At 44.7% G+C, this 72,089-nt stretch overlaps 1 protein-coding gene across 1 annotated transcript; it reads right to left on the bottom strand.

Moving 5' to 3' along the window:
* Window positions 1–27,803: 27,803 nt before the first annotated feature.
* On the bottom strand, window positions 27,804–52,371 carry MMD (monocyte to macrophage differentiation associated). Its single transcript, XM_090291493.1, has 7 exons — window positions 52,086–52,371; window positions 44,949–45,030; window positions 41,005–41,165; window positions 37,487–37,561; window positions 35,765–35,866; window positions 33,826–33,895; window positions 27,804–28,341 (listed from the first exon to the last, which is right to left on the bottom strand). The coding sequence occupies exons 1-7, from the start codon at window positions 52,109–52,111 to the stop codon at window positions 28,141–28,143; spliced, it is 717 nt and encodes a 238-aa protein (XP_090147619.1). The 5' UTR covers window positions 52,112–52,371; the 3' UTR covers window positions 27,804–28,140.
* Window positions 52,372–72,089: the final 19,718 nt, after the last annotated feature.

Raw genomic sequence — 72,089 nt, 5'->3', positions numbered from 1 at the left:
TCCACCCATTAGATGCCAGTGGCAGCCCCAGCCCCCAGTTGTGACAACCCAAATTGTCTCCAAAAATGGCCCCAAGCAAGAACCATGATATTAGACTGAAATTCAGCAGCTTGTATTAAAATGGATCAGGAAGGAGCCCTCCTCTAAGCTGTTGAACAACTCTTCCTGTCGTTGCTGAGCCTCAGTTTTCTGCATCTGTAAAGTCGGAATAAGAACATCTGCTTTCATTTGAGGTGAAGTTCAAAGAAGGTAACCTGTGGGGAAAGGGCTTGTCTGCTCTAAGTCTGTTTACATATAGTAAGGCCATTGTAATCGAGAGCTCAAAAATTTTACACTGCAATTCAGTGGTGGGGATTTAAAAATTTGTAGCTCTTAAAAGTATCTATAATTAATTTCATCTTTATTTGAGTCCCCAGGAAACTCAGTTGACCAATTAAAAGTAATATTTCTTCTTTTCCAATTTAAAGCAGGCTCTTTTATTCAACTTGACCTCTTTGGGTTAAGAATTTAATCCATTCTAAATACAACTGTCAGGGGCAGGTTCTCTCTCCACCTTCTTTTTCTCCAGATTCTGTCTGGGCAGAGGAGAAATCCATACATCCTAGGAGAGTAGGGACTGGCTCAGGTCTGCGTGCTGACGTTTTGGCTGGTTCCTGGGTCTTTCCCTGGGAAGGGAATCCCACTTTGTCCCTCGGAGCTTTGTGTGTGGTCCCCAACTTGGCCTCCAGAGGTGAGTCCTCACTCCCTGCGGCCACCTTATCTACCACTCGAATCTTCTTCCTGCCTCTGCATCTCCCTGGGGCCACGTGAGCTCCTCTGTGTGTTCCCTGCACCAGCCTGGAGTCTGCCAGTCTCTGCCAGTCTCTGCCAGCCAGCCTTCCGGCCGCCTCACTGCCATCTTCCTCAGCCTTGGTACCTGCTGCCGTGGAGCTGTGCAGGGAGTGTGGTGGGCCCACCTAGGCCGGTCTAAATATTTGCATTTCCCTGGGGTCAGTTACCCTCTTTCCCTCTCTGGGTGCTCCTAAACGCCTGCCAATCACCGCCCCCCTCCCACCCACCCCCCTAGCAACCCTGGTCTTGACCTTCATTTTGGGAGCAGAAATAGCCACATCTCATTCCTCTTCCCCCGTCTCCTGTCTCCTGGGCCACCTTCTCAGACCTATGAATGCGTTTCCTGCCCTTTCCTGCTGGGTGTGGCCAAGTTCCCTCAGGACCGTCTTCCTTCTTCCCTGACCCCCGGCTTTCCTCGGCCCCTTCCCTGGGGCACTAGGCCGAGGGACTGTGGGGAAGAGAAATACAGTGAGATGTATTTCAGAACTGCCAGCTGTTACCTTGAAGGCTCAGGGCCAGGTGACCCTCGGAAAATGAACAGCCTGCCACACACTGCCATTATAGTTCAGCCAACTGTCCTCCCTCAAAGACCAACTCCTGCCCTGGAAAAGCAAGACCTGCCCTCGGAGAGAATGCCTCTTAAGCCTTTTAAACCAACATATGCTTCTTCGTTTTTCTTGCTTTCCTTGCTTTCCTACTGTCTTTTCCTCTCTCTCTCTCGACCTGGTTTCCTGCAGGGTTTGCTTAGGGTCACCATCCTGGGAAGAGGCACCTGGGTGAGCAGAGAGCACCCCGCTTACTGTTCCGTCTCCCCTGGGGAAGCTGGGCATACACAGCTGCTCTGGCAACCAGTTTCCAAGGAGCCGCCAAGCATGCGAGCCTCTGCGGACAGGGCTGGGCTCGTTCCTCCCCATGGAAAAGCCATTCCAGTGGGGTTCTTTGGGACCCCCTGCAAGGACCAAGGCACACTCCAGCCCAGGGTGCCTCAGGAGGAAATTTCCAGTGGTTCCAGCTACAGCTCCCTTTGAAAATTCATATCCTACAACCTGTCCGGGGCCAACGGTGCATTCCTGCTGGCATCCCCCAAACTCACACTACATGCAATGCACACATGCATGTAATCACACGCACACACACTTCCCCCTTGGACTCTGTTTAGAAGCCTGAATTAATATAATGGAACTTCCTCTGCCACATGGACTAAAATAACTCTGGCATCCCCTTCTGGATAGATTTTAATTAGGAAAGACACAGCATTTAAATTATGCTTATTACTTTCAGTTGCTTGTACAGGCTGTGGATTTAGGAAAAGGCAATGTGTGCTGGATTTATTAATAGGATGGCTCTGGAAGGAGAAAACAACACCAAGGGCATTTTAAATGCCTTTCTCCTCTTCTAGGCAGCCTGGCTGAGAAAGGAGGTGCAGGTCCTACCGTCATTGTCATCATCATCATCATCATCATCATCATCATCATCATCATCACTAACATTCTTCGAGTGCCTCCTCCATGCCAAAACTCCAGCTAATAAGCATTTTATATGCGTTATCATATTAATTTAAAGTGGTAGAATTTGACCAATAGAGCTTGTTAGGGACCATGTGCTTCTAAGGGAGACCAGGGATGAACAGACCCTTAGCAAAAATCCAAGGTTCCTCCCTAGAGCTTTCTTGTGCCTATCACAGTGCCTGACTGTTAGTCGTACACATGTGGTGCATTGATGTATAAATAAGTCAATGGCTGATTGTAGTGAATGTGCTCAGAGTGAATCAACATAGAAGAATTACGTGTGGGAATGTGGCCTATCACCCACTGGGCCAAGTTCAGGCCACAGATTTTGTTGTTGGCTGGACCAGATAGGTAGCAGCTTGTTCCTGTGAATGGGTAGCTTTTTGGTGGGATTTAAAATTTGCAAGAATGAAGAGAAGTTCTCTCTCCTGCTTCTCTCCCCCAAATCTTAATTGGTATCTCAAGGGGGATATACTTCCAGACCACCATTATGATTTTAGGCAAATTATTTAACTCATGTGACTTTTCATTTCCTCAACTGTCAAGTAATATCTGCCTCAGAGAGTTTTCTTAGGATCATCCAAGATCAGACATATAGCCGGGGACTTGGGGCTCAAATATATCACATGATGTTCCCATCATTGCTCATTCAGTCATTCAACAAATATTCGATTATCTATTATGAGCCATACCTTACTCTAGATGCTGAGAATACAACAGAGAATGGGACAGGGCTCATTAGTGGGGAAGAGGAGACAGACAATACACAGATGACCACAATGACTTCAGATTATAATAAACACCACACGAGAGTAAAAGAGAGTGAAAAAGCTGTGATGGGGGTGGGGCGGTATTGTAGATGAGATTCCCAAGGAAGGTCTCTCTCTCTCACACACACACACACACACACACACACACACACACACACACACAAATGTACCTTTTAAGTTGAAATCTGAATCATAAGAAGAAGCAGCCATGCCTAGATGGGTGAAGAGCATTTGGTCCACAAAAACAGCACATGCAAAGGCCCTGAGGCAGAGCCGAGACAGAGAGGTCAGTGAGCCTATTGAGCAAGGATGAGTGGGGTCCAGGAAAGGCAGATGCCAGGTCACAGAAGGTGTTCCAGGACGTGGCGAGGAGTCTGGATTTTATTCTAAGAGCAGTGAAAATACGTGGCAAGTTTTAGGAGGGAAGCAGCATGTTCTGAATTACATTTCTACAAGATCCCTCTGGCTGCCATATGGAGAATGAATCATAGGGGGCACACATGACAATGAGGTGGAACAGTTGAGGCCAGAAGGAGGGCAGCCTGGACTAGGGGTCCCAACGTGGTGGGCAGACTTGGATCCAGCTGGTAAGCAAGGGAACTGGGACCAGAACGCGGGACTCCCGCAGTGTCTGACCCCCTGGCTCGTCATGTGCAGATATAAATAGTCCTGTTCTTCTTTCTTTAAAAAATAGGTTTACCACTGAGCGGTGTTTCCGGCAGAGCCACGAGGTCACTGGGAGCTGCTCAGGTCTACACGTGAGCAAGAACACATGCCCATGTGTCTGTAAATTTCACTTTCCTGCGTGCTGGACATGACAGGGGCCTGGGTAGCCCAAGACGTTGCAGCAAGAGGGGCTGCTGGGATCCTGGGGGCTGCTGCAGAGTATGGGGCTTCCTGTCCAGAAGCAGGAGGCCGGAGGACTGACTACGCAATAGGGGTTACTGCCAGGAAGGAGGAGGACCATTTCCACTTAACATCAACAAGCTTGCTGGCAGCGTAAGGCAAGACGGCCTGTGCGGAGGGTGTCAGGAGGGACAGGGTTAGTGGGAGCCTGCGGCCTTCAGGATTATTGGGTGGGAACATGCAAACCAGAAGGGGAGTCCTGAGAAGTCCCCGCTCTCTTTCCAGCAGTTCACGTCCCCTCTTGAGGCAAAGAGGATACGCTGCGACATTTGCAGGGTTCCGTGTGCCTCCGACACTCTGTCTCCCTCATTACACTTCGGACATCTTGGCATGACCCTTTGTAGTGGGTCTGTCTCCCCCATGGGAGAGCGGACTCCTTGGAAACTGTCTTATTTCCCTTTGCATCCTTGGACCGTATCAAAGGACCGGATACACAGTAGGCAGCCAGCAAGAACTCGCTGGATAGTTCAGTGCGTGACCTTCCTGGAAACACACAGCCAAAGAATTGCTCAGAGGTGCGTAAGAATTTATAAACCAACCAGACCCTTTTGAGAAAGTAATGACAGCCGTGGACCCTTTCTCCAGAAAAAAAGTCCACATATAAAAAATTATTTTCAATATACAAATTCTTTTTTTTTCTTCTTCTTTTTTACAGATGGGAAAATCAAGGACCAGAAAACAGAAATGACTTATCCAAAGATGCCCAACTCGTCTGTGATAATCATACCTGGAACTCTGGTGTCCTGACCCTCTCATCCTGGGCCCCCTCCACCAGGCCTAGGCAGAGCTGGCTAAAACGTGGACTCTGTCACAGATGTACACAGAAGAGACAAAGATAACCATCAGGACGGACCATACCAGGAACCGGCCCTGGGGAGAATTCTTAGAAAGCAGATGGTGGCAGAGATAATAAGCCACCCCCTCCTGCCCCTCCCTGCAGTGATGGAACAGCCCAGAGGGTATTTAAATCTTGAGAATGCGTGAGGACTCAATTGTTGCTGAGAGCAAGGCAATGGTACCAAGTGTGTGTTCAGGAATCCAAACCTAATTGTAATCGCTAACTAGTTCATTTTCAACCTCCTGGGCACAAACACCTCAAAGCAGCAAAGCACCGTCTTTGGATATAAGTTTATTCAGGATAAAGTCCCAAGGAAATGCAAGGACTTGGATGCTCCTCAGAGACTGTCCCCTCTGGATGGCTAAAGCAAAAGGAAACACGGATTTTTGCCTGATTTATCCCACTGTGTGCTGCAGAGGAAGATGGGGCAGGGGAAGGAGGGGAGAGGAGGGGTCAAAAAGGGGGTAGAAGGGGACGGAAGGAGAGGAGAGGAAGAGAGAGAGAGGGAGGGAGGGAGGGTTAAGCAAGGGAGGAGGCGGGACAGGTAGGAGAGGGGGAGGGGGAGATGAGGGAGAGAGGGAGAAAGAAGGAGGAAAAAGGAGCAGAGAATGTGGTGTGGAAGAAAAGAAATAAGAACACGAGTCCCCAACAATGCTATGGTCTTTCCAGCCTAAACACACTTGCTCAATCAGTTTTGTCAAAGAACGCACCAGCACTGGTAGTCACATCTGTAAAGACCCAGAGGAAAAAAGGAATATTCCCTGTAACCATCCCATCCGTGGTCTTCCTTCAAGGGCCTTGAGGGTGCGTCCTCAGGAAAACAGAAGAAAGCAAAACACACACAAAAAGACAGCCCACTTTCCTCTGGGAGTTGTCACGAAACACCAGATGTCCAGGAGGAAGAGCCGGTAAACCAAAGCAGCTGTGTGGACCGAGTTCCCAAGTCACCTCTCCTTCCAGCTCCTCATGCCGTACAAACCCCTGTGACCTCCTGTCTGACGGGAGCTTTGTCTGCACCCCACGCAAACTATGGGCTCTGAAGTCACCGGGCAGTTGATGGACAGGGTTGGTCTAGACACTGTCTCTCTCGCCCATTAGTGGCAGACTCCCTTCCTTCTCCAGACCTCCAGGCACCTGGCAAATTTGTATGCAGTTTCAGCTCAAAAGTTACCTCTTCCATGTTGCTTCTCTATTCCCAGATGCTCTCCTTCCTCTGTGCTTGAAGATGAGGACACTTAATCCATCTATTGTGTATGCACCATGTGCTACACAGTGTCTTCAGCCTCGGAACCAGGAACAGCTGGGCTGCTTCTTCAGCCTTCTCTGCAGTTTCCCTGGCACTGAGAATCCTTTAACTGACCAGATTTCCTTTCTTCATTGCCTTGGATGCTGAGAAGTTCAGTCAAAATTGTGACCCATCACTAGCAAGTATGGACTCTTACAATGTGATCTAAGATCCTAACCTTATCTCTTGTTTTTCCTCATTTTCCCCCCACTCCACTTTTCCCTCACCCTGACTTTACCATCTGCTTTAAAAAGCAAGTCACTGGGGTAATTTTTGATCTGAGTGGGTAAACTCAAAGCTTACCTGCAACATAAATAAAAAGTAAAAGGTATTCCATAAACATCTCTGTGAGTTTCATAATAATCTTGGAACTTTCAGGGGAAGTGAAGCTCAGAGACTTTCCCTAACTTATTCAAGGTCATGTGAGGTTGAAGTTGAAGAGCTAGAAGTCAAATCTATATCCACCTGATTTCAAAGCTCATGCTTTTGACGGTCAGAATTGCTTATATTTAGTGAGGGTTTCCTGTTCCTAGTTGTATGCTGAGTGTCCTGCATGCATTATCTCATTTATTCTCACAACATTCCTATGGAACAGCTACTATTAATACAACCATTTTATAGACAAAAAAGGTGAGGTTCGGAAAGACCCAATAATTTGTCCAAGGTTACTAGTTTTACTGAGATTCAAACCCTCATGGCCTGGACTTTGAATTTCTGCACTCTTTCCAGTTTCTCTGACTTATAATAGAGATAAGCATACTTTAAAAAAAAAATCCTAATTAAATGTTTGACTTCTTTTGAAGGCCCAGCTGCCTGGTTATACATCACAAAGGCTTATCCACTGACAAATCCTGTTGGCGAAATGGGTGTCTGACTAGAAGTAGGTATTTCTGAGTTTCACAGTTCTTCATGGAGCAGATGGATTAAAACCACAAAATCTGTGTGCAGTACTGGATTTAAATGCCAGCCTGAGCATGACAGTGAGGAAGATAATTACCTAGCGTCCCAAAGGGTGGAACGAAAAGCCCTCGGAAAGGGCAGCGCTGCTCACTGGCGCCATCTGGCAGGAAAGGTGAGAAATTGCTTAGAGACGGAAGCCAACCAAGTGCGTGATTTCCCAAGTACAACCTCCTGGGCCCCTTGTGTGGTGAGTGCTTAATACACATCTTTCTTTCATACCAAACCGGCAAAGGGCCGGCGTTATTTTATAAATGAGACACTCAAAACTCAAAGAATTCAATAACTTGCCAAGAGATCTGACCACTGTCTGTTCAGCCTCCCGGGACCGTAATTTCCACTGTGCCGTGCAAACCCTCCAAGCTGGTATTCCTCGGCGGCTCCTGCCTCCTCCGGCGCCACACAGCTGGCGCAGTTCACGCAGGGGACTCGTGCCCTGGAGACTGCGTCTGAGGCCCCAGCTCCGAATCTCAGTTCGCGTAGCCGGGCCTTTGTATCCTGTGTTCCTCTATCCAGCACGGAGGCACACCCTTGGTGCTGCCCACATTTGATTCGGTTTTTAAAAACTAGCCAGTTCACCATCATGGAGGCTGTAAGAAGATGAGAAAGAGGCCTCGTAGCTGAGGACTCGGCTTCCATGCTCCTGTTCCAGCCGCAACAGTAGCCTCAGTCTTATTTCTCTTAACTAATCGGGTTTCTCTTAACGTTTAGTTTTATTAAGAGGTTTTGCTTTAACAAAGTTTGGCTTCGCGCTGGATGACTGCACCATTGCCAGGGGCACACCCCACCCCGGCATGCAATCTCCTGCCAGCACTCCAGCCAAAGACATCATGCAAGTGCCTTCTTTATTCGGCCTCTGAATAAAGGTCAACTGCTCCGCCGAGCTGCTGGGACCCTCTTCAATCAGTGCGAAAGGAGCGGGATGATGCCTTCTGCTCTTCAGTATCCTCGGTGCACGGCGAGCGCTCAGTGAGTCGTCGTCGTCGGCAGCCGTCCGTCTCGAGAGACGATGGTGTAGCTTAAGAGTCTATCTGCACCGCCGAGAATGGCTGTGCAGTCCGACTCGGGAGTGACATGGTATCTGTCTCCTCCCGTGTTGAATCGACATCTTGCGATGACGCTGGAGTGTCCTCTCCAGTGAAGCTGAAGCTACAGAGCCTGGGCAGGGTGATATGGAGAGTCTGCTGTTGCCCATGCAGCAGACCCCCCCTCTCTTCGCAGCTGAAGGGTCCAAGGGAAAGACGGAGTCGATACAGCTTGGGTTCAGGTGCGCCGGAGGAGTTGCCGGTGTTGACTACAACGTCGAACCGCCTTAGGGACTCCGGCTCCGGATTTTCTGTCGGGGTTTACTTCCTTAGCCTTTCCCCTGAAGAGGTATGCCGCAAGGCAGCGGAGGTTTTTTGGAGTCAGAGTTTTCCTTCTCTGATGTACCCTGACTGGAAGATCGAACCAGCGACACTTAGCTCGCAGGCCGACGCTCAATCCACTGAGCTAAACCAGCCAGGGCAAGCTCAGTGAGTAAACCCAAACTTACTGCACTTGTTCCTTCAGGGAACCTCTGCATCCTCCCAGCTCCCCAGAGCACTACCTTGTGCACAGGAATAGTATCCTGCAAACCCAACACGGCACGCCTCGTCACAGCCCACTTCCTGGTGCATAGCTGAGCCTCCAATTGGAAAAACGACCTGGCGATGTTTAGGAAGTGCCTTCAACTTCCACCTTGTGTTGTCTGGAACTGTATGTACTTCCGGCTGGCCTACAAATTAGGTTGGGATGAGCTAACAATCCCTTGAGGACTTCACCATTACACCCGGCTCTTGGTGCCCCCTTGTGGCTATCTGTCGCCATGCACAGGTTAACCAGATGAACGTCAGTAAATAGCAGTTAGGTGGACACCTACCTCGGAGCCAAATATCATGTTAAGAAGGCATTTTCCACGGAGTAGCTCATTTATCCTCACCACCATCCTCTGAGGTAGCTACTGGTCATTTAATAAGTTGTTCTGAGTATGATAGCTAATGCTGTTTTTCGTTTTTTTTAAAAAGCATATATAAATATAAACAGCATTAGCAGCAATGATCATTAAGTAACTTACTCTATCTTAATTTGTTAATGACATACATTTGCGTGTATATAAACATAATATCCTACCCCTAAATAAAATTCAGAGGATCCTGCTGGCCTCTGATTTTATTTTACTTTATTTTTCTAGCATTTTACATGGCTTCCTCTGTTCTTTCAGACCTCGTTGGTGGTTTGTGGCTTTGATTCTGCTCTGCCCAGCTGGAAAACAAATCATTAGCAAATGCACCTGGGCCTCCCTCTTTGCCCAGCAGAAACAGAAAACATGTATCTGTCATTAGCACACCAGGGCCTGGGGAGAGGTGAGAATTCTCCGGAAAGAAGCTTAGGAAGGACAGACTAGGAGAACTGACAGCCAAGCCCACACATTCAACTGTACTTCTTCCCAGAGCACATCAAAATCAAGGTGCTGGACTAGATAACACCCTCTGGTTAAGATGCTGAAACAGATATTCAGCCTAAAAGTAATGCGAGGTGGAGAAGGGTTTTGTTTGGGGGGAAAAGCAGGTGCATCAAAGGACGAGCTGGCGCTCTCAGTGCAAATGAGGACAGGAGAGGGAGAGAGAGAAAATGGTTTCAGTGTCCATGAGAGAAAGGCTGGGCTTGTCCACGCCAGCCTGGCTGTCCGTCAGTGGGGTCAGAACTGTGGCCAGCCGTCTGCTGCTCTGAATGCAGGACAACAAGACACCTGCAATGACCCGCTTTCGGTGACCTCAGCAATGGCGTTTGTTGGGACCGTAGGGACCCAGTGACTCTTCCTCTTGCTAAGAAACACTTAGAGCCACTCACCGGGGCCTTCTCTCAAGGCCTTACACTGACAAATGAAACTGAATACTATATCCAGTCTGCCCAGCACATAGGAAGACTACTTTCCATCCATTTTGTTACCAAAGAACATTGAAACAATAGACAACACATATTGCTGTAAAGAATTTTCTTTTTTTCTCCCCCTCTGAATTCTAAAATTGTAATAATTCTAATACTGGAATTATGACTACTCCTGTTGACTCTAAATCTCTCTCTTTGCATTGGATGAACTTCCATGGGAAGGGACGCTCCCCTGGGCTCCTGTCCTATAGGGGCAGCTCATAAAGCTGCCTTGCCAAGGTGGTCTCACAGCAAGAATGACACTTATTGAGATGTCTCGGCCAGGTAGCACATACATGATTCCCAATTCCCCTGAAACTCTGTGAGAGATGTAACACTATTCCAGTGTCATGCATGAAGAAACTGAAGTTTAGGAAGCTTCTGCCGCTTGGCCCAAGTGATTTTGTTAATGGTCCAACTCATAAGTTTTCTTTCACTTCTGTCATGTCAGTAGTGAAGCACAGCTACCCTTTGATTAGAATCTTAAGGAGGATTTTAAAGCCTTATGAAGCTGTTACCTAAGCCTGGGTCACTGTGATCAAACCTAAAAACCATATAGTTAAAAATGGCTGTGTAGCTCAGTTGGTTAGAGCATCATCCCAATACACCAAGGTTGTGGGTTCAATCCCTGGTCAGGGCATATATAAGAATCAACCAATAAATGTGTAAATAAGTGGAACAAATCAGTGATTCTCTCAAATAAATTTAAAAAATTACAAGTGGGAATACATACCTATATTATTTTTCTTGAACACTGATAATTTTAATTAACACGTAGCTTCAACTACAGGAATCTGCCCTTGGTCCTCCTCCCCTTCCCCACTGTCTCTCTGCGCACTCTCACTCACAGCGAGGGCTTCACCTGCCCATTCTATTCGGATGACTTCGAAATCTTTAATCACAATTCAATCTCTTTCCTGCGTTCTAGACTAATAACTGTCCAACTAACCATGTGTATCTCCTCCTGGAGGTTCCTAAGGGACCTCAAACTCAATACATCCTGAACTGACCCTGTCCCATTTTGTCCCAATGAAGCTTCTTCTCTTCTAGTCCCTGTCGCCCAGACAGCCATAGCAGGAACCTGCAAGTCGGCATAGACTTCGCTCTGGCTCTCTTCCTGTTTCTTATCGGTGGCCACGTCCTGCGGAGGGGAGGTTCTTAGGGTAAGGTGTCCAGATCACCAGCAGCAGTGGCATCTGGAAACGGGTTAGGAAAAAAACCAAAACAAACAAACAAATAAAAAAACTCAGACCCCTCCCTAGTTCTCCTGAATCAGCATCTTTGGGAGTGGGAGCCGGCAATCTGTGTTTGAAGCAGTCCTGGAGGTGACCCTCCTTCATATCTCTCGGATTACTCCCTTCCTGAGGCATCTATTGTAAAGTAAGCCCTCATCATCTCATACCTGAACTATTGCAATGATTTCCTAACCAGCGTACCTTTCTCCAGCCTCAGATCCCTCCAGTCCATCCTCCCCTTTTCTACCAGAATGTTCCCTCTAAATGCAAATGTGATCATGCCTCTATCGTACACCTTTGGGGGCACCCCTCACAGGGGATTTAGAAACAGGAGGCTGTCATTCTCTGGTTTGCCTGGGCAAGTCCCTTAACCTCATTTGTAAAATGGGGACGATAACACCTGCCCTCCGTGTGGAGCTGCAACAAGTCAATGTACTAAGGCCTGTAAGATGCTTGGTCAACTGTGGCGAGTCAGGCAGACCTCAAGTCCGATTATCATTTTACTCTCAGAAGGTCCCCAACACCGACTAGAAGAGAGGGATCACCTCTTTTATGCAGGAGTCCACACTGCATGAAGAGGCACATGAAGAGTGAATTAAGTGCATATTCAGGTCCTAATGATGAGGACAGGCTGCCCCTGTCCTGTTTACATCATCCCATTACGTTCCTAGAGGGAGAAGGTGCTGCTTTTTACTCTCATTGGTTCTGGTTTGTCAGCTGATTATAGCTCGTTTTTTTCCCTTTCAAATCTTATTCTTCTGAGACCTTTCTGCATGCAGGCTGCTAGATACAAGGTCTCTGGAGCCCAGGTGGGGCTACAGAGCAAGCGCATCACGGCCAAATGGCTGCACCTGAAGATCGCCATCACCGTCCAGGTGAGAGCTGTAACGGTTTAACAAAATGGTCGCTGAGCTAGGCTCCCCTCTGCCCACTTTCATCTCCCAAGAGGAAGAGTATTAGAGGGTTGGAGTGAAAGCAAGAAGCAGATGGTGAGTGGTCAGCTTCAAAAAGGGTAGGATGATAGTGTCCCCAGGTAAGCATGAATATCCTAGAGAGAAGAGCGCTGTCTTGATTCTTATCTGGGACAAGCATGCAGGTGTTCCTCATACCTCTGTGGCCTGGGAACAGAAGGTAGAGATTATTACACACGAGGCTGAGGGCAGAGAGGGTCTGAAGTGGCTGCACAGTTTCCTAGGCTCTGAAGCAGAGTGGGAGAATTCCAGATTTCTCTGTGTCTCCAAGAAGGGCTTCGAGACTCAGCCAGCAGGTGGGTCCTGATGGCATCTGCGTCACCATGAAGCCAAGGGACAGTAACTACACCACAGGTAACCACACCTGAGGCTCAGGCAGAGGCCAGCACAGGGGTGAGAGGGGCCTCCCCCACCTCTAACAGCCACTCAGGCTTAGAACTCAGACACCACTTAGGAATTCCTCAGAAGGAAAAGAAGAAAACACGGGACCGACTGAGAGAGCTCGGCAGTGGTTTGGCTGAGAATTCAGTGGGGGGGGGGGGGAGACTTGTAGAGGTTAAGTTGCAGAAAAGAACAAAATAGGGGTGCCTTTCTGAGACCCACATGCTGTTCCATATCCTCCGTGAATAGCTGTTTGTATGTCTGGATCCCTGCTGGACTGTAAATCCCTCAATGGCCTGTTGTGTGGCTTAGCCGTCCCTAATCCCCCAGACCCACCTGAGAAGTTTGTGAAGGCGCTCTGAAATGAGCTGAGTTGGAAACAGGTTCTCCTGGCATTCCTGGGCTGAGTCCTCTCTTCTCTATTGCATTCATTTGGGGATCCCCTAATCCCTCTGTCCCTCACTTGACCTTTCTCATTCTCTATTTCTTCATCCATAAAATGAAGGCAGTGATGGTCTCTGGGGTATTACAAGGTTAAATGATATAAGGGATCTGAAAGCTTGCTGTGACCTAGAAAGGGCCTCAGAGTGTTATTTTGGGGTGCCCTTGCCTTTGGGAGTCGCACAGTTTCTGCATCCTTTCTCCTTTTAAGCAGTGCTCAGGCTTATTCACTCAATCCCGTTCCACAGACATGTGTCAAGCGCTTCACAAATGTCAGGCATGTCACCAAGTGCCACATCCTGGAAACATAAAGTGGTGAAATTCAGGTTTGTCAGGATCCTCGTGGGAAGTGGTGTGCGCGGCGGGATGGATGAACTGCCGGGTGGGGATTATAGCCCCAGGAGGCACACCCGCTACGATGCCTGCGGTTGCTGGGTACTGGAAACCTAAGTCAGAGTGGCCTGAACAGGTTGTTGGCTCTCCTGACTAGAAGATCTAGACCTAGGTGGACTTCAGGTTCAGTGACAGCGGCTTAACCACAGCATCATGGACTCCGTTGGGTCCACCTCCCCCCTTTTTCTGTTCTGTCTACAGTGAATGCCTCACCCTATAAGGAGCTCTCCTTAGGGTACGGGACAGCCGCCAGCAAATGGGGCTCTTAGTGCCCTTGTTCTCAATGAAGTAGGGGCAGCGGGGAGGGGCACTGAGAAACCAAAGCCACAGCTCATGACCTTGACCACCCTATCTTTTTTTTTTTTTTTTAATCCTCACCCAAGGATATGTTTATTGATTTGAGAGAGAGAAACAGAAAAATATTAGTCGGTTGCCTCCTACACAAACCCCAACTGGGGATGGAACCCCCAACCTAGATATATGCCCTGACCAGTAATTGAACTTGCAGACTTTTGGTGCACAAGACAATGCTCCAACTTACTGGGACACCCGGCCGGGGCTCGACCACCCTGTCTTAACTAGCCATCCCTGCCTTCACTCTTGCCCCTAATTCTGCATTATTTCCTTCACAATTTGAAACATTATTTATTTTAATTATTATTTATTTATGTACCTATTTGTTCATAGCCAGCTCCTCCTCTGGATTAGAAGCTCCATGAGGTCACGGATTTCATCTTGTTCACACTGGTCCCAAAACCACCTTCTGAAAAGAACGGGTCCCTCCTCGATCCACAGGAGAGAGGCTGAACCTGTTACGAGGGGTCTTTTTTTCCCTATCCTTCTTCCTAAGCCCACTGTGTTTCCTGCCTGGGTCCTGACCAGCGGTGCAGCCAATCAGGACTGGGCTGGGATGAGCGGCTCTCAGTGCCACGTGGAGGCATGCCCTTCAGTACAAGGTCAACCTGGGCTGGGGGAGCCTGCATGCACACACAGGACTGTTGACCTGGGCCGGTTGGGTCAAGTTGGGAAGACAAGATGTGTAGATGAATTGGCCTTGAAGGAAGGTGGAAAGGGGGTGGTGAGCAGCGAGACTGGTAGTCAAGTGCGTGAAAGCAAAATGGCGGGCGGTGAATGGTTAGGGACCAGGTCTGAGCAGAGGGTAAGCAGAGCTTTCGTGGCGCAAACCTTGGGTCTGCATTTCTGATCACGTGACCACACTTGGCATGGTGACGCTCCAAGGACCCTGCAAAATACTAACAGCAGCTCATGGTCAGAGAGTTTTGTAAGTTACCAGGCACATCCCCAGACATTAGCTCCTTTCCTTGTCATAGCCATTCTGGGTGGGCGTGGGGGATTGGTCTGATTATCCCTAGACTGCAAGTGAAGAAACCAAACCTCAGAGTGCCGTTCCAGGGGCCGCACAGGGGAGGGGAGGAGGAGCGGGAGGCAGGGAATCTCCTTCAGCCTTGAGTTCTTCCCACCACAGTGCGGTGGAAGAACAGACTAACGGTTTCCTGAGACAGAAATGCATTTATACCCCTCAGACCTGGGGGGGGTTTGTTTTGCCTGATTTGTTTTCCTGCTTAGACTTAAGCTGCTGTCTACTCTTGTATACGTGTGGCATTTTACATGATAGAAATGTTTAAAAAATGAAAAGAAAACGGTGGAGTTGTGTGGTCAGGCTCTGGTAGAGTACATCGAGGTGAGGAGTTTGGGCTTCAGTACTTTAAGATTTGACTTGGAAAAAGAAAAAGCGTTTGGGAATAAGATATAAGAAAATTCATGTGTGAGCTCAAGCAGCTAAAAAAAAAAAAAGGCACAAAGCAATGAGTTGTTCCCTCTGGGTTTTATATTCTCTTGCCAGATCCTTTAATTATGCTTCTGTTCTTTTTTTCCCCAAATTTAATTTTCCCCCAGACTTAACTAAAGAACAGACGATGCTTCGTAGATGACTTGGTGGAGTGGCCTTTCAGGATTTATTTCTGCCTGGGTGCAGGTCCAGGCTTGATCTGCAGCTCACTGTCAGCATGGGTTATTGCTTACCTCCTAGGAGGTTCACTTTCTCCAACTGTAACCGAGGAATTAGACCATTTACTACCCAATGGCCTCCCAAGAAAACTAAAAAAGAAGGCAGAAGGCCCTTGGAGAATTCCAAAGCAGCCTGTCTTGGGCTGGGAGATGTTATTATCAGAGCACTTCTCAGGCATCTGGGTGTGTGGGTTTCTCCAGTCCAGGCTCCCCCCCCCTTCCCCTCGCTGCCCCAGAATTAAAACTGAAAGGAGCAAGGGACCTTAGACCTTCTGAAGTTGATGCTCTTTCCGGGGCTCCCAGATGCCTCCTGGTTGGTTTGATGAGGTTTCATCCCATAAGGTGTTATCCATTTGCTCCGATGCTTCAGGAGACAGGGTCCTGAGAAAGACATGGGAGCAGTCCTTGGTATCCCTCCTGAGGGACAGAGCATAACCTCAAAAAGCAGATCATCTCAAGAAGTGCAGGTCATTTTAATTTGCATTGCAATTATTTTTTTAAATTTTGTTTTGTTCAGACTGGGCTTTGCCAGACGGAAGGGAGAGGTGGCCCGGATAGATTCAGGATGGTGAGAGGAAGGTCATCTGGGGTCAAACCTGGATCAAGACTTCCTCTCTTTGCTGTCACTTCTGAAGACGTCAGTATGCATGCTGATGGCTCATCTGACAGCCTGGTCTTCCGGTTTCTTGTCCTCTCGGTACAACTGATGTTCTTTCAACAAATGTTCTCCTTTATGTCACTGACCATCAAGTTTCATTTCATCTTTCATTCATTCCTGTATTTAATAGGTGTGTTCCAGGGAGCTCCTATGTGCCAGGCACTTCTTATGGGTCAGGAGTACAAAGATTAGAAACTTCCTTTACCTTGAGGTCTGTTGTATGAAAGAGATGAGTACAATAGTGTGATTAACGACTATTCTAATGGAATGCCTTTGGAGAATGTGATGGAGGAGCCCTTTCTAAGCCCAGTGGGGTCTGAAAAGTGATACTTGAACTTGGACTTGAAGAATAAGTAGGAATTTTCAATATGGGTGGATAAAGTAAGGGTGGGGGAGGGAGAGCACTCTAGGAAGAGGGTACAGCATGTGCAAAGGCATGGGGACATGAAAAAGCAGTGGCAAGCGTGTTGATGGGCTGGAGGGTTCTTGTGGAGTGGCAGAGATGAGTCCAGACAGATGAGCAGGTATCAGATCACGCCCCGGACTCTTCCTGAAGGAGAAGGGAAACTGCTTTACAGAACCAGATCAGATTCTCATTTTAGAAAGAGCAGTCTGGTAGACATGTAGGGACTAGAGTATGTGGAGGTTCAGAATGAGTCACCCCAAGATGTGCCCCTGTGGTAGGTAGATTGTTCTGAGATAAAGGGAACTTTAGCCCAAGACTCAAGAGAAACCTCTCAAGGACTTGAATTAGAGGCCTTGCCCATAATAAGAGATTATCAAAGATAACTTCTTTTGACCTATCTGTAGGGCAGGGACAACTCCTATTTACTTAACATGTGCTCTTCTTGTCCTGCAGTGACCTTTTGAAGCCCCCAAAGTATCTTACCTCACCCCTGGGTCTGGGTGTCTTACATTTCCATGTTTCCTTTCTCTCTGACTCTCTCGTGTATGTGGGGTCCCCATACATAGGTATATATCAAATTTGGTTATTTTCTCTTGCTGATCTGTCTCGTGTTTACTTGATTACTAGATGGGCCAAAAGAACCTTGAGGGTAGAAGAAAGTTTCTTCCTGCCCTACAGTTGGAGATGTGTGAGACTGAAGGAGTAGGATGAGTGACAGAGAGACTCTTTGGGAGCTGTCACAGCAAACCAACTAACTGGGAGTGGATAAGGGCCTGAACTCAGGCAGTGGCTGTGGGGGGGAACACTTAGAGACACCTGCGCAGAGAGTATGAGGCTTAGGGGCTGATGGAGTGAGGGAGATAGATGTGAGGGAGGGAGAAGTCTGGAGCGACTCCCAGGTTCCTGGTTTAGGTGATGGTGTAGATGATCGCAGTGTTGACTTACACAGGAAATAGAGGAGGAGAATCAAGTTTGGGATTCTTTTTGTTTGTTTGTTTTAGAATTTTGGGGATTTTTATAAGAGTTTATTTGAGTCAAAGTGATGACATACCTGGAAGCAAGATCTCAAATGCTCCAAGGAGAATCAAGTTTGAGACAAAAAAAAAAAAAAAATATTTAGCCTTGAAAATATTGACTTGGAGGTGGGTATGGGACATGTGGAAATAGCTTACATACATTTATATAAAAAATGGACTTAGCCCTGGCTGGTGTGGCTCAGTGGATTGAATGTCAGCCTGTGAACCACAAGGTTGCCAGTTTGATTCCCAGTCAGGGCACATGCCTGGGTTGCGGGCCAGATCCCCAGTTGGGGGCGTGTGAGAGGCAACCAATTGATGTTTCTCTCCCACATTGATGTTTCTCTTCCTCTCCTTCTCCTTCCTTCCCCTCATTCTAAAAGATAAATAAAATCTTTAAAAAATGAAACTGAGTTAAATCAAACAATTCAGGAGAAATTAAACATATTTAAAAAATAAAAAATGAATTTAAAAATTTAGAGCACAGAAGAGACCCTGTGGCCTGGGACCCTCACCGTGGGCATCAGTGAGGTCTCCAGGGATGAGTAAGGAGGGGGAGTGTGAGAGGGCTGAGGAGCACCCCAGAAACCCATATTTAAGGATGAGCAGAGCAGGAGGTTGTTCATGTAAGAAACATCCGAAACTTTAGAGAATTTTGATAAGAGTTTATTTGACCCAAACTGAGGCCCTCTGCCAGGGAACGGGATCTCAAATGCTCCAGCGAATAACAGTTTTGCAGCTCCTTTTATACATTTGAAATTAAGGAAGGAACATACCTGGGGGTGGACTGAAAGCAGGGCGGGAATTGGATGACAGGATAATTGACACGATTATGAGCCCTCTTGAGGGCTGATCGCCTCTTCCAGGGCTGTCACTGCTGGTACTTCAAAGGCGAGCTAACCTAAGTCCGCAGGAGCAATGGACAGGGCTGGCTGAAAAGCTTTCACTGAAGAATTATAGTCCTGGCCCGTGACTACCCATGTGGCCTGCCCCGTTAGGAATGTATGGTCAGATCCCCTGTGAGGTCAGTTTCCATGGAACTTCTTCTTTCATCCACAAGGTGTCCAGTAAGAAGACAGAAAGAGGCCAGAAATGCATGAGGGAAACCAAGAGGCAGCTCCGTCAGGGAGGCCAGGCCGAGGGGAGCGTTCCGCAGGGAGAGTAGGGAATGCGGTCAGGTCCCTTAGGGAGGATGAGTGTGACGAAGGCCAGAGGGGAAGGAACCATGGCTGGTAGAGCAAGGCCCGTGTAGCTGATGGGCTTGGGGAAGAGCCTTTCACAGGAACACTGCCCTTGACCCGTCATTAGCGTGGTACAGAAGAGCTAGTGAAAATGCGATCTGCCTGTAACCCTGTGCCCCAATTTCTAGCCAGGGGCTGTGTCACATCCCGATGAAGAGAAATAGTTGGAAATGAAATTTCAGCGCCTGCTAATCGATTGTCAGGTTCTGTGCTGGACACTTAATGCAAATAATCTCACCACAGCCCTGGGAGGCTGATTGCATAACGCTCCCTTTCAAAAGGAGGACACCGAGGCTCAGCAAGTCTCTCTCCTCTCCCCCGGCTGCCAGATCACACCCCCCCCCCCAAAACAGATCTATGCAGACCCACACCAGCGGCTTCCTATCTGTGAAGAGCCAGCCTTTTTATGTTGCATTGGCTCAAGCTCCTTAAAGGTAATAAATTAAAAAGATAGACTTGGGTTCAATACAGGATACGATTGCTACCACTGAGCCTCCACGTAAACAAGTTAAATCAATGGGCAGAAGAGGGAGATGACAGTGCACAAAGAAGCTTTCTTTCAGAGGAGGAAGGACAGCCAGGGAGGGCTGGGGGAGGGGCGGCAGGGGAGGAAGGCCGCCGGGCAGACCTCAGGCCCTCCCCCTGCTCGGTCACACCATTCAGGCTGCCTGAGAATGCAGTGGCCTACTATTTGTCTTTCAGATTGGCGCCCATTTCCCAAGTAATATTTGTATAGTGTTGCACTGCCCTCTGAGGCTGATGGTCATATTCCTGCCATTTGCATGTCAAAGATAAACAAACCGAGGGTCAGGAACTTTGCCCGTGTCCTTGCGGCTATCTAAGTAGCCAGGACACAGACACCGGGATCTTTCTAAGACATCCAGGGTTGGATGATTCCACGAGGAAGTTCAGCACTAATAACAACACCCTCCTCAAGTGCCTGTGGACCTTCTAGTGGCTTCTAAGGCCCTGTGTATCCCTGTTAAAAAAAAAAAAAGATTCATGATACTTGTTAAAGCTGGTAAGGCAGACTTTATTTGGGGGGTGGGGCTACTACGTGGGGTTTTAGAGTCGTAGTGAGAGACAGGACTCACCTCAATGCAACAAGGTCAAGTGGGGATTCATCAACAAGTAGCAGGGAGGAGGCAGCGGATGGAAAGATACTAAGAGGAAGCCCCAGGGCTGGGGGGCAGGAGGCGGTTCTTCCTGAAGGCAGGCTGGAGGTATCAGTGGTGAGGATGAGGAATTTCCTTAGCTATCCCCGGTGGGGGACTTCCCACTACGCTGACTCAGCAGGATTCTTGCTGAAACTGGGCCAAACGGGCCCCGGGGAAGGGACGAGTCAGAAAGAAAACTCAGGCACCTGACGCAAGTTTGATCAGAGGAGAGTCTGTCTTCAGCACCAGGACTGTTCCGCTCTCCCCTTTCTCAGAACCCGCAAGTCGGGGGCCTCCTCCGGTACCAGGCACGCTCCCTGCCGGGCCTTGCGCTGCCCGTGCGCCTCTGCTGGAATGCCTCTCCCAGTGGGTGTCAGGGCCTCTCAGCCTGCCCTTCTCAACCAGGCCTTCCGCAGGTGGCCCATTTGTGCGTCCCTGTCCACTCTCTCCCCCGATCTTTCCTGATGAGTTTATCTCCGTAGTGCTCGCCACCATTTAACATACGATTTACTTATACATTTGGTTTCCCCTCAATGAAAATGTGAGTCCCAGGGGCAGGGACTTGTGTCTGTCTAGTTCCCTGCCGTACCCCCAACACCTGGAACAGCACCTGCCATGTAGGAGGGACTTGTGGTTGAATGAGTGGGATGCCTGAATGAAGGTCTCTATAAATAACCTTCAGATCTTGATTATCTATGTCAGTGATTTTTAACCTTTTTCAGCTCCTGGCACACATAAACTAATTACTAAAATTCTACGGCACACCACAAATATATTTCTTGCCAAACTGACAGAAAAAAATAAGTGTAATTTTGATTCATTCATACTGGTGGCTATTGTGTTGGCTGTTGTCAATTTTATATTTGACAATCTAAAGGAAAAGACGTCAGTGCCCTTGACTGAGTGTATTGCGTGTTTTAAAAATTCTTGCAATACACCGATTGAAAATCGCTGATTGATGTCAATAGCAAAGAATAATAATCTCCAAGGAGGACGATTCGTCCAACAAATTCATAATGTACTTTACCAACTATTACTTCAGTTTAATATAGCAACACAGGAATGAACTCAGATGACCCATGACATATTTGCCTTTCCATGAGTTCTACATGCTGAGTGCTTATGGGGTGGGAGGGGGAGAAGCCCAGGAATTTGGGGACAAAAATAGCCTTCTAGGATTCAGAGCTCGCTGCAGGAAATTTCACATGCATACAAGGTCATCTGCCTCACTCCCCAGAATAACAGATGAGTTGATGTACATATATTATATATAATAGGCCCTTGGCAGGCACCCAACCTGTATTAGCTGATAGTATTAGGTTATTATTATCTCCCCTTCCAGACGTCCCACGCAGCAAAATCCCACCAAGGCCTCAAGTCCAGATTGAGCGACTGGAGGCAGAGAATCATTTGGCCTGAGCAACAGGCAGAGCTTTTGTCTTTAAAAATTTTTTATTTTTATTTTTATGGCATTCTCAATGCCTAGCCCAGTCTCTGGCACATCCTTGATACCCAGTTAACATTTGCTGAATGAATGTGTGACTAGGGAACCCCAACAAACCAGCAGGGGTTGGTCAGGTTGGGGGAGTCTCTCAACAGGCACGCTCAGGTGTGGGTCTAGCTACAGCTTCCTCCTTTTCAATCCTTTCTTCATCTAGGGTTCAGCCTCTGTCTTAGGGAATATCAAATATTTAAGAAACACCTGTTACAAAAGATGCAAAATCATTGGAAATCCTGGGGTGACCACATGCTTCATTTTAGTCTTGGTCTTGGTTGGTCCAGAACCATTTTGAAGAGCTAAAAAAATGCACAAGATTTTAAAAAGAGTGTTCCTACCCTGTTCCTTCAGGTTGCCTCTGTATTAAAAAAAAAATCCCTGCAGGTGGGCTGAAACCATAATTTTAAAAGCTTGGCCATATGGGAAGGAAGCTAACATTTATCTAGTGCCAATCATATGCCAGAATGTATAAACCAGACGCTTCTGGTGTATTATTTAATCCTTATGTCTGCACTCGGAGGCAGGTGCCATGCCCCCTTTGCAGATGGGAACTGAAGCTCAAAGATGATAAGTAACTTGCCTAAGCTCACCCTGCCACCTGCCACAGGCTGGCAGGTGCCACACCCGCTCAACACGCAGCCCCCAGATGGGATTCAGAAAACACTCCCGATTTTAAGAGAACGAAGTCCTTTTTGCTCAATGCATTTTTCTAATTTTTGCAGGGACCGACACATTTGATTGTGTGTACTCATTCGGCCGGCTACAGGCGGCAAGCAGACCTGAGACCTCTCCCAGGAGATAAGGTAAGGCTGCAAAGCAGATTTTTCCCAGGGCCCCTGTAAGCCTGGCCGGTCTATTTGGACTTAACGACTCCTGGCTGCCGTGAAAGGCAGAGGGATAATGAGCTGTGTAGGAGAATGCGCGCGCTCTGTTGTGTTGAACAGGCTCCTCATGAAAACAGCTTAACTCCCCTTGCAAAGCAGCTAGCTGAGTGCAGTGACGCCACCGAGACCTGGCAGGGATGGAGGTGGGAATGAATGGCACGGAACATAAGAACATGTCGGCACCGTCTGTTTAAAATAGCAAAAGCATGCCCTGGCTGGTGCGGCTCAGTGCATTGAATGCTGACCTGAGAACCTAAAGGTCACTGGTTCGATTCCCAGTCAGGGCACGTGCCTGGGTTGTGGACCAGGTCCCTAGTTGGGGGCGTGTGAGAGGCAACGGATGGATGTTTCTCTGGATCACATCACTGTTTCTCCCTTTCTCCCTCCCTTCCCCTCTCTCTCTAAAAAAAATAAATCTAAAAAATAAAATAGCAAAAGTGGCAGCAAGACATGAATGCAGCAATTCTAACCTTGTTAAACTAAAAACATTCCTCAGGTCCTCTTGGGAACCTTTATTTTGCTTCACAAGGAAGGAGATGAACCATGGCCTTTCAGGTCAGTCTCCTTTGGAGGGTTTCCTGTTCCACTCTGCATCTAATTGGTACACAGAAACAGTGGATATAACCTAGACACCAAGTAAAAATGCAGATGTTTGAAATGAGCTGGGTTTTTTTTAAGGTCTTCCTTTGAGTAAATCCATTAGTAAACCTTTGACCCAGGAATTGCACTTCTGAGAATGAAAATAGGCTTCCTGAAAAAAGAAACAAAGAAACAATATAAAAAAAAAAAAAAAAGGAAAGAAAATAGGCTTCCTGTGTTCAGTCTGGCTCTCCACTTACCTTGTAGAAGGGAACACCTGCACCTGTGCGTGTTTCCTCATCAATAATGGTGCATAATAAAATGATCTACCCATAAGGTTTTTTATAAAGATTAAATGAGATACTCCATGTACACTAGCACAGTGCCCAGCAGAAGCATTGTTTATTACTGCCTTAAAGATGCACTGATGAATATGGGCAAAGCTATGCACCAGTGTTCACCACAGCACTGTTAATAATAATAAAAAATGGAGCCCTGGCTGGTGTGGCTCAGTGGATTGAGCATGGGCCTGCAAACCGAGAGGTCACCGGTTCAATTCCCAATCAGGGCACATGTCTGGGTTGTGGGCAAGGTCCCCGGCTGGGGTGTGTGTGCAAGGCAACCAGCTGATGTTTCCCTTCAGCATTGGTTTCTCTCCCTTACCCTCTCTCTGGAAATAAATAAATAAAATCTTTTTAAAAAAATCAAAAACAATGAAAAAATTCAAAATTAAGTGAATGATTAAGCAAAATAGGCACATATCCAGTCCAGAAAGATGATGGAGCCACTGAAAATTCTGGCTATGAAAGTTATATAATAACACTTTTAAATGTTGATGACAAAATGAGTGATAAAAAAGTAGAATATAAAATTTCATATATGGCATATTTTATAATTGGATCCTACAAGTAGGGGAAAAAAAGATTGACAGGAAATACATGAAAATGCATTGGGATGAGGGAACTCTGGGTCATTTTTCGTTTTCTGTTCTGTTTTCCAAGGTGTTTTATATATTTTTAGAGTAAAAATATGTGAACTATTTAAAATTATGTTAAAGTTGTTTTTTTGTATAATCTGCCTTAAGGCTCAAAGAATTGCAGAACTAAGTGCAGTTTATTTTATTATGTTCAGAAAAGGGGACCAGAGGAAAGTAGGGTGGGCAAAATAGCTTCCCAGGCGTTGGTTCTCAGTGGACAAGCTTTATGTAGGACCCGCTCTTTTCACGCCGCCTTCTCATCCAGTCTCCAGCGGTTGCTAGAAGTGTTCTAGGCGACCCTTAGTCCGGAAGCTGGAAAGGACCAGGCAGCTGTGATCAGGCTCCCAGCAGTCCCCGCCCAGCTGTCCTCGTTCCCGGTGTTCAGTGTGTCCCTAACACTTCCTTCTCGGTCTGTCCCCTCTGAGCTACGCCCCGCATTCACTGCCCTCCTACTGTGAGCCCGCCGCCACGCTAGACGCTGGGGACAGCTAGAGACTTGGGTCCCTCCATGGACGGGGTCAGCCCCCCGCCACAGAAGGGCCCGACGAGCAAACTCAGCCCCGTGAAGGAATAACAGCACAGTGGCATTCAGAGCAGGGCTCCGCTCTCGAGCACAGAGCCTGGCCACCAGCACAGCGGAGGTGCGGACGGGGGTTTGGAAATGAGCCAATGTTTGCCAGGGTCGAAGGGCTGGGGTAAGGGCCTTCCAGGCCAAGGACACAACGGGTACAAAAGCAATGACAAAAGCCCCGTGAGGGCATGGCGGTGTGGGGGATGTCAGAACATGGAGGCAGCTGGAATGCACACCTGGACTCTGTCAGACCTGCAACAGGGTACGCTAGCCAACCTGGCCCTGGCTGGGGCTCCCGCAGGATCTGGTAATGGCCCTAGCCCGTTCCCACAGGACATGTCAGTGACTTAGCCCAGACCAGCAGGATATGTTAACTAACCCGATGGGGGGAGGGGGGAAGCAATGAGATGCAAATGACCTACTGAATATGTTAATAAGCAAACTCCCCTTCACTGAAATGTGCGGTTGGCAAGTTTAAAAAGCGCGCCTGCAGAAGTGCGGGTGGGACTCCTACGGGCCCCTGAAGAGGCCTGGGAGTCCCCATTCCCTTGCTCCCCTTTCTCGGTACTCCTTTGGGCCCTCCAGTCAGTCTGGGAATGGCCTCTCCACTCCACCCCCTTGCCCCTTTGTTCCCTTCTCAGAGCAAGGCTGCTCTGACAGGGACAGGCTGTGAAATTCACTGTGGGGCTGGCGTCTGTGGGGTTCGGGAAAAGGGGCAAGATCGGGAGGACTCAGTATGGGAGCAGGCCGTGCTGAGAAGGTTGGTCTGAGTATAGACTCCAAGTCAATGACGTTTTTAAAGCAGAGGACAGACAAGCTCGGATTCTCTTATAGGAAGATCACATTGATAGCAAAGTGGAGGATGAGCCCATCTGATGGCTGTGACCAGTGGCAGGGGGTACAAATGAGGTGGCTGCAGTCGTCTGACTGGGGGTTGTCAGGACCTTGCAGTGAGAAGGGACGATCAGGGAGTTGTGACTGGGGTGGAGGTGATAGCTCTGGCTGCCTGGTTGGATCCGAAGGGGTGACAGAAATTAAGGACAGCTGGCTGGCTATGGCCATGCCATGCCATCAACTAAGAGAAGAAACTTCACAGAAACGGGCTTGGTGGGGGAAGGAAAGATAATGAACTTGGTTAGAGGCTGAGTAAAACATGCCTGGGGCATGTGGGCAGTGGATTAGAGATCCAGCCTTCAGAAGTTTGGGGCTGCTCAGGAGGCTGATAGGGCAGTGGTGGCCATTTGCGCTAGACGTAGGTGAGGTTACACTGATGGGCCGGACAGCAGAATTCTTGGAAATAATCACACTGCCCGACACCTAGGCTTCAAAATTACATTTGACGGCAGGTTGCCTGAGGGCTTATTGAGGCTCTAAGCGGTGTTTTCCATGTGCAATTTTCTTTTCCGTGCATGCCTAATGAATTTTCAGATCAAATGTGTTTGTTTACTTTTGCTGCCTGAAAATGCAATGGTGTATGGTAAACATGAGGCTTTGGAACTGGACAGACCTGGATTCCTGTCCCAGCTCCCTGATTCTGTTTCCTGATGGCAGCAGTGAAAGAATTACATCCCACACTCAGAGTGGGTGGGACTGCCATATGATAATATGTCTGGTGGGTAACCCCAGCCCTATAGCATATTATATAAGCTAAACCAAAAGCCTATTCTTGGTAAAGATATCATCATTTATAAAATGTACACTCTTTAGGTCCCAACGGGCATATCTTAAACTGAGACTGTGTGTTGATTGATGTTGGAGCTGGCTCTGGCGTTCTAATTATTAAAAAGTGGACTAGAAAGTTCTAGATGACAGGGCACATTTGTTTTTCTTCCCACCCTGACTTTAAAAAAAAAAAAAAGGTTGGTATATGAATGACAAATGCTAGATAAGCTCAGGCTCTCAGAAATGCACGATCATGTTCATAGTCGTCTAATTTAGAGACAATGGAACAAATCCAAGTAACAATTTTATTCTAGTCTACAGCCACAGTTTTTTACATACATTTTAGTGGTTTTGACAGTGTTACTTTAGAGCAGACTTTAAATGAATCCACAGAAGTTAATATATTAAAAATAAAATATATACAATAAAACAACAGGCATCCAGATGTTTGGAATCATGCAGGTAGGGGTGGTCTGGTTGGTGTTATTGCTGAGTACCTTGCCTATTTAAAAATTCACTAGCGAATATTAGTTCTTCTATTCTTCACTCCCATATAATTCACCAAGATGAGAGAATTCTAAGCATACACACACAAAATAAACCCTCTTTTTAAAGCCGTATCAGTATAAAACTTCAATGAATAAGCCTAAATGTATCATCAAACCAACAATTCCATTGATTAGACCCACTAGAAAATAGTCAATATCAGCACCTAATGTAAAGGCAAGGTTGTCTCATTTAGTAAAACACCAACAGGAGATTGATTAATCAACAGAGCTACTAATGTGTTAATCTTAATATAAGACACTGAGGGAAAACCAAAAAGAATACATTTAAATACCACTCCACTGAGCTAGAATGTAACCCATGGACTACAGACACATGAGCTTCTATCTGTCAAACAATGCTTTAAATAGTTTTCTATCTTAAAAAAAAAAAAAAAAAAGTACATCGGAAGATGCAGAAGAAAGGTAGAAATGTGAATTTATGCATCTAATTCCACAGTTTAAAAATGAATACCAAACTGATCATATAGAGCTAAGTGACAATGACTTAACCGTCAGGCACCAGAGAGGCAATACCACTATTCACTGTAATTCCTAATGCTCTTCAGGAGTTCCCAGTGGATGGCCACCCCAACAATACGGTAACACAGACCGAGCGCTCATCCACTGCTGAGAAAGACCCTGAAGAAAACATGGCAAAGGCGCAGAGAAAAGGCTGAATCTTTTGAAAAAGTTAATGATATCAAAATACTTTTCCATCATTAGTAAACCAAACTAGGTCAAGTATATGGCCCAAAGCAGCATGGAATTCAGAATCAGAGGTTGGCAGAAAAAGTCTGGAAAACTGCAGTTTTTAAAAATTGGCAATTTCTCCATGGCTAATAAAACTATCAGAAGAGGTATAATGTTTGTTCGTTTGTGGAATGTTGACAGCTTGCTGCAAAAATTCACATGAATGAGGAACCGCAGAGATGCAGGTCAATGGAACATTATTAAAAAATTTACAAAAAACTAAAGTTACTATTTAAAAAATAACCATGTTATGCCAAGATGAAACATGGTAAAAGTAGTATAACTTCTGTCCATGACTCTACACAGCTGATGGGAAAGTGATACAATTTTCTCTTAAAAAGGAAGCTTTGCTATTGCACTGACTTTGACAACCTGACCTAGTAATTTAGAAAAATCATGTAGTAAAATCTGTAAAATTAAAATACAAAATTCTGGTTTGTAAACATCAGTTGGCCAAGTCTATCCAGAGTCCTGCATGATAGTGGAATGGAATGAATAATTAATTCACTACCTTATTCATTTGTTCTGGAAAATTCCAGAACACAGCATTTATACTTTCACAGTAATTATATTTGAACTATATAAAGAAAGTCAGTGCAGCTATCTTCTTTTTTTTTTCTCCTGTGCAATATTTTGCTCTTACCCCACCCCCAAGTGCCATTATTGAAATAATACTGGTTTGGAGACCTAGTACAGACTGGTCATAAATGTCGCATAAAGTCTGTAGAACTTCGGTAAAGATACTTCCAGATGGCATAGTAATGCACTGCAGCTGCCGTGGCCACAAACAGGTGCCAGATGGCATGGGCAAATGGAATGATGCCATCGCTCTTGAAGAACACAACTCCTAGGCAATAAATTAGGCCCCCACAGGCAAGTTCGTGAAGTCCATCGGTGTTATTCTGTCAACAGAAGAAACAAAAAGGTTTTGATGTTATTCCGATGTGACAAGCTAAAGAGATTAATTGCAATTCCCCCCTAAACTTCCTGATTTTCTAGACAACAAAGCAGCTCTGCCTAGACAGACTCCAGATCAGTAAAAATGAACTAAACTTAGAAGTCTCTCATCCATCCACCTGAATGACCCTTTGGGCTGAACATCATTTTTTAAAATTGATTTTGGAGGGGGTAGAGGGAGATGAAGAAAAAGAGAGGAGGGGAGAGAGAAACATTGATTTGTTGTTCAACTTATTCATGCCTTCATTGGCTGATTCTTCTATGTGTCCTGACTGGGGATCAAACCTGCAACCTTGGTGTATTGGGATGACACTAACCAACTGAGCTACCTGGCCAGGGCTGGGCTGAACATCTTGATGGAACCAAGTAATCAGGTTACAGGTCCCACAATAAAGAGCAGAACCTTCTGCTCATCTAGGGCCTAAGCAGACTCAAACAGCATCCAGACACAGTAGTTCACTTCAGTATAGCACAATCCTCAGCTTTCATCTTCTGCTTTAAAAGCATTCTTCCTACTGAGGCACGCCCACACCACCCCATTTATAACCTACACTGCAGCCCGAGTTTCCACGTCCCTTTGTCTTCTTCAAGCACTGTTCTACACTGGTTGCTTTCTTGAGACTCTCCCTGTCTCTGTGTTTGACTTCCTTATGGCTGACACAGGAAAAGTCACAGCTAGACGTGACCTCAGAGATCAGGGATCATATAGTACAATATACTTTCTAACCTTCCTGATGTGGCCAGGCCTTTTTGTCCTTGAGCCTGTATGTTTCTTAGCTCAGCAGAAAGTTAATAGGCATGTGTGCTTTAACATAAAAAGGAGAATTTTTAGGCCAGTCTTGGTTTTCAAAGGCTGAGGCCCACCCTCAAGATTACACTGGGTCGTATGAATGAGAAGAGAAGGGAAGCAGGGCTGCGGGAGCTGATGAAACAAGCCAGTCGCCTGGATTCCTGGGAACTCGGAACAGAAAGGTCTTGGGTTCTGCAGGGGAGGTGGAAACCTAAGCCAAATGGTGGCAAGGCCTCGGAAGGGAGCAGGTGTGTGGGTGTCCCAGAGGCCTGGGCACTGAGAGCTGTGACCTTTCGAGCCCTGCAGGAGGTCCCATGGCCAGTCTAGCAGGGAGCATGAGGAAGTTCTAATGCAGCGGCCTACTCGCATGGGCCCCATGGGCCTAGGCCAAAGTAATGGTAGCAACGGATGACCATGACCTAAGAACCAGGAGGAGGGCAAGGGCCATGGGTGAGGATCAGCCCTATCTTCAAAGCTCACATTAAGCCCCCATGGTTTTGGTAGGATCGAAAGATGGAAAGGAAGCCAACCCTGAATAGCCATAACAGATTTCTTATTAATCTCGGTAAGATGGAACCTCAGCCAGATTTATTGTTATTTAACACACAGTATTTCCTAAAGGTTATAAAGCAATTCAAACCCATTAATTATGCAAAATTCTCTGTGTATGTGCATGAGGGCAATATTTTAGAGGTTGGTTAAGGCTTTCATTGGATTCTGAAAGAGGGGTATGACTGGCAAGTCATCTAACATGACCTCCTTACTTTAGAGATGAAAAGAAAAAGGCCAGAGGATGAAATAACTTGAACCAAGTCCCATAGCTGGTCACGGCCCAAGATACCACTACTTTGCATTCTGCTACATCAATAAGCAAGAGACCAAACCAAGTACATGGGTTGATATTGATATATATTCTGTTGATAGTTCCTCAAGATACCACACTTACCTTACTAACTTTCCAAGAATCAAAACATAGTTAATTCTCAAACAAAACAAAATGTTTCCTTCATTATCAATGTCATTATTGTGTTCCTGTGTACCAGGCACTGTCTGAAACCTTGAATGTATTATTCATTTAATCTTCACAACTCTGCATTATATACTATCATTATCCCAAATTTACAGTGGAAATAACTAGAACACAGAGTAAATAATTTGCCCAAGGCCACATAACTTTTAAGTGTCAGAAGGATTTGAATCAAGGTCGTTTGGTCTCTGAGCTTAATTTTTTTTTTTTGGGGGGGGGGTGTCATTTTAAAAATAGATGATTAATTTACAGTGTGTAATACGTAGATCTGAAGTGATAAATATACCCACCTATGTAACCTGTGCCCCTATCAAATTACACTATGATCCCAACACCTCACAAAGTTTTCAGTTACCCCTGTCCAATCCTAGACCGCCCCTTACCACAGACTAAGTCTATCTGCTCTAGAACTTCATGTGATAGAATTCTACTGTATGTACATTTTTGTCTGAGTTCTTTTTTGCTCAATATAACATCTTTGAGATTCATGTAAGTACTTATGTATATCAGTCATTCATTCCTTTCTACTGCTTAGCATCCCATGTATATATTTATCGTAATTTGCTTATCAATCCTTTCCATTTGGGGTATTATAAATAAAATTAATATTGACATTGTTTTACAGGTCTTTTGTAGATATGTTTTTATTTCTGTTGGGTAAGACCTTTTGATTCCTAAGGGTTTAATTTTATAATATATTCCTAAACAATTTTCTAAAGACTTCTAGGAAGATGGCAAAGTGGTTATATCATTTTACACGCCCCCCCCCCAACAATGAATCAGGGTTTCAGTTATCTTTACATCCTTACCAGTACTTGTCAATATTTTTAATTTTCACCATTTTACAGGGTGAATAGCAGTAGCACATCAAGGTTTTAATTTTCATTTCCCTGATGACTAATGATGTTGAGCACTTGGCTTGCTAGATACTTGCATATCTTTCTTTATGAAGTGCTATTTGAGTGTTCTACCAATTTTTATGGAAGTGGCTTTTTATTATTGATTTGGAGTGTTTTATATACTTAAGATGCATGTCCTCTGTCAGATACATATAAAGTAAATATTTTCTCCAGTCTGTAGCTTGTCTGTTCATTTTCAAGTTCATTGATCTTTTCTTCTGAAGTATCCAATTCGTTGTTAAACTCTTCCAATAAATTTCTTTCTTAACATATCATGGTTTTCAGACCTGGAATTTCCATTTGGTTTCTTTTTATAGTTCCACATCTTTTCTGAGACTTCCCCATCTGTTTATTGTTTTAAAGCCCTTGTATGCTACTTTTGACATCTCTGTCATTTTGGATCTGTTTCTAATGACCTGTATTTCCTTTGATATGTGCGTCATGTATTTCCGCTTCCTGCTTACTTAGTAATATTTTTTTTGTATAAGGATGCCAAGTTGTTAAGAGTACAAATTTTGTTGTCTTCTCTATAAAGAATGTTGCGTTTTTCTCTGTTGGGCAGTTTATTTGCCGGAGAATCAACTGTATCCTTTCCAGTCTTGTTTGGGAGCTTTCTTATCGTAGTTCCCGGGAGCATCCCGCCCTCTCGGGCTAGAGGAGCTCTCCTAAGGTGTGGTCCTGCTGACTCCCGGAGTTCCTCAGCACAATCTCCCCACTCGTGCTGGTTGGAGCTCTGCTATTTCCCCGCACTAGGCACCCTCCGGACTCTCCATTTACCCCACAGCCTTCCAGCAGCTGCGCGGGCCAGGGCGCGCATCCCCTGACCAGCTGTGTCCTCTGCCTGCACCACCTACATCACTCCTACACTCTCCCTAGGCTCCCACCTGCCTTTCTGAATGAGCTCAAATATCACTTCCTCTGGTACAGCTGTCTTGTGCTCCCACAGCAACCTGTGCTTTCCCCCGTCAAAGATGTTATAAAACTTTATTATAGCTTCTTCCTTCATATGAATTGTATTCTTTTTTTTTTTTTGAGATAGACTTTTATAGAGGCACCACTTTAAATAAGTTCATTACTTCCAGAATGTGTTATATTAGCTGCTTATTTTTAACCTCAAAACAAGCAGAAATAGAGAAAACAAAAAGAACAAAAGAAAAACCAATCATGAAATAGTAAAGAACATGAATCTTTAGGGAATGCAATACTGTAGAAAACTACATTTTTTAGAAATTAAGTTTATTGGGTGACTTTGGTTAATAAAATGCTATAGGTTTCAAGTGTACAATTTTATAGTGCATCATGAGTATATTTCACACTTGAGTCTAAGTTCTGTGGGGGCAAGTGTGGGGAATATCCTGTTTGATTATAACATTAGTCACCTGCTTCTTACCGCTTGTAAAAATGCCAATTAATGATTTAGGCTAATGAAGACACTGGATAAACCTGCTCTTATGATACCCAGAGGAAATTTACTCGAAGTTCTTCTCTAATGACTGATCGGCTGTCTACACAGACCTTGCTTATTATATTGCTCCGGGTGTCCTCATTCGCCCTTTAACCGTGGCCTTCAAGATGGATTTTCTCATTTCAGTCCTTCACCTCCCCCTGCTCGGCCGTCCCAGTTGCCTTGGCGCTAGGGAACTGTTCAAGCCATCATACACCTCATATTTCAAAGAACCTATTTCATTACATTCTCATAAGACATATTCTCTGAAAGAAACGTAAACAAACCTGCAACTCCTAAAACCTTCTACAGGTGTTGTGGCCAGGCCAAGAACTACGTACTGTCAAACTGCATTGTTATAGTGTGCTGTGAGCTCAGGGGTGAAATTACAGCAGTTCTGACCATGGCAGGCTGAGAAGAGGGTGCAAACTGAACACTCTGTGACTTCCTCAGTTAACACAGCGGCCAGTGCCAAAAACGTAGATAAGACACTGGAGTATACAAGCTAAAGGCACAAGTAACCAGCTGGATGGGATCTGAGCTTATGATGATATGTTTTTGTTTCAAGATGACAGACAGATACAGATTTCTCAAGGGTAATTTGGTTTGAAAGGGAGTTCAAAATGTACCTGTGCAACTGCCTACGACAGGTGATGTGACACCTTCACCCATCCAAGTCCCCAAGGGAAAGTGTCAAGCAAAGTTAAAACAAAACAAAACAAAAAAGCTTGTTCCCAAGAAAGAGAAATAACATGACTTATAACAAGTGAAAGAAAAAGTAAGCTGAAGGAATTTGAGAAATATCCAATAAAAGGTTGAACCAAAGGACCTCTTAAGGTCCTTCCAACTTTTAGGACTTAAGAAGTCAGTAATTTATATTTTCCCCATTGTAAGAAGCCTCAGAATGTGCCCGCTTCCATGGAGTCAGGGTTAAGACACTAAGTAATACCCACCTTCACATAACCTCACACCTGACTGTGGTTAAGAGTGGGAGGGAGGGTGGCGTGAACAGAAAGGTTATCCCAAAAGAAACAAACACAGAGGTTACCATATAGAAATAAACACACTTAAGTGTATATTTTTTCCAAACTGGAGACAGTAGCTAGTACAAGTTGCTGGCACTTGGTAATTTATATATATTTGAGTCTCTAGTTAATGGACTTATAACTCCAGAAAGAAATGCTACCTTTATCTACAGACATGTTATGAGTCCTAGCAATTTAAAAGGAAATAAGAAGAAATAACTAAAATTATGAAGCCATTTCTTACCATTGATGTCACCACCAAGGCTGGAGAGAACCCCATTGTGAGATAGAAAAAGAGCTCAACCACCTTATACCTGCAGACGGAAATGCAGTTAATTTAATGTGTCTATTCCGATAATACTTAGACCATTTCCATACCAGTTTTCTTTTTCTTTAAAAAAAAAGTAAATTCAGCTATTCAATTAAAATGTATTTTGCCAGTAGGAGACCATTAGGCCTCTAACTGAAACACTCTAGGCGAGTAACAACGGACTAGCATTTCTTTTAGGACTAAAAAGGCATCAGACTCCAGTGCCCCCGGAAAATGTTTTCTGCCCAAGTGGTTACTGTGGAATCCAACCCACCATGCATTTTCCCTTCCAGTCCCAGTATTTGCCTTCATTACCATTCTAACCCATTGCTATAAGAACTGAAATCATGAAGGTGGGCAGGGATGCAGCCCGGGGCCTAGTGTATCAGTGGCAAAGGGACGGTGGCCCTTGGAGACAAAGGGCATGCATTTTTGTCTGCCTCTTAATTTTGCTTCTGCACAAAACCCTCCAATCTGTAAGGCTCATCATCACATGAGGCTACAGAAATGTCTGAAACTTAAGAAATTGTGTTGAAATTCCGCTTACATTTCTACCTAATCAAACTAGACCTCAAGTTCCTCAAAAGACAGGGGCCAGATTTATTTATGTAGGATCTGCAGGGCCTAGAACAGTGCCTGGCACACTGTAGGTACTCCCTAACACCTGTCAAACCTAATGACCAAGCGTGACTCGCATCTCATTCTTGGTGTTTTATACTCCTAGTCCACCATGAAGTAATCCTATCAGGGGACCAGGGAAGAATGGGTTTGAGGTTTGGTTTACATGAACAGGTCCATACTAGGAGAAAAGACAGGGGTGTGACTTTACTTCCTATTTTATCTAAGGGTATAAATGAGGGGTTTGAGTCCAAGAAGCAAACTGTTTTCTTGGATTTATATATACTGCACGATATCACTCAGAATTGCTAATCGTGGTTAAAAATGCATTTAAGGAAATTTCAAAGTTGGAGAGAAGTTAGTAAAAACTACCCTTCTCTTCTGAAAAGGAAAAACAATGTCATGCTTTGTGGTAAATAGAAATTATGTTCAATTCTCAGAACCATCCTGCCAGCCACACTAGATAAAGAACTTAATAAACTGGATCCAATGACAGCAATTTCATGGGTGTGAGTTTCTCAGATTCAGGCATGTGGAATAATGAGAAGAGCCAGGAAATAGGAACTAGGACACTTGGGTCCTAATTGCAGATGAGTCACTAATTAGATGCATGTCCTAAATATCCTCATTTTTAAAGCATGAAGCTGGAATAGGTGACTTTGAAGGTCTCTTGAGCTAGATGCTAAATATATATTAAGCTTTCCTTTTGATATTGCTTAACCCTTAGGACTATGAGCTACAAAGAATGAATTGTAAAAATGTGCCCCATGGTTAGGGTATAAAGTTTAGGTGCCCTTCCAAACACCCCTCTTCTCAGGGGATCCTACTTTGGAACATCCTGTAGGCTCCTATCTAGATAAGTGTTGTGTTGAGCACTTAATATCTATTGGTTTCAATCTGCATAGGAAGCTAAAAAAGTAGTTATTTTTCTCCTGTGGTAACTGTCAATCACAGAGGATAAGGCTGGTCTGCCGATAAGGCCAGTCTTCCTGAGGATGTGAAATGAGGTCCAACTGTGTGTGAAACGACAGCTCACATTGTCCCTCAAATGCACCGCACCATACACATGCCATACACTTCTTTCTGCGGCAATCTGCCCACCAACAAATACCAAATGGTTCTGAAGATCTGTTTAAAATGATATATTTTCTATTTATGTATTTCTACTATTTTGAAGTGCAAATATAAATTGTGATGGAGATAAAATTTAGGCAGTTAATTTTAAAACTATCAAATGTAAATTATTTTCTCTTACTTTTCATGGTAGAGAAATACATAAATGGTTCCTCCAGCTGCCATGAGCCAGATAAACCAACGCATATGAGATGCCAGGGGTCCAAGTTCACGGAGATTTAACCTAAAAATGTAAACATGACAACAAAGAACAGAAGTGGTAAATGAAGGGAATTCATAGAGCCAGTGTTTTTCCCTAGTCTTGAAAGTCAGGATAAGACCAGGAAGAAAAGGCACTCAGCACCCATGGAGGCATTCAGGTAACATTTCAAACTCAAAGATAAAATTGTCATTTGACCTTTAAGGGTTAGACTGGTTCCAACATGGTTTAAAAACAGAACTGGCTGAAAGGAGAGCTGTAGAAGGGAGTCCCAGCACACCTGTGAGGCCCGACGGCCTTGCTGGGCAGACCGCTGTAAAGCCGCCTTGCCTTATTATTTCCGACCATGTATTTGAAAGAAGATCACTTACAAAGTTTAATGAGAACCCTGTACAAAATCCTGAACTGGGATCACATAACCACAGCAGATACCTGATACACAGATCAAGTGTCTCCATTATCCCTCTCTCTTCCAAGACAGAACATGAGAAGAATTAGCCCAATGTATATTATAGAAGACATTTTTTTGGAATTGTACCATGGAGTCTTGTGAAGCCTGAATGTTAAAATGCTGCAAACACATTGACACTAATTTCATATTAAGGATATGAGAAAAACGCAAATGTTGTGCTGACTGGCTATTACTATAAAATTAGTATTTCCATGTGGAAAAGGTACCACCTGCAAATCAAAGATGACATGCAAACAAACTGTCTATTATAAATATTTGATTCCTCGGCCTACATTAAAAAATTTTATTGACTTACTTTAAATTGAGGTATACTTCACAAAAGCCTCTAAGTGTTCTCCCTCCAGTATAATGCAGACCTATAATTTAGGACCAGGTGCTGGAGAGAGCACTTACTTTTTACTCCGATAGATAATTAGGTTTCTCTTGCATGATAGATGCTGCATTACTCAGAATCTAGAGGCCTGCTGTTTCTAATGACTATGGTAGTTGATGGTATACTATGAATTTACGAGTGTTTAAAACTGGACCATCTCTTGATAGGAAAAACAAATGTTTCTTTAATTACAGGTTTCAAAGCAACAAAAGATTCCATCTGATCTCTATACCAAAAGGGCAGAAAGATCAAGGAAACTGACCAAAAAACTAGATATTTTAAGTAGCTAATAAATTTGGCTAGTCTCTTACTCATATAGCTAAAGAAATGAGAGATGCACTTCATATATACTAACTACTGTGCTGTGAACTGAAGACAAACAGTATAAATTTCAGAACTGAGCTTGTTTTCCTCATACATATTTATAGCATTTCCACTTAGACAATCAGATGTCTAAGCATTCTGAACAGCAGCAGAAGTATGCAGAAAAGACTATGGGAGGCAAACATAATGGATTTGAGAAGTAAGGGAGCTACCTACACACAAGGTCATAACACTTCTCTTGAACGATTCAATACCAGATATATATTTTTAACAGCAGCAACATTCTCCCCTTAAAAATCTGCAATCTGACCCAAGTAAGTCCAAACAGGACAAAAACTGCAGGTACGCATGTGTTGGGGGTGGGGGGTATACGCGTGGAGGCTGGGCACAGGGAAAAGAGGAAGGGAAGAAAGGAGGACTGAGGAATTCTACCCTAAAAGCACTATCTTCAAAAAATAGGAAGACTGTATCTTACCATGGCGCGTAAGAAGCAGCAATGAAGAAATAGATAACCATTCGATCACACATGTGGAAACAATGCTCCACTGTCCTAAGAGGGGAGAAAACCACGTTAGACAAAATTTATAGAAAATGAGGCTGGGAGCACCCCTCCCCTGTGCTGCAATTCCCGTTCCTGCTCTAGTTCCTTGTGGCATTTATAACTTGGCCTTGGAAGTCCAACAGTGACTTTTAATAATATGAAGCCACAAGTAAGAGCTTTATGTTCTTTTTAAGACTGCACGTGCAAGACAGACTAACCATGTATGAGATACAGGGACAAACCCCACAATAATCAGGAACTTTTAAGTGGTTAAAATAAACAAACAAAATCTGTCTTTTTGGACGGTTTTCATTTTTTAAAATCCTATCTAACAGAAAAGTGCAATTCTCTGAGGGCAGATCACCCTCAACCCCCCCCATCACAGTGTGGGCACAAAGGAGTGATGCTCAGCAAACACCCTCTGAAGTCACAGTCTTCATGTCTTCTTAGGCTGTCTCTAGAGAAGCTTTTACTTCATACATCTTAGTGTAGACTGTGAGTTGTAATAAAGGGAATTCACAAACTAATTTAGGAACAGCAATAACAAAAACCAGAAGAAAAAAGAAAGAGAGACACATATTTGCTACAAGAGGGTGGCCGCCTGGATTTCTAAGCGAGTTCCTCCTCCCAAAACTGGAAGTCAGGAGATGGGCAACGATCTGGTTCACTGAGGTCTGTTCACAAAATGGACTAGACAGAGTCCACCCCTTACTGAAGTGCCGTATTTTTTGCACTATAAGATGCACCCGACCATAAGATGCACCTAGGTTTAGACGAGGAAAAACAAGAAAAAAAACACTGAACCAAATGGTGTACTAAAATATTTAATAAAACGTAACGGAATAGTATTTCAACCATGTAAAGTGAACAGCAGTCAAACAGTGGTATTAAGAACCATCATCACTGTCATTAACAAATGAGGAGTGACTTGAACTTGAAGGTTCAAGCACTCTTCTAGTTTCCTGGGAACCCCAGGTCAGGTAATACACATCGCGGTCTGTGAGGCTATATTTGCTCCATAAGACACACAGACATTTCCCCCTACTTTTGGGGAAAGAAAAAGTGTGTCTTATGGAGCAAAAAATACGGTAATTTAAAAGTACAAATGCGCTGCCTTGTCTTGAACCTGTCTTCAGTGTCCGGGGGGCAGGAGCTATGCTCAGTGAAGCACCGCTATTAGACTCCGCCTCACCCCACACACAGTGGCAACCAAATCTGGCTGAGGATGTTTTAGTCACAGCTGGTGTCAACGAAGAAGTGAAAATAATTTAGCTCACAGGTCTAAAAAGGCAAACACTACATTAACGCTTCTCAAACCTGACTGCAGGTCAGAATCACTTGGGGAGCTTATAATAACCAGTCATGGACTCCAGTCCAGAAGATTCTAATTTAAAAGGGCTAGAAGATGGGGTAGAGGATGGAGGGAAGAGATTTTTTGTTTGTTTGTTTTTTAAATTCCTTAAATTACTATGATTCCTAGCCAGGTTCAGGCCTTTCTAATTTTGCTTTCTAGATCACCAATTTTCAACCAGTATGCCAAAGCATTTTAGTAACTAGTTTATGTGTGCCCGGAGCTGAAAAATGTTGAAAATCACTGTTCTAGATTGTTCAGCACTGTTAATAGCAGGTAAAGTCAGACCTGCAATTTTATTCAAGATTCTCCATCCACCTCTGTGGCCCTCACTTTCCTCACATATAAAATAGAAATAATAACGCCTCTATGCTCGCATCTGTGTGAGCATTAAATGACATAACGTGGCCCTGTGTTTAGCTTGGCACCCAGCACGCAGTAGGTACTCAATGAATACTTCCCTTCCCTCTTTAAATTAAGGCAGAGCAAAACCCGCACGTGAACTGTGCACCGGAAACTGGTCTAATTTTGTTAACCAGTGTCACCCCAATAAGTGCCACAAAAGGGAAAACGTCCACACGTGGATTATGAGAGTCCGGTTTCTATTACACCTTCTCCTGCAGCTCCTGCAGGGAGGCCCTGGAGACTGAAGTAGGAATCTACAACTCTTTATTGATCCAGAAATCTAGACATCAAAGCCAAGTCAGCCGAGGCAGCCACAGCACTGCCCTGGGCCAAGAAGATAATGAAGTGTTCTGGCCTCGTGACGGTGTGTCCTGAGGAGCCAGGGCAGGTATTCCTGATACTCTCATGTGAGTGTGCCCCTCAGCTCCCTCGTGATTCAATGCTGTGGTTTTATTTTAAGCCCAGGGAACTGTCACCTTGCAGGCAGAGGTAGCAGACCATATGCTGTAAGCAATATTATAAAGGATGGGGTGAAAAAATAAAAATGAAAAACCTCAGGACTGGGAGTCAGACGTCCTGGGATGATCAGATTCTGCCAGTACCACGGACCCAGGCAAGTCAGGCCACATCTCTGAGCCTCAGTTTTCCCAGGTGACAGTTACTGGGTTTGGATTAGGCAATCGATCCCTCAGCACCCATCCAGCCCTAAAACTCTATGAGATTTCTACATGTGAGGACACCAATCTCTCATAAATCCCAAATCCAGCATGTCTTTTTGCTCTTAGATTGTTTGAACAGTTTGAGATATTTTTGGACATTCTATAAAACAGAAAGGTATATTCTAATATTACTTAAGTCACTCTATGTCTGCTCTGAATCCCGCTTTTTTGAGATGAAATTGTGCCCTTTGGGTTATGCAGAATCTATATCATAAGCGATTATATGGTGCACTTCCCTTTGTATTCTCCTAAATTGATCCTTCACTCAGAGGAGGAATGTTTTTACATCCTCATCACTGAGAGGCTAGGGACCATGGAATTTTTTGAAAAGTGCCTGACAGCTAATATTAGCAAAAGACATGAATTGCGTCTGGAAAGATACACGGGACCTAATTCAGAAAGCTGAACCTTACAAGACCATGAACCCAGGCTGTAGTATACCTCTTAACATCCCACAGTCTTGGTCTTTTGTAATTTTCAAATCGTTTTCACATGTATTATCTCACTTAGCTATCACAATAACCCCGTGAGTCAGGCATTATTATCTTCATTTTAATGATGAAGAAACTAGGGCTCCACGAGATTAGGTGACTTAGGCAAGACTCAAGTGGCAGGGCTGGGACTCGAAGCCAGCTGCTGCCTCCACATTCAGTGTACTCGGTCACTACTCACAGCTGCCGCGCTCTGACAGCTACCTTAGTGTGAATGGGCTTAACTTGTAAGCTCTGGGGAAGCAGTGCAGTTCCGTTGGTGGTTTCTGAGCAAAAGGAGCAAAGACCTGCCTTCCTCGAAACACATGGGGGTCCACAAACTCCGTCCAATCCATGGAAAATTTCCTAAGTAATGGGACAGCACCATGGTCTGCAAGGCAGGAATAGGTCTACTCTCTTGCTTCCTTTGCCCAAAACGTGCCAGAATGGGAGGCTAACCCGAGTCAGCTATTCTGGTCTTCTGAAAAAGCAAGCAATCCACTGTACCTTAAGTGGCTCTTCTTCCATGACACAATGTGAAATACTGTGGACACAATGAAGAGGGCACAGAGGCCCATCCCATAAATCCAGGCTGTTATCTTCTCCCAGCAGTCATCAGACAGCCGGTGCAGGAGGGCGCTGCCCACGATGGCCGGGACAATGAGGAACTGGGGGAAAGGCAAAGAAAAGGAAATATCCTGACTTCGCCCAACAGAGACCTTTGTTAAAAACACATATCCCATTGTCTGGATGGACCAGAGCTGACCCATTCACTGACTGAAGACGTCCTGATTGTTTCCAAGTTTAGGCAATTGTGAATACAGTTGCTATAAATAAACACTCATGTGCAGGATAATAAGAAAAGTTTAGAAAGGTCCCTTCAAAACAGACGTGTGCCTTTCCTGGGTAGTCAGAGGAGAGCCAGAAGAAGTAGTCATTTGCACAGGAAACAGGTACTGTGGTTCAGGGTCCAGGAATTGTGCACAACTTGAATTCAAGCAAATTTTATTCAACTTTGTATGTATATAACCTACGTATTATACTAATACTATAAAATAATTTAGTCTTTTTTAGACACTTTTCTTAAAGGAGTAAATCTGTCTCCTTTTCTAGACTATACACTAGCCAATATTTTCCCCTTGAAAGTCTCACTAAATGCAACTTTCAAAGGGAATAATGACACCACAAAAAAAGGGAAATTTATATTAACACAAGAAAATGCCAATATGACATAACAGGAAAACTATGAAAGTACATACAAACACTACATACAAAATGAAAAAATGCACTGAAGTGTTATTTCTATTTTTATATACATTTTTCAGTATTTTCTGTTTCTTATATGAGCGTGTTTTGATTTTATAAGAAAAAAATTAAAAATTTAGAGTAGCTTTTTCTTCAGCAATAAGAAATAACATCTGTACTGAGGAACACAGCCACTGTGGGGATGGGGAAGGTGTGGCTACCGGTTTCAGGGGATCATTTAGAATAAAAGGCACCTTTTTATTTTTTAAAAATTATACTTCATTAATTATGCTATTACAGTTGTACCAATCCCCCAACCTCCACCCAGCACCCCCCACTCCCTTGGACAATCCCCCCACCATTGTTCATGTCCATGGGGTATGCCTAGGTTCTTTGGCTGCTCCACTTCCTATGCTGTACTTTACATCCCCATGGCTATTCTGTAACTGCCTATTTATACTTCTTGATCCCCTCACCTCTTCACCTATTTCCCGATATCCCCTCCCATCTGGCAACCATCAAAATGCTCTCCATCTCCATGGTTCTGTTTGCTCTTGTTTACTTAGTTTTTTTAGATTCAATTGCTGAGAGATATGTATTTGTTGCCATTTAATTGTTCACAGTTTTGATCTACTTCTTTTTTCTTAAGTAGGTCCCTTTAACATTTCATATAGTAATGGTTTGGTGATGATGAACTCCTTTATTTTTTTTCTGTCTGGGAAGCTCTTTACCTGCCCTTTGATTCTAAATGATAGCTTGGTGGGTAGAGCGATCTTGGCTGTAAGTCCCTGCTTTTCATGACTTTGAATATTTCTTGCCAATCCCTTCTAGCCTGCAAAGTTTCTTTTGAGAAATCATCTGACAGTCTTATGGGAACTCCCCTGTAGGTAACTGACTGCTTCTCTCTTGCTGTTTTTAAGATTCTCTCTTTATCTTTAACCTTTAGCATTTTAAATATGAGGTCTTGGAGTGGGCCTCTTTGCATCCACCTTGTTTGGGGACTCTCTGCTTCCTGGACTTGTATGTCTATTTCCTTCACAAAATTAAGGAAGTTTTCTTTCATTATTTTTTCAAATAGATTTCCAATTTCTTGCTCTTTCTCTTCTCCTTCTGGCACCCCTATGTAGTGAATGTTGGATCGTTTGAAGTTGTCCGAGAAGCTGCTTAGATTATCATCATTTTTTGTTTGTTTGTTTTATTTTGGATTCTTTTTTCTTGCTGTTCTGATTGGTTGTTTTTTGCTTCCTTATGTTCCAAATCACTGACTTGATTCTCGGCTTCATCCACTTTACTGTTGTTTCCCTGTGAATTGTTCTTTATTTCAATTAGTGTATTCTTCATTTCTGACTGGATCTTTTTTTATGCTGTTGAGGTCCTCACTGAGTTCCTTGAGCATCCTTATTGCTTATCTCCATTTTATTTAGTTCTTTTTCGGCAGTTCTGATATGTTCTTTCATCTGGGCCATGTTTCTTTTGTCTCCTCATTTTGGCAGCCTCCCTGTGTTTGTTTCTGTGTGTTAGGCAGAGCTGCTATGACTCCCTGTCTTGGCAGTATTTCCTAATGTAGAAGGTGTCCTGTAGGGTCCAGTGGCATAGCCTTCCCTATGCCCAAGCTGGGTACTCTAGCTGTGGCCTCCATGTGGGCTGAGTACACCCTCCTTTTGTAGTTGAGCCTTGATTACTGTTGGTAGATCAATGGGAGGGATTTACCCAGGCCAGTCAGCTGCAAAGATTAGCTGTCACCACTGACCACCAACCTCCACAGAGGACCAGCTCTGCAGGGGCAAGGTGGTAGCACTCTGACATACATGGTCTGTAGCTGACCACTGGGTGTGCTGGCCTTGGGGTTCCCTGGTGGTGCAGGCCAAGGTCAGCCCCACCTGTGTTCTGCCTGGGCCACCCTGCCTGAGCTATACAGCAATCTGAGGTGGCTGCTACTTGTGCTGGACTTGGAGATGCCCAAGTGAAGCCAAGCTGTGAATCTAGGCTGCTTACTGCTTGTGTCAGGCATGTGGCACCTTAGCAAGAGTGATAGAGGCTTGGGACCACTGCGGTCAGCTAGCTGTTGCCTGTTTGACAGGATTTAGGGAAGTTGTGAAGCATAAGCCAAGAACAGCCATTCATATGGAAAAGCGGCTGGGGTGGGATGGCCTCTCTGGGGATCTCCAGGGTGGGGCAGACAGTGTTAGCCGGGTTGATGGAACCTCAGATACAGCACCAGCCTGTGGGCTCTGTGGCTCTGTGGGGGAGGGTTCAGAAAAGGGACAATGGCCTGCCTTTCTGTCTGGAAGAAGGCTGTCCCCCAGCTCTCGCCTTAATGCCAGACACTTCACTTTCTCCCTGTATGCCACTGGTGCCTCTTAAACTGCTACCCCGGTGCTGGAGCTCAGAGGGAGTGAGTCTGAGTAGGTGATTCCATGTGTGGGTTCTTTAAGAGGAACTGCCTGAAACTCCAGCAGTTTCTTCTGCTGACTCAATCCCTGCTTGTTTTGCAGCCAGAGTTATGGGGGTTTATTTTCCTGGCACTGGAACTCTGGGCTGGGGGCCTTGTGTGGGGCTGGGACTCCTCGCTCCCAAGGTAACCCTCCCGAATCTTTTGTCCACCACACATGGGTGTGGAAGCAGTCCCTTCTGCGTCTACACCCCACCTACCCATCTGGATGGATGTGGTTTCTTTAATTCTGTAGTTGTCAGACTCCCATTCAACTTGATTTCTGATGGTTCTGAGTGATGGTTCTATATTTTAGTTGTAATTTTGATGTGGTTGTACAAGGAGGCAAGCCATGTTTACCTATATTGCCATTTCAACCATAAGTCCCAAAAGCACCTTTTTCAACAAATTGTGAGCTCTCTTTGCCAAATGGACATGGCTGACTGCCTTTGAAAGGTGATTCATTTCATTCCAGGGCTATAGTATTCATAAATAGTTTTTTTGGTTTTCTTATGACGAGGGTACTTACTGTTACTCATTTTAAAGACCCTGTCAGAGAAAGCAAGTTCAGGATGGACAAAGTTGACTGTAGGTCAGGGCACTGGACATGGTCACGCAGTTTCTGGTGACATGACCCAGCACTGATACTCTGGTAGGTAAGGTCCCAGAGATGGGTAAATCCAACTAATCAGGCAGAGGTTTCTAGAATTAATTGCTCCTTCTTACCCGCAAAGCCTTTTGGGAAGAGTGGAGAAGGCAGAAAACGCATACTCACTGCATGTGTGTAACAGTTAGCAGCATGTTCATAACAAGTTGGTTTGTAGCGGCCATTGGCTGGGGCCCGGTGGTTCATGAACCTGCAGAAACAAAAAGACATCATGTGAGAACAGCTCCAAGTGTGTGAAGAGCCATGGTTGTTCGGTCGATTCTAAGTGAAGAGATGACTGCTGGAAACACCTAGTTAGGGCAGCAGAACCAAAGCCACTTGACAGGTGTAAACTGAGCCCACAGCAATGATGCTAAAACAAATACCCTAGTTTACTCTTTCAGTTTATTCAAAAGAAAAAACTACCAACACAAAGCAAACAGAAACCATATCTACCCCTATCAACTGATATCCACCACAGTAAAAAAAAACCACCACCACCACCAAACCTTAACTCTTAAGAGAAAACGAATCAAGGGAATTTTTCTAAACTTTACAAATTTCAGTAACTGCCATTACGTGAAAGGGATACAGTGCATTTGAAAGGTTTCTATTTCTCTCTCAAAATTCATAAAGCTTTATACATACAGATCTCTAAGCCCTACATCCTATGATTAGCCGGCCTGTCCAACAAGTTTTACTCTGTTGCATTATCTGTTTCTGGCATCGGACAGCTTAAATAAATGATACCTGGCTGCCCCTAGGCCACCTAAACAAGAGGTACATTTTCCCGGGCATCCTTCCTGAATTAAAACTTTGCTTCAAAATCCAAATATATGACTAGCAGCTGAAAATTTGACTATCAGATTCAAATATACACACAAATATACATTTTTATACACATTAGGTAACTAAATATCCAAAGCTGTGACACGTACGCGCTCCACACGTCCCTTGGGGCAAACGCTGTAGCAATCAGCAGCGCGGGGAAAGCATGGACGGCACAGAACCTGGAGAGACCACCGGCATTCTTCCACGCCAGCGTGTAGGTGAGGGTCCCCCAGCCCCGCCCACACCCATGCCACGTGAGGGATTCTGGTGTAAACTCAGGAATATAAGCAAGCAGCTGCCTGAAAGAAACAGATGGAGAGAAGCAAACGGAGGTAAAAAAGCCCAGGCCGCATGCCGGTCTCAGAGGCCCGGCTGCATTCCTGTGCTCCAGCCTGCGAGATGTCAACAGGCTTTGCACAATAAATTATCATTTCCCTTGGGCTAGTGTGGAGCGGGGGAAGGGTGGATTTGGTTATTTGCCACTAGGGGTTCTGACTAGTCACACCTTATTAATTAACACATTGAAAAATGGTAGCAGGCTGAACCAAATGGCAGGGCCACGTAGCCAAAAATAGGCTAAATCACATGGGTAAGCCATTCTAAACAGTGTCCAGTTTATGAACAAAAGACCAGCACTTTCTCTCTGAGTTAAGCGGGAACATTATTCGTACAGCAAATAAATGAAAATAAAATGGCAGTACCTACTGACCCAATATCAAGTTCAAAAGGAAAGTCCACCGGGGAATGAATTTGGGAGAGTGAAGGACCACCGACAGGTTAGCTATCTAACCAGTGTGTAAATACGCGGGTATACTTATTGAGTGAAATTCATCAGATAGCCTGCAAACTGCTTAAGAGAAACATGCAGTTAACGGCTTCAGAATTTATCCAAGACATTCTCACACATAAACAAACTTTTTCTCCCCTGATGATCCTTGAAATAATTTTACTAATTTCCTAAGGGATGAGAGTGTTGCTATCCAGCTTATAATAGTTTAAAAAAAAAATGACACTCTTGGGAAGAATGCTTTAAAAGTGTCCCAAGCATTCAAGGATGTATCCTATCATTACCCTGAGCCATAACAATAGAGCTGTAAGTAGCATAGCCTATTAGGAATTCTAAAGGGTCAAGAGCAAGGCTCCAAGATGGCAGAGGCTAAGGTAAAACTGAGAGTGCTCTGTGTAGAGCCAGTTAAGTAGGGTTTGTCTGCCCACCACCAGGCTGCAGACTAAAATAGTAATTTATATCTCTGGCAGCCCAATCTAAAAATAGACCATTACACAGCAACAAGCATGGACTTTCATGTTTTCTCCTAAAAGCAAAGAAGCTGGGTGGCCATGTTTGTTACAGCTTAGTCCCTGCCCACCTGGAATCACTCAGGTTAAAAATAAACTCAGAAGTTGTGGAGAAAAATATCCCTCCCCCCCCATGTGACTTCAGGTAGTTTCTGTTGTGGACAGAGCCAACATTGGGCAACAGGGACAGGTAAGAGCAACCATGCTAAGGGCAGGTCACTGCCTGGGGTCAGTGGGATAGGGAGCACAGCTCTGTTCTTGGGAAACACAATGCAATTTTTCCATTTCTCCCTGATCTGTCAGTGTACAGTCTACTCTGCTGAAGAAATCACTCCTAAGACCTGAATGATGTAAAATGCAAATCAACTCCCACACACTGAGCCTATTCTGTTCCCTCCCAAAAAGAATAAGGAAGGTTCTCAAATGTTCTGGAAAGCAGCAGCCGTTTATGCCAGGCCCCTCTACTGAAGGCAGTGTAACCCTAACGGCTACCCAAAGCTAGACTCGAGTATCCAGCAGGCTTTGGAGGGTTTGAGGAAAGCTGACTTAGTCCTGGGTACGTATGGCAACCACATTCAATAGAGCTATTGTTTAAGGCAGGGTTTGCTCCTCACTTTCTCTTTCAACAGGCTCCCTTGCTTCCCCCCAGCCCAGGGTCTTGAGGCCCACCCTGCCTCCCTAACCCCAAGACTGAATTTCAAAACTATAGGGAGAAAGAACCGATAGGGACCGCGGGACACTCCCTAGCATACTTTAAATTTAGCCCGAAGCACCTTTGGAAGGTAGATCTGCATTCCACCAGCAGATCTCAGAGGCCTAAAACCCAGTCCCGGAAGTTGTCCGGATTCCTGCGTGTTCCTCGGTCTCCAAATGCAAATGCTGCCGCCTCTACCTTCCACTACCTTCCCAGTCTGTTTCACACCAGTCCACCTCTCTACAGCTCCACAGATCCTACCTAAAATCAAGACCCTGACATCTCTGGTCTATAAAAATGCACATTCTTTTACTTGGTCTCCCTGCTTGTCCCCACAGACAGTCTTCTTTATACAGTAGCTACAATAGTCTATTAAAAACCGGATCACATCACATGCCCTATTCTACTTCAAAGCCTGTCTTTGACTCCTCGGAGTGGTCCCTGAGTGGTCCACAAGCCTGGGGTGGTCCAGCCATCACTTCTTCCCCAGCGCCAGGGCCCTACCTTCCTCCCATTCCCACCCTCCAGCTGCACCACCTTTCTGCTCCTCAAACCACCAAGATCTTGTCTGCCTCAGGGCGTCTGCATTTGCTGTGTATTTCTGCCTTGAACATTCTTCTCCAGAAAGCTCAGCTCAAATGTCACCGCCTCAGGTTTTCCTCACCATCCTACCTGAGGTATCCCTTCAGCCCTCTTAGGCCACCAGAGCCCTTATCATATCTAGTAAGATATTTTAAACTTTTTTTTTTATTTCACCTTCCCCCACTGTAATGTGAATTCCATAAAGGCCATCATGTCCACTATTTCATTTCAAATCCCAAGCACAATGCCCAGTGTATTGCGGGAGCTTAATAAACAGGCGCTGAATGAGTGAATAGAGGACATTGTGGCTTAACTGTTTTATCTTAACCAAGAAATATCTCACTGCTATTGGGTCCACTGGGGATGCAGCAGATTCTGCATGTAACAAAGAGAAACAGACTCTCTCAGAGCCCAAAGAACTCTGACTCTTGTGTAAAGACAATTGTTAAAGGCCCAGACCATGGGCATTCCAAGGGCTCCTTCAACATCACTTGATGGGGCAACATACCGTGAACCCTATGCACAGTAAATTATTAGTTCCCCTTCATGGAATGGGCATATTGCCAGAGGTGGTGACAGTGGCGGGGCACATTTAACTTAAATTATTCAAAGAGGGAGGGGACATTTTTAAGGACACTACCTCATGCCTGTGGTTCAGTGCTCTGGGAGCACGTACCGAAAAAGACAACAGGCAGTCCTGGAAGACTTCCTGATGTTTTAGAATGAGATGTCTCACCTCCTATTCAATTTGAATGGTGACAAGACTGGGGCTGAAGAAAGGAGCCTTCCTTCCCTGGGATGTTTGGTTGCAAGGCTGGAGAAATGAGTAGGCACCAACCAGACAGAGGAGAAGCTCCTGTGGGTCCTAGGCCTCCAAGGTATACACAGAGGTGGCGCAATGTGCGCAGTGAGACAGAATGAGCTGAGCTGGCAGCACGGTGATAAAAGGGACAAGAAATTGAACCTTTGGATCTGCCCTTTCCTAGCTATGTGACTAGGGCAAGTTCCCTTTTATTCTTGAACCGCATCTGTTCTTTTGGTAAACGGGTATAAAACTCGTCTTCCAGGGTTACAGTTGAGGATTAGATGAGCAATATACAGGGGTGGGAAAAAGTACATTTGCAGTCATTCCTAAGGCAAAAAACATGCAGCTTATGATTATTGCAACAGCTTTATTAACTCAAAAGAATGTCACTCACAACTGTAAACCTACTTTTGCCCACCCCCCTGCATGAATACCCAACCACTACCTGGCAAAGATTGGCACTCAGTGTTAGCAGTTCTTCTAATCAGTCAGATGCTGTGAAAGGAAGAGAATGATGTTGGGGGGCAGGGGGAGTTGCTGAAATGTAGAAAGGATAAAGCAAAAAAGATAATATGCTGAGTCCCAGTGGAATTTTTCACATCCTAAGCTTTTTGAAGAAGCTGTGCATACATAAAGCCCCCACTTAGCACAGGGGCTAAGGTTCCCCCAGCCCTCCTCCACAGCAATGGCAGAACTCTGCAAGTTGATCCGAAGCTACAATGACCGCCAAGTTTCCGTTATGAACAAACCAGCAGGGTACTCAGGTTTTCTCGTAATTTAGGCAGAGCCACAAACTATGGCCTAATGAAATGTTTTTACTGCAATCAAATGCTCTTCAGTTGAGGCCTGATAAATCTATTAGAAGGAGCACATGCGTTCAAGACAGTGTGCCCTTCCCTCTGGTGCCTCTGTCACTTACCTACCTGCAACTGTTCTGAATGATCAAAAGATATACAATGAACATGGTTTTAAATATTGAGGAAATAGTACTCTTAACATTTCAATGTGTGGACCACAAAATCCAGGATTTTTACTATATTACTTTCTACTCTCAGGCTTTATTTCTAAGTTCAAACTGACCCTTAGAAATATCTTTCCAATCTAGTCTATGATATAAAAACAAGAAATTATGGATGACTCCGTCTTCAAAGAAAACCAGGGTAGGTTCAGATGTCATCAAGAAAATAACTGTTCAATAACCATTGCTATTGTGCAGCCACTGGGAAAATTACAAAGTCTATGCCACAGCAAAATAAAGTATCTCTATTTTCCATTTTTAAATGAGTAAAGTAGAGCACAAAATCACATTACAACGGCAATAGATTAGGGTTCAGCAAAATGAGGATATCTACGTCAGGTGAGACAGTAGGATCCTAAACGAAGTGCTTTCTTTTTCATTTCTCTTAACAGTTTTAATGTTTGTGCAACAAAGAGTGAAACAGGTTCTTTCTTTCTAGAGAAGAACTCAAAGGCTAGGAAAGAAATACAAACTCTTAAATAAGGAAGGGTAATTTCACAGAATATCACCACTGCTCTCTGAAAACAGGAAGAGCACAGACATGCAGAAGCAAAACCAAATCAAACAAACCACATGCGCACGGCTTTGCCAATCATGCCTGAACGCATGTTGCAGTCTCCCCTAAAAAGCCCCCCAGTCTTCATCCCTGACTTTGTGGTCTAAAGCGAGAACGTCATGGTTCCTTTTGGCCTTGAGAAGCATGATAGGATGTTCCCAGTGGGGGAACGGTGCCAGGCATTCAACACCTTGGGCGATATTCAGAAGTTAATCCAAAATCTTCAAACTGATCGCCCTCTTCGCACGGCCCAACCCACCGCAACGCTTCCGAGGCATTGCTGGCTCCTTTAGCCTTTGGGACTGGGGGAGGGATGAAGTGAGCATAAGGAGTGAGTGGGCGCTGAGGGATCAGGAAATTGTAAAGAAAACAAATGCACTTTAAAATTTTAAAACAGAAGGCCATGCCTAAGAAGTCAACAATGACCTCCTCGGAAGATCGCGTGCATTCCTTTTTCTTCTCTCCAATTCCCCGCGTCACTGCACACGAGGCTAGGTTGCTGGTGACGTCTGGGACTGGAAGAGCTGCCCGATTCAGACAAAGAGATGGAGAATTACCACAAACACAGGGGAGGTGAACTTTCACCTATTTAAACGACGAAGAATGAGAAAAAAGCTTAGCGCTTCCTCTCGGAATCATCCGCCAGCCTCCATCCATGGCTAAGCGGCGGAGACCCAGAGTCGGTCGGGATTAAGGCCACGGTGCCTCCCAGACCGGCGTGCTCCCCAGCTCCCCAGTCAATGAGCAGCCTGCCATCCTTCCGGTGGCGCCTCCTCGTTTCCTAACACAAGCGCCCCAACAGCAGATCTTACCACCCGAATACTAACTTGGCCCTTCGCGATGCCCCTAAGAGCACCGCGCTGGGGCGCTAAATAAGCCTCAAGCCCGGACGTAGCCAGGGCAGCTGAATCTGTGTCGCGTGCCTCAGTTTCCCTATTGCCAGGGCCGTTGACAGACAATGCACCCAAAACGCCCAGCAGCCCAGCTTTACGACAAACCTCGCTGCAGGGCACAGCAGCTACCCGGCCGGGCTTCGTCGTGCACCGGGAACTCCCCACACTGTGGGTAAAGGGGTGGTGGCCAAAGCCAGGGTCCGAGGACCCGGGGGCAGCTCCTGCGCCTGGGATTCGGGTCTCGGAGCAAGCAAAAGCGCCGCCTGGACAGGGATCGGGCGGTTAAATCGAGTGAGCAATGGTATCCCCTGGGAGGAGGCAGGCTGGGGGTCTGGGATCTGGAAATCCGAGGTCCGCAGGTGGCGAGGCACGGGACCCGGGTCAGGCACCAGATCTCGGTCCTCGGAGGGAGGGGATCGCCCAGGGACTGCAGGGCGGGGAATCCCCCGGGAGCTGGTCCCCGGCCAAGGCGCTGGATCCACGGGGGGGATGGATCCAGGTGTGGAGCCGGGACCCACACACACGGGAGGAGGTGAGATCTGCGACTCGCTCCTAGCACGGGTGGTTGCTTGGGGGCTCCATCACTCTCACCGCTGGAATCGATTCTTGAACTGCATTGATCCTCGGCTCCTCCTGGCGGGCCCGGAGCTCAGTCTCGTCAGCGCCGGCGGCCCGGCGCGCGGCCCTCATGGGCTTGGGCTGCTCCAGAGGCCAGCTGGGTGCCTGGCGGACCGCTCGGCAAGGCAGGCCCGGAGTGGGCCAGGCCGGTGGTCGGGATAGGGCCGGGGCCAGACAGGGTGGCTGGGGGCGGGAGGCAGGCCGCTTAAACGGCCGGCACCTCCCGCCTCCCGGCTTCTCCGCCCCTAGCACCCGAGCCCCGGGCCCCGCCCCGGAGCCCCGCTCCATCCTCGCTGGCTCCGCCCACCTGCGTGCTTGGCTACCAGCACGTCACCAGGCCGGCAGCCAATCAGCACACCAAGCAGCGTGGGGCACTGTAGCCATTCATTTCTGCTGAGCCCCCGTGGAGGGGCGGGGCCTCGCTGCGGAGGAGTGGGGCACGGTGCGGTGGGGTGGCGAGGCGGGCTGGAAGGGCAGCGGACTTCTGCAGAGGGTCTTGTTGGACCGTAAGAATAGAAAAAGCAGAGGGGGGCAAAAAGAGAAATTATAAAGGGAGAGGTGGGTCAAGAATCTTAAAAGCAATTGTGAAGAAAATAGCAACAAAGAGCCCCCCTCTGTTGTAATGCTGGCTCTGTCATTCATTCATTTTTCGTCATTGATTTCCTCATCCCTCCGTTTATTTATTCCTTCATTATTTTCAGGGCCAGCTTCCCCTAGGCTAGTGTGCGAGGCTCCAGGGCAGATTTTAAAACCTTTCTTCGTCTGTCATGTGATGAGGAGGTTGAAATTATTTTTCTCTGAGATACCCCTGTTTGTAGATACCACAAATTTTTTTAACCCAAGTAGTTTCCAAATACACCAAAAAGTAGACTTGATTCGGGGTCTTATTGCTGAACCTAAACTCAGAGCGCTTCCTGGAAGAGAGGTTCTAAAGGAAGTGGACAAATGGTGTCTTTTCTATCCTTTCCCTTACCATTCCTGGAATTTGGGTGTGCTCCGCTCCAGGTACCCTGTCCGTGCCCATCCTCACAAAGCCCCAAACTGGCAGCTCTCAGGGGAACATAAGGCCAGCCCGTTAGGAGTGTTTACTGTGCATGTAGTGGAGATTGAAAAGCTGGGAATTCTTTCACGCATAATTCTGGTTTTCTTTCCTCTTAACACCTTCCAAGTAGTGTGATCTAGAATGGTGTTTTCCATGGTTATTTCATAATTTCCCTCCAGAGACAGGCATTATATTACTCATTTCACAGACAAGGAAGTTGAGAAGTTTAGAAACTTCCCAAAAGCAAAACTAGGATTTGTACCTATCTCTGCCTAACATTTAAGCCCCTAAACCCTTTTAGTACACCTGACTGCGTCTCCCTAAATTTTAAAGTAGTGTGTCTTGTTAAAAACAAACACCTTTTTTTCCGATACCAAGTCAGAAAAATGAGCATGGATTGAAAGTTTACTAATCAGCTCCGTCAGGCCACCGGGCAAAATGAATTAGTGGGGGAGGGAAAGTACAAAGGAAATACCGGTAACTAATTAAAACAGATTAAAATTAACAGTATGAAACAACATAAGGGTTAAGAAAAAGCAATGAACAAACAGATGCCGGGTCACATCCTATCAATGACTTTGGAATGTGCTGGGATAAGAAGCTATCAGTGCGGTGGGGCTAATTAGGGAATGGGGTGCAGGAGAGAAGGAAGTCTGGAGATGGATTTTGAAGGAGATGATGGGGCATGACTTGGCACAGCCACTCATATGGAGAGAATGGCTTGAACAAAGACAAGAACTGGTCAGTATGGAGAAAATTGATGAGAGGCCACTTAGGTGTAGAAACACCAATGCGAATGATACTGACCCAAGGGGAAAAAATGAGTGAGATACGAATCAGATTAAATCGATAGAATAAAATACCTTGACCTACAATGGTCTCTTCCCCAGAAATGCAGGAATATTAACTGAAAGTGGCTTGTTTAAACAGTATGATCACAAATTCAAACCAGACTTCTTGATGGTGAAATGCTCCCCCCAAAGTAAAAGCAATCCTTAAAAGATAAAAATACAAGAAACTGCTTTGAATTAATTTTTAAAACACCTGCCACATTTTTTTTTTTTTTTTCAGTGAAGCGTCCTTTTGAATCTGTTCCTGAGGAGGAATCCTGAGTATGTTTGTAGAAAAGAGGTACTAGGTTCAATTTAGAGATTAATGTGTGCAGTGGAGCAGAAGAAGGTGGAAAGTTTTTCGAATTAGCAGGATGTGACATTTTTGTTGAGCTCAGAGATACGGTTCTTCTTTCTGCAAAACTGCAGAGGCACATTTACATGGGCCCTCCCTGGGCCTAGAGGATAGGATTTGTAATGGAGTAGACTGCCAGCTCAGAGGAAACTCTTGGGAGAACACCGGCCCTGCTTGCTGAGGGACACAGAGTTCCTGGACAGGATGTTGACCACACTAGGAAGCACCTGGAACCTAGTTCTCTGGCTGTGATGGCCCAATCAGAAAGTAGCAGCTCTGGTCCAAACTCTGACTTCAGATGCCCGGGGACTGCAGGTCTTGTTCTGTGGCTGGAGTTCAATTGGTCTTTTGCGAAGATGACAAAGTAAAGCAATTATTAAAATATAAGTGCTCCCAGCCTTTCCCCTTTCCAGAAAATAGGAATGCTGTCCTTTCCTACTTGATCTTTGTTCTACATTCCATGATGATATGGTCTGAATGTTTGTGTCTCCTTTCCCCCGTATTAATATGTTGTAATCCTAGTGCTCAATGTGATGGTATTAAGAGATGGGGCCTTTGGGAAGTGATTAGATCAACCATCACTCTCATGAATGAGATTAATGCCCTTAGAAAAGAGGTCTGAGAGAGCTCCCTGGCCCTTCCACCATGTAAGGACACAAGGAGAAGTCAGCAGTCTGCGACCAGGAAGAGAGCCTTCACCAGAACCTGACCACGTTGTCACTCTGATCCTGGACTTCCAGCCTCCAGAACTGAGGGAAATGAATTTCTATTGTTTATCCGTCACCAAGTCTGTGATACTTCGTTATAGCAGTCCAACTAGACTAAGACCTGACGTTTGAGGAGTACTTCTCTCTTCCATGCCTTGTTTCTGGACTTCCGTGATGAAAACAATGGGAAGAAAAAAGAGATCTGGAGAGATCTACATGATGAAAATAAGAGAAAAAACATTTCATAATCTAGGAGATATTGGTAAAGGTATTTTGTGAGGTGGGAGGAATTTAGGTAAGAGGATTCTTGAAATTGTGAGATAGGACAAGAATAGGAAAGGGATTGTGAAAAGTTTTGTGAAGAGTATGAGTTGGATACCCTAATATTTTCCAATAAGCAAAGTTAAGTGCTCTTTCTTTATTATTCTTGGCTGTTTGGTTGTACGTATTTATTTGAAAGTGATTTATTTCAGGGACTGGACCAGATGGAAGAGGGATATGATATGATTACACACATTCAATTTCTTGAGCGCCTACCATGGTCTTGGAACTTTTACATCTGTTTTATCATTAGAACTATCCTGTCAGGTAGATAAGATCATGTCTGTTTTATAGATGAGATGTGAAAGCTTAGAGAGGTTTTGTGAGTTACTTAAATGTATAAGTGCAAATGAAAAAGTCAAGATTTGAGCCCAGGGCTTTCCCCCTTCAACCCTCCCAGGGCAGGTGTGTGTGTGGGGGGGGAATGTCAGACAACCTGGGTTCAAGTCTCTTGTGCCTGCTATATGTATTTCTTCCCCCTAGAGGAAACACAAACCTAAATGATTCTCAGAAAGCACAGACAAGTCATGTCGACTATTACTACAGCTCTTGTGAATACGGAAAAGAGAATTACACTGTGCATCACTCTTAAACACCTGAGTCTCCGAAGTTCTACATCCTCTGGGAGCTGCCATATCTCTGTCTCCCAAACAACCCCATTTCCTGTCCAACATTTCTTCTCCATGCCAGTGGAGAAAACCCTCCACCTCCAGAAGGTCTGTCTGTATATTTTCTCTTCTGGCTCGTATCATTTGTACCCCAACAATCACTCTCCTGAGCAAAACCAAGGGCCTTCATGTGGATTTACCTTCTTTAGAGGACACAGGAAGGGAAGGAGTTGAAAATAACTAATAATGTGTTATTTTTCTGTATCACACATTTATTCAATGAACATTTATTAAAAGTCTAATGAGCATACAGGTACCAGATACAAAGTTGAGTAAGATGCTGTATCCTCAAGGAACCTCCAGGCAGTGGGAGAGAAAAACAATTGACCATAAATCACTGTTCAGTGTGTTAAGTGCTATGATGGAGTATCGGTCATGGTGATAAGAATCTTTAATTAAATTAAGGGGGGGCAGGAAAGGGGACTTTGAAGAGGAGGTGGCATTGGGACCTAGTACCCAGTGATTAGATGAGAGAGAATAAATAAACAAGTGATATAAAGAAGTTAACATTCAAAGAGGATAGAACACAGCATATGCAAAAGCACTATATGTTTGAAGACCTCAATTCCACATGGTACAAGTGGAAGTCATTTATGAAGTATAGTAGATGGAGGGGTAAGAAGGGTTCAGATTAAACAAAGGACTGATTAAGTCACGAAGATTTGGAGTTTATACTGAAAGCAGTAGAGACTCACTGGAAAACTTTAAACCACAAATGAGGTGGTCAGTTTTGTATTTAGAAAGATCTCTGTGATAACATTTGTTCAGAGAGTAGCCTGAAGGGGTGCAGACAAGATTGCTGGTTGTTTATATCAGCTCTGTCCAGCAGAATCTCCACTCATGATAGAAATGCTGTGTCTGTACTGCCCCATAGCATAGCAGCCAGCCACTGCAGCCACTGAGCACTTGCAATATATCTAGTGCAACTCAGGGACTGCATCTGTGCTCTTATTTAATTTACTAAATTTAAACTTAAAAAGCCACAGGTGACTAGTGGCTACCATATTGGGCAGCACCACTGTATAACTTTCTCCTCTTTATCTATACTTCATAGAAACCCCAATTTGGAGGCACATGGCTGCTCAGAATAAAGACCAGATATTCTAGATGGTCTTACAGCTAAGTGTGGGCCCTATGACTAAGCTCTGGGCAATGGGATGTGATCCAAAGTATAATTTCTGGGTTATGCCTTTAAAGGTAAGCAATGCCATCCCCTTACCCATGACCCCTTTCTCTACAGGCTGAAATGTGGACGTGGAAAATAGGTATTTGGATTATGTGGCATAGCCAGGCAGTAAGATATTTAGCAGGAACCTGGGCCTCAAAGGCTTTGATCCAGAGCTGCCTGGCTAGTCAGACTTTTAAGCGCAAGAGGAATACATTTCTATTTTACTAATATCACTCTTATTTTTTTTTTTCTGTCACATCAGGTTATCCTAACACGTACTGTGAGTGAGGCTAGAAGTGGAATGACCAGTTAAAACATGATTAGAATAATCCAGGCAAGAAGAGATAGTGGTCAATCTGAGGCATTGGCAATGGAAGTGGAGTAAAAGGAACTCATCTGGGAAGGGCGAAAGGTTTCTTTACACAAAGCTTAAATCTGTGAAAAGTCAAGGAGGATATAATTCCATCCATGACTTCTGCTGTGACCATTATGTTAAATTCACAGTACAGTACCATTTAAAAATAGAAATACAATGAGTAAAGAGAAACAGAAGTAGGATATATGCTCTTCCCTGGACTAGGTCTGATCTGCTACAATAAAATCAATGTAGTACCCCAGCCCATTCAGAACCTGGGAAATCTTGTTACTTCAGACTAAATGAAGGGAGGGCAAGCTAAGAGCAAATGTACGGTACACATTCTAGAATGATTTACATATTTTGTGTCAACAAAAATGTTGACAAGTCTTAATAGATGTCTTCATGAAAAAATGAGACATTTTAAACTGCAGCCTGTCTATTGCTTGCCAACAATTTCCTAAGATTTAATAATGTTTTTAAACAAGGTAGGCAAGTCTCCGATTTCTATTGGTATACTAAATATTTGCATCTTCACACACACAAGTTGTGCAATATTCTGGTTGGAGACAATTTGATTTATAAAAGATCTGATAGGATTTTGAATGAATAAACAGATATTTTAACAACATTTTCAATTAATGTTTACTCTCAATTTGTTTGGTATTGATTTCAAGTGTGTAGCATAGGGGTTAGATCATCTTATACTTTACCAAGTGTTCCCTCGATATTTCCAGTACCCACCTGGGCACCACACATAATTATCACAATATTATTGACTACATTCCCCATGCTGTAGTTTACATCCCCATGACTATTTTGTAACTACTGGTTTGTGACTTGGTGAAAGAGGTGAGGGAATTAATAAGACAAATGATTATTTGTTAAGCACAAGTTCCTATGCCAGGCACTTTTGAAGGTGAGAACTGCAAAGAAATCTGGGCATGTAAGGACTCTATTCAAAGCCCTGCTCTAAGAGACTTGGCTTCTAGCAGCCTAAGGTCTTGTCCTTGGGGCTACGCTGCCACCTTTTGAGTTTCTATCCAGAAAAGCTCAGGGCTGTCAAAATAATTTACAGTTTGTTCCAGCCAAAACCTGTCAACAGACCCCTGACCTTCCTTTCGTAGAGCATTTACTAAAAGAAACCTTACCATTGTAAATCCTTCCTCTATCCCTTTGAGGTGTCTATGTATCTCCTACAACTCTGGGGTGTCTTTCTCCAAGACCTGAAAGACCTTCCTTTGAAATGTGAGGTTGATAAGGATAGGGCCTCTGCCTACCAGTCTTTACGGGAGTATAGAATCCTGCTTCAGTCACTTCCAGCCAGCAGACACAGCTGGCTTCATCACATTTACACTAACCAGGACTTGGTAATTTTTCACTTCCCTTACTGTACTCCAGCTCTGGCTCCCTTCCCTCTGCCTCCCCCTCGCCCCCATTGTCCCTTTCCCCTCTGCACAAATTGGGACAAAGATTCGCTCTTCCCCTACTGTCTGTAGTCACTGATGAGAATCGGTTTTCACCACTTTACCTGATGTCTAGCTTTGTCTCTCTTTGACAAAGGCATGAACCAGGTCTGTTGGTCTAACAATTCTGTGCTGCTGGCTTTAACATCCTTATTTTGCAGATGAGGAAATTAATCACCCTAGAGATTAAATAATTCACCCAGTATCACATTTGTAGTTCATTAGTATTTGAGACACAGAATTACATAATTTTTGAGCAGCAGGAAACTTTAGGGTTCATCTTGTTTGACCTTCTCATTTTGTAGAGGATTCTGAGGACCAGAGAATTTAAATATCTTTTAACAGTCAGAACTGGGTAGGATTACCAGGTTTAGTAAATAAAAATATGGGACGCCCAGTAAAATTTGGATTTTAGTTAACAACTAATAATTTTTTTAGTAGAAGTCTGTTCCATAACACTTCATAGGGAAGCGTATACCACAAAATAAACAATTGGTTGTTTATTCATTATTTTTCTGAAATTCAAATTTAACTCAATGTTCTATATTTTTTTCTGGCAACTGCATCTTAGGGCTTCTCCTTCCCAGGGTCCATAACTTAATAAAATAAGCATCAACTATTTCATAATTTCTTCCTAGAAAATTTGGGTTATGTCTGCGTGAGTTACAAGTTAGGGAGACTATGAGTTCATGAGTTCTGTGGTTTCAGTGAGACACTAACCCATTCTGAAGTTGGGGAAAACCCCACAAAATATATTTATGAGGGAGGCATGGTTCATTTATAAACAAACCTACCAAAAAGATTAAACTCAATTTAAAACCCTCTGTGTCTTGTAAACTTAACTGTATCAGAGAATCACACAGTTGGCTGGACTCTCTAGCTGCTATCTATTTGGCCCATCTCTTTGTTGCCAAGTCAGTTTCTCCCCAAACAATCCAATTACCGTCCCTGGCCAGCAACCACAACCCTTGTTGAGGGTGGAGAGGAGGCCACTTAGGCCCAAGTTGGCAGGTAAGGTAAGGCTCGGAGAAGCGGAGTAACATGGGAAGACTCAGAGCCAAGATCATGGTGAACCAACCCAGGAGAGAGTTTCTGCTGATGTGTAAACAGAGCTGAGGAAAAATAGATAGGTGTTCTTGATAAAGAGACGGGTGTTATAGCAGAGTTGACTAATTAGTGAGAACAAAGGAATATGAGTATTTTCTGGCAATACCTGTGACTTTGTAAACAGGCAGAGTGAGGGAAACGGTGATAACATTACCTTTTTCTTTACCAACTGGCTTAGAGCCACTGATAAAAAGCCATGGTTTACACATAAGCCCTAAGGAATGCTAAGCTTTAAAAAAATGCTCCCTATTTGCACAGCCTTTTCACATCTCTTAGGTAAGCAGCAGCCACACTCTTGGCTGGAGGTAGGAGGCAGGACGCAGGACAAATGTTTTGTTATTGACCCTCCCTTCCCCCACAACCATTTTATAAAGGCAATTGTTAAGGTTCAAACACATCAGGGACCACTGCAAGGTCAGCATGGCAGAGCCAGAACTCCAACAAGGTCCTCTGAGTCAGAGTAAGGAACTGAGCTGAGCTGAGGACTCTGCAAGGGGTGTTATTTCTGAGTCCACAAGCTGAACATTCGATATGGAAACACAGGCTTTGAACACGTACACACAGGTTCTTTGCATTGCAAAGAAGCTCCGCTTGGTTTAGCTCACACAGAGGTCAATTTATCATAAACAGTCGGGTTCACAAAATCCTAAGGCAGGAAACACAATATTTGCCAAGCCGCGGGGAGTTGTAGAGCTGACGGGAAATGAGGTCTTTCTATGGTCGTGTAGTCTTTATGTTTCTCTCTCTGGTCCTCCTCCTCTTGTGGTGTTTTCCTCCCTAGATGGGCTTCCTCTGGTTCCTCTGGTTTGTCCTTGACCTTCTGTGCCTCATTTCTGAGTCTTCAGGACATTCCATCCTGCCCTTCCCTGCCCTGGGGAAACAAACATTTCAGTGCACAGGTTAAAGGTACAGACTCTAGAGGAAGAGTCCCCGAATTTGACTCCTGGTTTATCACTTAATTTCTCTGATTCCAGTTTCCTTCATCTATAAAGTGAGCTAATAACAACCTCCACCAATTGTGAGGAATAAATAAGGTCAGGTCCTTAATTAGCACAGTGATGTCACATAGTACATGCTCAATAAATACAGCTGTGTTTTTGTTATTATCATAGCAACTCTGATGTTTACTCTCCTGGCTGAGTATTTCCAAGTCCCAATTTGAACTTAGCAGAAGTAACCATTGGCTGAGCTCATCTTGTCTCATGAGTCTGTAGGTAACCAGGTTCTCTGATTCAATCAACCCAGGCTGGAGGCTGGACTATGGTATATCAAACACAATGTACTCACCCATCATTTCTTCAGGGGCTGTGAGTGTGGGGTAATTCTTTTAGAGGGGGATATGAATGTAACTAGCACCTGAGGGATGCCTGATACTATGTGTAAGAATTGTTCCGCAAACATTAAATACCTAATTTTAATAAATGCTTGCAGCCCCGGGATTATAGTCATCTGCTCTTTCTTGCCCCACTTGGGCCAGGTAAGGGATTCTTCCCACTCTCCACTCTAATGATATGCTTTCCTATGTCCCAGACACTCACATAGCTGGCCCAAATTCATCAAATGCCTGCTACAGGGTATAAGTCACATGCCCTGTACACATTGTAAAGGTGGTGATGGTGGGGTCGGGTCAGAGGATGGGGCATGCAGTTAAATAAAGAGCAGTTTGTCTTTCAAGACTCTTAAAATCCGGCTTCACATGATAACTCTAAGCCAAGGGAGGGAGTGATAAATTTGGTATTGGAGGCATCACGTGTTAAGCCACCACGGAAAAGGATAGGTATATTCTGTCTTCCGGCGTTTTAAAGAAACTCTTCATGGAGAAAGTCATTCAGCCGATGGTGATGATGGGAAAATGCTAGCAAAGGAGGGTAAAAAACGTGTTACATACAGTTTAAGTAAATACTGTGAATAAGTATAGAGCCCATGGGAACCATAGTTAATGGTCTGGTTTGGTTCAACAATAGATTATTGACTAAATGTTGTCTAGTGGTTTAATAGGATTTCAAAAGCACTTGTTTATGACAAAAATGAAATTGTTCTTAAGAGTGGAATTGTTTCGATCTAAGAATGAAGTTGTTTTTTTAAATGTCAAGTTGGTTTGATATCAGCGTGACGCTGTCGCCAGGGTGTCATTGGTGTCTGGTTGTCGCGACGCTCAGCTGCTGAGGGGTGTTGCTGGGGACTGATCAATAAGAACACACGAAGAAGCAACTATGGCAAGAGGACATGTAGACTATAAATACCTCGAGTCTGTGAGGCGCATCTGAGAGTGTTTGGTCTGGGCAAGGCTACCCTTTGCTGATGTAAATAACTCTCCCAAGACCTCGGGGCGTTAAATGTCATGGTAAGGTGATTCTTTACAGGCAGTGGTGAAAACCATGAAGTGGCCCCACGAAGGAGATCATCTTGCCCATTAACACTGGCACCGTCACTCCCTAGCAACCGTGCTCTAGCCACAGGGACAGTCACTGGTGCATTGGCGGCTCTCAGGTAGTTAAGCCGACTCTCCTGAGCACCAACTCATAGAAAAATACAACTCAACTAACTTTGAACTCTATTCCTTTCATTTCCACTTGCCTGGAATGAGAGTGAATTATTCTATCATTGGCTTAGAGTATGTTATTTCTTTACGAAGAGACATTATCCTGTACGCTATTGGCTTGTGAAATTATGTAATTCCTGCTGTGAACTTGTGTTAAGTAAATTATTGATAAGGACAAGCTCAGTCTCAGCGTAAATTTGCCTCCTGTACAAACAAGGATGTTACATGTGTAGGAACGTTGGCATGAGCTCATGAAGGACTTAGAGGCAAAGCCAAAGAGTTGGTGCCTGATTTTATACACAAGTAGAATCTACAATAGAGAAATAAAATGGCAGCTACCTAATTTTGTTTTAGTATTATGTGCTTATTCTCTTGGCTGCATGTGTTGTAAAAGTATGTCCATTTAAGGGTATCTTTCTCCCAGCTTCTAAAAGATAGGAAGTATATAATAACTAACAAAGGCCGGGTACTCACCTTTGTACCTACCAAGTGCTAACCGACACACCGGACTTGTTTCATGTCCTCATAACAACGCTGTGAGGTAGGCATCATTATTCTCATTTTACCAGTGATAAGGGTGGCACCGAGCAGAAAGCACCCTACCTAAGGCCGCCACCTGGACAGTGGTAAAGCTGATGCCTGCACCCAGGCAGACTGCTGTATCACACGGCCTCCCACTGGCTCGGAAATCCTTTTCCAGCAACCCCTCATCTAGCTCAAACAACAATTCTGGGCTCTGAAGGAAAGATTTGACTGTAAGCCATGCACGAGGTGATGCTTTTGATAATTGTAAAGACATCAGATGGAGAAAGCCTAGTTACCTGTGGCCTAGCTACCTCTGGGTAGCCTTTCTCTGGAGGTGAGAAGTCAAAAATGCAGCATTGACCCAGACTGGGCATATGGAGGGAGATTCCTGCCTCACAGACCAGAGAGCAATTCTCTAAAGGACGTCAAGCCCTGAATAATTTATGTAGAGACTCCTTCCCCTCTTCCATGAAGCTTTTACTTTCAAACCACAAGAGCAAACAGAAGCACAGGTGTTTTTGTAGAATCACCGACTATATGAGCTGGGAGGACTTATAACTGTTGTTCATCATTTCCACTCCAAATTCCACTGGTGGCTCCCTCACTACCACGTTACCATCTGTCTCGGTCGTGTGCAGCCCGCTCGTTTGCACTGCCCCACACATGATGGGTTCTGCTCATGTGTCAGATGCGTTACCTCTGCTGACACGATGAGACAGCTGGTGGGCTGCGTGCAACTCCTGACACATGAGCTCTGTGCCACGCCCGCTTCTTCCACTCAGAGTGAATCAATAATGCAAATACTAGGAGGGATACTATTACAGAGACAGACTTGAGTGTATTCTAGAGAGTATTTTAAAGGTTATTCATGTGCAAAGGTCGGCAGTTTAAATATCAATAGCCAAAATGACTAGTAGCACTCCGCTCTGCTTTCCTTTATATCGAATACATAACTTTTGTAGATGTAAAATGCTGATTCCACAGGTGGCTGAAATCATCCAGTGACCGAGAGGTCATCACTTCCGATTCATGACCGCTTTGGGGGCACTTCTGCTGCCAGCAAATTCTTCCTTTGAGGTAGTTGAAAAATGTCTCTAAGTGGCACTGGTCCATTACAGCACTGGGAAGTCCCTTTGTCCCCTGCTCTGCACCTTCTCCTAGTGTTCTTAGAACCCATTCTAACATTTCACAACTTTCTTCAAGTCCTTCACTCCACTTCCATTTCCTGTACTCAGCAAAGGACCTTCCCTGAGACATGCTAAATGTTCAGAAAGTGTTTGCTGGTTGAATATCTCCTCCTCTACAAAACAGTTGACATGAATGACTCAAGTTTTAAGTTCTATCCTACCGGTATCTTACATTTGTCTTTGGGCCCCAATCTCTGAGAAGGGGGCTCGACCCTTTGATAATCCTTCTTTGTCCATTTGGGTTCTAAATCTAATCTTCTTGGGCAAATCCAGAGACATGGTTCCTTTACACACCAGAAACAATGTCCTTCCTTTTAGATAGAAATAATTTTCTTTCCTCAAAGGGTAATTCACTCTGAGTGAATGTGCCATTTTAGAAATTCAAGCAGTGAATCTCATCTTTATCAAGGAAACTCCTGAGTCTTGCACTCATCTGCTGTGCTGTGTTCTTCATTATAACTGCAGATCAGAATTACCTGGAAGCTTTAAAAATTCTGAGGCTCAGGCCACATCAATGAAATCAGAACTCCGGAGTGTGGAGGTAGGAATCAGGCAGTGGTTTTTTTTTAAAAGCTCTCCAAGTGATTCCGGGGTGCATCCACGGTTGGGAACTATGGGTCCATGTTCAGTCCTTGCTGCTCCAAGTGTGGTCTTAGACCACCATCAGTATGTGTGAGCTGCCTAACAAAGGCAGAATCTCAGGCCTCTTCCGTTGAATCAGAATAGCACTTTAACAAGATTCCCTGTGCACATTGAAGTTTGGGAAGCAGTCATCTGGACCGGACTGTAGAGCAGGAGTCAGCAAACGAAACTCTGCAGGCCCGGTCCAGCTCCCTGCCTGCTTTTGCAAATCAAGTTCTATTGCACAAGCCACCCCATTCACTTACATCTTGTCTATGGCTGCTTTTGTGTGACAGCCGCAGAGCCAGGCCGTTGTCACTGAGACCATATAGCTGGCAAAGACTGACATTTTGCTCTTGGGGCCTTTACAGGAAAAGTTTGCCAACCATTGCTTTAGAAGGTGGAGTTTTAAGTGCAGCCAAGAAAGCATCTCTGGGCTTTTGTCAGGGTGGAGAGGAGGACAAGATGTATCTGCCCTTATGCTGTTCTCATGTTCCTTATGAGGACAGTTCTTCTGCACAGGCCTTTTATATTCCCATCTACCAGGGTTGTTCTGCCAAAGGAGGCTGTTGTTTCTAATAGAGTTAAGCCTGACTGTATCCTCCAGAGAAACAGATGGGCCCGCACAAACCCGCCCTCAGAATCACGCTCACGCGCAAGCAGACATTTGATGTCATTTAAATGATGTTGCAGAATCATTAGACTAATGCAATCTGGCAAAGTCTCTACTGGAAAAACAGGACCGCCTGAACCAGGAAGATGAGCTCCGCCTGGCAATCAAAAGAATCTCTTACATTCTACTTCCCTTCAAAAATAAGAAGGTTTCTATTTTTTTTTTTCTTCTCTATACATCCGCTTGACTCTCTCTTTAAAAAAAAATGTGTGCCCTTTATATTCATAAACCACCGGCTCCCAGCTAGAAAATCAGAACTTCCTCAGTTTGCCCAGTAAAGGAGCAGGTGGAGCTGACCTGATGCACAAGGCACACTTTTGCAAGACAGCTGGCACCACCTAGGTTTCAGTCTTCCCTCTGTTCTGCCTCGATACTGATCTGTGCTCTTGCTCCACGGGATACTTTATAGCATTACTTCTCAAACGCAAGCTTACTAGAAACTTCCCTAAACTTCCCTGGCCATCTCATTAAATTGCAGCTTCTGACTCGGTAATTTTAGGGATGGGCCTGAGATTCTGTATTCTCTAGCAGAGTCCAAGGTGATGTTGATGATTTCAGATTTGCTAACACCAAAGGTCACGATTTTCCATTAAACCAGCATTTCCCAATTTGTATTCCTCAGAAGAAATGTTCATAGGTATTACATAATAGAGAGCAAAAAGACTTTTTAAAAAAAGTTATTTGTATGGTCAAATAGCTTTAGGCAATCTTGCATTACACGTAAATGGGTTTCTTTCTGGTAGGCCTTCTCAGAACATTTAACACACCAATGCGCAGTGAGAATCTCCAAGAGAGTCATTAATATGCATGATTCCCCAACCTTATTTTTAAATGGAACTGTTTTGAGGAAGAGAGTCCATGGACCACATGTTGGGACATGATGCAGTATCCTAATCAGTCTCCTTCGGAAGCTCCCCACACTCCTTCCCGTTGTCTCTTGCTGAGAACGGAACTTGCACAGGGCTCTCTTGCAGAAGGAATGGAATGTCGAGTTGACACTTTGTTGCCTTTTGTCCTGATTTAGAAACACTGGCGCTGGACAGTCCACGGGGGAGGGAGGGAGGTCAGCCTCTGAGCAAGGATGGCTGCTGAAAGTGAAACCAGGTCTTTGCACCCTCCCATCAAGCCTGGCAATGAGCGAGGTCTGTTTCCCATGGCAGCTGAGCGGCAGCAGTGACGGGGCTCCCCACTATCTGCCGGGCTCTTTGGGTTTAATGCTACATCTTGCAGTTGACATATATACTGTATATATGATATTTAAAATGACTAGTGATAACAAACAGTAACTGACAACCTTAAATCACTTTCAAAAGAAGTTCTAAATGCCTCTACTGAAGTTGGTTTTTCTGGGGGGGGAGGTGCTGTGAAATAAAGGCGAAAAAAAACCAATCTCATGAAAAGTTACTTTTGCTAAAGACCATTTCCTAAGTTAGGAAAATGCTGAAGAATCTCCTTGGGGGGCCTGGGATAGGGCTGGCTGGTGGTAGCAAGATGCATTGCAGGGGCGCAGGGTGGTGGGAGTGCAGCCTCCTGCCTCAGCACCTGCTCATGGCCGGGCTCTAACAAGGTGGTCTGCACTGTAGTTCTCTTCCAGGTTTCCACGTGAACTATGGGGCCAGTCACAGACCCACTTGCAACTTGCAGAAATCAAACCCAGGACCCATTTTCAACAACCCAGAGGATTAGAATCGGTAATATCTCTAACACCTCAGAGGAGGGGGTCTTGGTCACTTTTGCATAACTTAAGATGGGAAGGCTCTTTGGCTACTACCGTCTTGGAGACTGAACAGAGTTCAGCAGAATTCTTGTGCGTCACTCACCGATCTGACTATCCCTCACCTGCCAGTAGTTGAAGGTTTACATAGTGCATTTCCTCCCACTGGTGGGATATGACCTGGTGGAAGTGAAGAAGACTCAGACTTGAGCTCAGCAGGCCAGACCATTTCTGACCTGAGGGGCAGACTTGCAATGTAAAAGCCACCCCTCACCCCAACACATCCCATTGTCTGAACCTTAAATCTCTTGCCTCAGGTCCCAAGGGGTCTCTGTCCTTGGTTATTAAATGGGGTGAAAAACAGGCCAGGGGACAGCTACGGAAAACACTTTAAAAATAGAACCATAAAACTTTAGAAGGGAAGTGATTTTTCCAGTTGTAACTTTTTTAAAAAAGTTTCATAATGAAAGAACATAGAAGAGAGATTGGTCGTGCAACTGATGATTGTAAGCTGTGGTCACAACAAGGCGAAGTTGAAAAGAATCTTATCCTCTTCCTGTGGCCAAACTCTTCATTTCCCAAGAGAAGGGCCAGAGAGGTAAACTTATGTTTTTTCGGGCCCATAGCTGTTAGCTCTGAGACCACGCGACCGTTTCCCCTTCCTGCTTTCAAAACTGAATGAGTTGACCCCTAAATTAAAAATTGAACAACATTCTGGTAGGATTGAGGTCATTTCATTATGCAACTTCCGGGGAGAGGGAGCTTTAGCAATATCAGTTGCTGCAATAGTAAGTATTTAAGGAGTAAAAATGGAAGACGCATTTCGTGGTTTGGGAGAGCACTAAACCCTCTAGAAGCAGGTGGGGGCTGTCATTCTGGGCTCGCGTCGTGTTTGCTTTTGGCACTTACCGTAAGTGGACTGATTCACTTTAGACCTGTCGGGAATTGGCCGGGAAGTGGCGCCATGTTCTCTCTTTGAAAGCTCTGTGCTGTATAACTGAACATTTTTCTTATCACTGAAGCGAGAAGAGTATTAGTGCCCATCTTATAGAGTTGTTGTGGAGATCAAATGAGCTGCTCCTATCAAGTCTTACAACGTTGCCTGGCACTTAGCACACACTCAGTAAACATCAGCTATTTTTCCGTGATTGTCATTTTTATTTTTGTTTTTTAAAATAAATTTTAATTTGGAAAATGGCCAAATATTTGGAGAAGTTGATATAATAGTACACTGATTACCAAAATACCCAACACCCTGACTTAACAACTGTTAATATTTTGTCATCTTTGCTTTACCTACATACAGGGCATATGTGTGTGAGAGTATGTTTTTTTTTTCAATACATGCCTTTACTGTTTTTGATCCATGGTTAGGAGTTCGTAGATGCAAAGGGCCAATGGTAAGCATTGATCTATGACATTTTATATAGGGGACTTAAACATCCATGAATTGTGGTATCTATAGGGGGTCCTGGCACCAATCCCTCAGGCATACTGAGGGGCAACTAATCTTTTGAGGAGCTTAAAGTTAAATTCCAACCTGGCTGGTGTGGCCCAGTAAATTGAGCTCTGGCCTGCAAACCAAAGGGTCGCCCGTCCTATTCCCGGTCAGAGCACATGCCTGTGTTGTGGGCCAGGTGCCCAGTTGGGGGTGTGTGAGAGGCAACTTATCAATGTATCTCTAGCACATTGATGTTTCTCTCCTTCTCCTTCTCCCTCCCTTCCCTTCTCTCTAAAAGTAAATAAATAAAATCTTTAAAAAGAAACGTTCAATTTCATCTGCATAGAGTCAGGGGTTGGTGTCACTAATCCCCATGATGCTTAAAGGTTGACTAGTTACTCTCATTAAAGCTGTTATTTGTAGGCTTTAGGAGCCATATTTATTTTTCTTTTTGTCCTTTAATTATTCTCAAAGTTCAAACAGAGGTGGAACCAGGCGATAACACAGCAGACAAGGCCATCAGGCAGCAGAGTCTTAGAAGGATGTGGTCAGATAACCTTCGATGAGTGATGTGTTTACATTTCTTCCACTCACCCACTCTTCATCTGAGAAACAACCTCAGGTCAGGAAATTAGCCCGGAGTAGACATGAGAAGCTAATGTTTATTCAACAGTTTCTGCTTTATCTGGAGATAAGTATTATTACCATCTACTGATGCTTTTTACTCCGCATGATAACTTATCACATGTTACACAGATGGGTTCAAACCCTAACTTCTCCTCATAATGGCTGTGTGCTCTGCACAATTAATTTCAGTTTCTGTATCCTTTTTTTTTTAATTGTAGTAAAATATACATAACATACATTTTACCATTTTAAACATTTTTAAAAAAGATTTTATTTACTTATTTTTAGGGAGAGGAGAAAGGAGGGAGAAGGAGAGGGAGAGAAACATCAATGCGTGGTTGGTTGCCTCTTACATGCTCCCAGCTGGGGACCTGGCCTACAACCCAGGCATGTGCCCTGACCAGTAACCAAAGTGGTAACCCTTTGGTTTGCAGGCCAGTGCTCAATCCACTGAGCCACCCCAGCCAGGGCCATTTTAACCACCTTTGAGTGTACAGTTTAGTGGCATTAAGTATATACACAACATTGTGTAACCATCACCACTATTTTCAGAGCTTTTTCATCATTCCAAACAGAAGATCTGTACCCATTGAACAATAACTCCCCTTTCTCTCTCCCCTCAACCTCTGTGAGCCTCTATTCCACTTTCTGTCTCTACGGATTTGCCTAATCTAGGTACTTCATGTAAATGGTGTGGATGGGAAAAAAGGGCCGTAAGTTCCTGACTGGGCAGGTCATGGAGAGTAGTCATGCCCCAGGCCTGGAACTGCTTTAGCGAAGGGTTTGAAGCCAGCCCGGTCCATTTTTCTTGTGCCTTCAGGTTAGCACCCCTTTGAAAGGCCAGGATATTCCTCAAAGGGGTGTATTAACCCCCAGGAGAGCACATAACCTTGTTAACTGTCCTGTAACCCAATCCCTGCCTTGCTTTTCCCCATCTCAATGTAATCTTCCTTACTTCATTTCAAATGCAATAAAGGAGCTGTAAAACTGTATTCTCCAGAGTATTGGCGATCTTGCTCCCTGGCAAGTGTCTCTGGTTTGGCTCACAGAAACTCATAAAAATTCTCTCTAGGTTTGGGTGTTTCTTATGTGGACCGTGGAACCCTATAATATCTGTCCTTTTGGGTTTGACTCATTGCATGTAGCATAATGTCTTGCTGTCCCATTCGTGTTGTCACATGTATCAGAATTTTATTCCTTTAGGCTGAATAGTAGTCCAGTGTATGCATGTACCGCATTTTGTTTATCCATCCACTGGGCCATGGACATCTGTTTCCACCTAATGGCGGTTGTGTCCCTATCTTTTAAAGGGGACGGTAACCCTTAATTCACAGGGTTGTTATGAAAACAACTAGGAAAAGGCTTGGGGCACAGAAGGTGCTCAGTTAATGTTATAATATGTTCTTGCTTTCTCCCTGGTGCCGGAGCTCATGTCAGTTCCTTTAGAACTGCAGTAAGGGGCTGTGATGACGAGGATAATTCTTTTCCTGTGCCTCTTCTGGTCCTCTGCTATAACTTCTTTAATTAATAGCTTGACTCTTTATTATATTTAAGGGAGGATGTTTTTCTGAGGGTATGCTGGGGTGCGGGGAGGGGTTATCGAGGGGGACAGGAGGAGGGTTAGGTAGGAACTCACACTCAGTTGGTTATGTGTTGCCAGGCCTAAGAACCTCTGTTAGTTGAAGGATTTTATCACTTTTTCCAAAACAACAGTGGAGCTCAATGGAGATAGTGATCTTTGAAACCTGACCGTCCTTATTGCAAAAGGCTCAGGTGTTCAGATCTGGGCCATCAGGACTGGGAAATGAAGATTAATCTCACCTCAATCCTTTTCTTCTTTCTAGGGCAGATGCTCCTCCCCTCCCCGACGCTGCCCCCACCCACCCACATTGCAGTAGGGAAAGGGCCAAGTCTATGTTTTCCTAATGTAACTTAGAAGAAATATGTGTTTCCAAGGATCCCGAGAAAAAACATATTTACTCTTATCTTTGAAAGAGTTCAGAGTATGCCACTCCCAAATACACCACTCTGACATAAGGATTATTTTAACCTCATAGCAACTGAGAGTAGGCAGACTCAAGAAAAAGTCACTTAGGGTCAGCAATGGAACTTTTAACAACACCAGAAAGAATAAAATGACACCTGCTTTGTTTTATTTTTTAAAGTACCATTTAAACATAGAAAATATAGAAAAACAGAAAATAACAAATTTTGAAATGTTAAATTCACAATCAGGGATAACGTCTAACCTTTTTGATGAATATCCTTTTAGCCTATATACATGTATTTGTATGTCTTTTTACACAAGTGACAACTTTGCACGTGCTTTATTTGTCTAAAAATGTGTCATGAGGTTTCTATACAGATAAGGCACATAGGAAGTTTAGTAACTCTGGCTGCTCATTTGAGAAAAACACGTTAGGGAAGGGAAGGTAGTCAAACAAGTTAAAAATCTTCCCAGTTTATCACGAACATTTCCCCACTAGCTATTCTTATTCAATATGATATTTAATGATCATACTTTTTCCATCTTGAGGAAGTACTACACTTTATTGAACTTATCCCCTGTGTGTCAAAGTAGGTGATTTCCAATTATTCATTACTACAACAAGCACTGCAAGGACAGAC

The sequence above is a fragment of the Furipterus horrens genome, unplaced genomic scaffold (genome assembly GCF_987537825.1).
Source record: "Furipterus horrens unplaced genomic scaffold, mFurHor1.1.pri manual_scaffold_11, whole genome shotgun sequence".
Lineage (NCBI taxonomy): Eukaryota > Metazoa > Chordata > Mammalia > Chiroptera > Furipteridae > Furipterus > Furipterus horrens.
This window is presented reverse-complemented; position numbering and strand designations above follow the sequence as displayed.

Coding starts and splice junctions, on each gene's coding strand:
- MMD (XM_090291493.1), bottom strand. CDS start 52,111: ATGCAGTTCAAGAATCGATTCCAGCG. Junction 37,562..41,004: donor TGGAAGAAGAGCCACTTAAG/GTACAGTGGATT, acceptor CTCCCCTCTTAG/GACAGTGGAGCATTGTTTCC. Junction 33,896..35,764: donor GTATTTCTCTACCATGAAAA/GTAAGAGAAAAT, acceptor TTCCGTCTGCAG/GTATAAGGTGGTTGAGCTCT.